The sequence below is a fragment of the Sorex fumeus genome, unplaced genomic scaffold, assembly GCF_029834395.1.
Source record: "Sorex fumeus unplaced genomic scaffold, SorFum_2.1 ptg000021l, whole genome shotgun sequence".
NCBI lineage: Eukaryota > Metazoa > Chordata > Mammalia > Eulipotyphla > Soricidae > Sorex > Sorex fumeus.
In genome coordinates, this window is record NW_026606078.1 from 12030704 (window position 1) to 12102792 (window position 72089).

At 41.4% G+C, this 72089-nt stretch overlaps 1 pseudogene and 4 gene segments (V, D, J or C); all 5 read right to left on the bottom strand.

Moving 5' to 3' along the window:
- Positions 1-17017: 17017 nt before the first annotated feature.
- On the bottom strand, positions 17018-32023 carry LOC130022865 (immunoglobulin lambda variable 2-18-like). The segment is given in 3 exon segments: positions 17018-17154; positions 20327-20638; positions 31978-32023. Coding segments are annotated over 3 exon segments (495 nt in total).
- A 415-nt stretch (positions 32024-32438) lies between these two features.
- Positions 32439-42899, bottom strand: LOC130022866 (immunoglobulin lambda variable 2-23-like). The segment is given in 3 exon segments: positions 32439-32504; positions 42411-42739; positions 42854-42899. Coding segments are annotated over 3 exon segments (441 nt in total).
- A 13317-nt stretch (positions 42900-56216) lies between these two features.
- LOC130022867 (immunoglobulin lambda variable 2-11-like) lies at positions 56217-56703 on the bottom strand. The segment is given in 2 exon segments: positions 56217-56548; positions 56658-56703. Coding segments are annotated over 2 exon segments (378 nt in total).
- A 10504-nt stretch (positions 56704-67207) lies between these two features.
- On the bottom strand, positions 67208-67785 carry LOC130022869 (immunoglobulin lambda variable 2-11-like; annotated as a pseudogene).
- A 4011-nt stretch (positions 67786-71796) lies between these two features.
- LOC130022870 (immunoglobulin lambda variable 2-18-like) overlaps positions 71797-72089 on the bottom strand; it is a 6806-nt gene continuing 6513 nt past the window's right edge. The window contains 1 exon segment of the V gene segment in view: positions 71797-71823. Coding sequence covers positions 71797-71823 — 27 coding nt within the window.

Below are 72089 nucleotides of genomic sequence, written 5' to 3' on the forward strand. Positions count from 1 at the left end.
CTCTCTAGCACGACCATAACACCGGACACACAGAAACCAATCGCGTAATTATCTGGCTCTTTGCAGAAATCCAAAATCGTGTCCGTGTGACATTATATGATTCTCATAATCAGCTATAGAAAACAAAATATTTCACAATGCCTTTTCAGCAATTCTGATTGTTTGGAGGGAAATTCCAAACAATAATGGTACATTTTTTGTCGAAATAATGAATATAATCAATGTAGAGAAGAGGTAAGTAGAAATCATCTGCCTCACAGGCATTTGGAGGGGTGGGAGGGGGGATATACTGGAGTTCTTGGTGGTGAAAAATGAGTACTGGTGAAAAGAAAGGTGTTTGATCATTGTATGACCGAGACTTAAACTTGAAAACTTAGTAACTTTTCCCACAGTGATTCAATAAATAAATATAAAAAGAAAAAAATGCATCAGATGCATCCATCGAGGACCTGATGGTACAAGCGCGAATGATCAAGTACGACATCATTGGTCTGACCGAGACAGGAAGGCACGAATCTCACCATGCCGTTTTCGACACTGGAGAAGAATTGTTCCTCGGAACATGCGATAAAAGAGGTGTTGGAGGCGTCGGTGTCCTTGTCAACACAAACTTGGCCAAGAGCATTGATTCGTTCGAATGCCTAACAACCCGAATCGGACGTTTACATTTGAATAGATGTGGCTCACTGCCTGCAGTTTCTATCTTCGTTGTCTACGCACCAACATCTCATTATGATGAAAGAGAAATCGAGAAGTTCTACATGGAGCTAGAGAAGTTCTATAAAGAAGACCACACCTTCTACAAGATCATTGTGGGCGATTTTAATGCCAAGATAGGACCGAGAAGATCAGCTGAAGAACTTCACATCGGGACCCATGGCCTAGAATGGAACGAACAGGGTGAGAGACTGTCTGAGTTCATCATGTCGACCAAGACCATTCATGGTAACTCACAGTTCCAGAAGGCAGAATCTAAACGATGGACATGGGAGTCTCCCGGTCACGATTCCACAACGAAATAGACCACATCATATTCAATCGACGGTTTTGCCTGACTGATGTCGCTGTTGTCCCAAAATTTCGAACGGGATCGGACCACCGTCTCCTTCGTGCAAAATTCTACTTCACAGAGCGGGGAGAAAGGGCTGCAAAGTTCAAAAAGAGAACTCCCAGAATGACCACCAACTGGGAACTCTTTGGTACTATTGCGGCAACATGGGAAGATGCCATTGTTGACAACATTGACGAGGAATACGATCGACTGGTTCAGCACCTCCATGAATGTGCGAGGAACGCCAAGAGAGAGATAGCCACAAAAAATCGCCTATCTTCGAAAACTCTTGAGCTAATTCGCCAGCGTGGTTTGGCGCATGCCTCAGGCAACCGCAAACTAACGTCCGAGCTCGCAAAGCAGTGCAGAGATGCGATCAAGGAAGACCTCAAAGAGAGAAGAGCAGAAGTACTGGTAGATGCGGCAGAAGCCGGGAAAAGTATTTGTAACGCCCGCCTGTCTTTCGCCAACTATAAGACCAAGATGACTGCCCTCCGACGTCCTGATGGATCCATCACATCCTCCAGAACGGCAATGGAGAAGATTATCCATGACTTCTACTCAAATCTCTTCGATAGCCATGTCCACTTGCCGACATACCAAATTCCACAGGATGGATATGTCATTCCCAACATTCTCCCTTCCGAAATCCGACACGCCATTTCGTCGGTAAAGAAACAAACAGCACCCGGCCCAGACAAGGTCAGACCTGAACACCTGAAGAACCTGCCGTCAGTACTCATCAATACACTGGCTCGGCTCTTCACTCGCTACCTGTCTGAATGCAAGGTTCCGTCCCAATGGAAAACCAGCAGGACCGTACTACTGTTCAAGAAGGGAGACATCCATGACATTGGCAACTATCGCCCGATCTGCCTATTGTCTGTCATCTACAAGTTGTTCACTCGAGTCATCCTAAATAGGATTGGCAGAACACTAGATGAAGGACAACCATGCGAGCAAGCAGGGTTCCGCAAAGGATTCAGCACCATCGACCATATCCACACGATAACCAAGCTCATTGAGGTTTCTTGGGAGTTCAAGATGCCGCTCTGTTTAACGTTCATTGATTTAAAGAAGGCCTTTGATTCTGTTGAGACGGAAGCGGTCATTGAAGCCCTAGCTAATCAGGGCATTCAAGCCCAATACATCAGGATCCTCCGTGAGCTGTATTGCGGATTCACTACCAGGATCTCACCATTCTACAAAGAAGTGATCGTTGATGTCAAGAGAGGGGTGCGGCAGGGTGATACCATTTCACCGAAACTCTTCAGTGCCACCCTCGAGAACATCATGCGACGACTGGAATGGGAAGGAATGGGAGTGAAGATAGATGGTCGGCAGCTACACCACCTCCGCTTTGCTGGTGACATTGTTTTAATAACACCAAACATCAGCCAAGCGGCACAAATGCTGGCCGACTTTGACCGTGAGTGTGGAAAGGTAGGACTACAGCTGAATCTTACGAAGACAATGTTTATGAGAAACAGCCTTGTTCCTGACGCCCCATTCGCTCTCAATGGAACGACCATCTCCGAATGCAACAGCTATGTGTACCTAGGTCGAGAGGTCAACATGAAAAATGACCTGGCACCCGAGCTGCGCAGGAGGAAGAGAGCAGCTTGGAACGCCTTCAAGAACGTCGAAGAAATAGCTAAGAGGACGAAGAACCTCCGGCTCCGAGCACATCTCTTTGATTCCACTGTTCTTCCTGCATTAACATATGCCTCAGAGACCTGGGCCCTACGCAAACAAGATGAGAACGCTATTCAAGTCTCCCAAAGAAGAATAGAAAGAGCTATGCTTGGAATATCACGTTTCACTCAAATGAGAGAAAGAATCCGGAGTTCTGACATCCGTCGACGATCAAGGATCAGGGACGCTGTCTCATTTGCCAAGGTGTCGAAAATCAGATGGGCTGGTCACGTAATGAGATTTAAAGACGACCGTTGGACCAGAGCTGTTACTGACTGGATTCCACGGGATGTCAAAAGATCACGTGGCCGTCCACCTACCAGATGGTCAGACTTCTTTGTCAAGATCATGAACGATCGGTCTGAGGCCCTTCATGTTCCCGGAGCGAACAGATGCCATTGGGCTACACTAGCACGCGACAGGGACAAATGGAGACGTTACTGGCGCCCGCTCGAGCAAATCGACGACTAACGGGAAGTTAAGTGATTAAGTGATTAAGGTGGAGTTCATGCCCAATTCAATCAGCTAATCAGTGGCTGAATAAATAGCAGTACGTCTACAAAAAAAAAGAAAGAAAGTCAGTCATATAAAACAACATTATTGATTTGTAGGTAGGAAAGAAATATTGATGTAGCTTCCATGATGAATGGAACTAAAAATACTGTGATTACAAAGAATAACAAGATGCATTGAAACGTAGGGTTTATGGAATCATTCATGTCAAATGACAAGAACAGACAATTCCATGGACACAGAATATAAAATTTTTTGTGGTAAGACACTGACGAGTGGGAAATGGAAAGGAACTGCTGAAATAAAAGGGTGTTCTCTAGGCAGGAGATATATGTGATGGATTAATAGTGTTATTGGATGCATAAATGTGACTTAAAAGATCAAAATTATGGAATGTGATTTTTATCAAAGATGTACCCAAACATAAGTTTAAATATTCCTAAATACACTAATTTTTATAAATGTATGTATTCAAACAAATATATTTACATTCAAATATATGGATGTAAAAATAATTTCAAAAACTACAGAAAATTAATATTGTGCATACCTATATATTTCTAATTTTTTTGAAATTCAGGGAAAACTGAAAACAAATATGATAAACAGCTTATATGAGAAACCAAACTTGGTGAATGGGAAAAGATGTGGGAGGTACTGTTTCCTTTAAAATGTATTGGTCTGTAACAATTTCAATTTGAAATCTTATTTAAAAGACAATAAAATCTGAGTTTATAAGGGGAGGAGCATGAGAAAACAAAATGTTTTTTGTCTCACTTCTCTATAAGCATGAACCACTGGGGAAATTCGCTACAGTTTCCACAACATGAACTGAGCCACAATGATAATCAGCCTCGTCCTCAGGCTTGAGCCCAGAGATGGTCAGGGTCGCTGTGTTGCCAGACTTGGAGCCAGAGAAGCAATCAGGGATCTCTGATGTCCAATTTTGACACCTTAATCAGCGTTTTGGGGGATTTGCCCTCATGCTGCTGGTACCAGAAGACAAAGTCACAAATCACACAAATCACAAATCATCCTGTTAATCGTCGATTGCCTCGAGCAGGCCCCAGCAATGTCTCCTTCATCCTAGCCCTGAGATTATATTCAAGGCTCTTTAGGAGAAAGAGACCCATCATTGTTACTGGTATTTGGCATATTGTGTATGCCACAGGGAGTTTGCCAGACTCTGCCGTGTGGGCAGGCTTCATTCAGTAGCCTGCCAGTTTGTACAAAGTAGGAATGAGATAATAAGATGTCATACTAGGATGTTGCGCGGTGCGGTTCCGGGAGCTGGTTTTTATAGTCTCTGAGTCTTGGCCGTTGATGGGATTACACGGCTCCAGGGGGCCAGTTGGTGGGTGTCACCCCCGCCTACTGGAATTTGGAGGATCTGGGTGGAGGATGCTCCGCCCAAATCCGAGTAGGCTTGGAGATCTCGGTCCTGGAACCCGCATGACTTTGTTCCTCTGCCAGTACCTTCATGTGTGCGGAGAGTGGTCTCAGCATGGTGGTGGCTGGTCCTGGAGGTCTTTGGCTGCCGGAGCCCTGGTCGGGGCGGGGAGGAAAGCTTAACCCGCTCCCCTCCAGGGGCCCCGGCAGCGAGGACAGTCAGGCGCGGGGGCAGGAGACTGCACTGTTCTTCTTCTGGGAGCTGGTTTTTATAGAAGACAAAGTCATATGCCCCAATGTCATTGCTGGTCCCAGTACAGGAGATGGTGACTGTCCTGGAGTCTCAGACACTGAGGGAGGCTGAGTCAGAGCACACCAGACCAGAGTCCCTAAATAAAGGGGAAAAAAAAACCTACTCTGGTGAGTTCTGTCTTACCACAAAACCAGCTCCCCCAAGCTGGGCCCAGCTGAACCCGAGGAAGGAAGAAAGAGTGAGTTCCGATGTGTCGGGGATCCCTTTCCTGAGCCTCACCTGGGTCCTGACTGAGGAGGCTGAGGAGGAGAAGAGCCCAGGCCATGATGGAGATGCCCAGAGTGCTGCCTGCTGACACCCCAACCCTGGGCCTGGATCTCTCCCAGCTCTTATCCCTCCCCTGCCCCAGAGAAGGGAGGAGCCTGCATGCAAAGCTGCTTCCTGCACCTGCCTCTGCTCACCCCTCTCTGACCTGGTCTCAAGCTCCAGATGTCTCGGGTTTTCTTGATAGCAGAGATATCAAGTAAACAAATATTTCTGACATGACTTTTCTCTAAATATTTATCTTTACCTGATTTACAGAGAATAATAAATATGCTCAAATTCCTTATGTTTATTATCTCCTGTGTCTTATGGGACTCTGCTGGGACACAACAATGCCTTTGTGAACACACTAGCCCAGGCACCCACAGAGGTATTCTCTATTGGAGTTCCTATTCCATGTTATTTTCGAACATAATGAAATTTAGCTATCTCTTTAAAAACTTGCTTATGGTGATCTCTTTTGGGATTCCAAAGTACACATTTTTCACTGGCCCCTGCCGCACTTGTTAGTGCAGAAATATCTGCTGTATGGAATTCCTCCGGCTGCTTGATCATTGGAACACTCACCTACCCACCACAGGGATGCTCTGAATAGAGGTAGTCCCAGCAATAAATGGCAGTAAACAAAAACACAAGGAGTGATACTCCCATTTGTGTCTCCCAATGTTGCCTTTGCTTTCTCAAGCTTGTCAATTTCAATTTCCTATCTCAGACTCTCATTCATCAAGGGTCAAGCGAGGAAATTATGTATTCTATGATAGCATTAAAAAGATAGTAATGAGAGAAAAAAAAGAGGAAACAATCTCAGTGAGGTATTCCTTATGAATTTGTATAATCCATTATTTTATTCTATTTTACTTTATATAGTTTTTATAATACTATATATGATATATAATATACATAATGCTAATTTTTATATAAGTTATATAATGAGCATATCTTATAATATATAATGCTATATGTAATATATAGGAACCGGCAGAGGAACCCAGGTGTGAGAAACCCAGGGCTGAGATCTCCAAGCCTGCTCGGTTTGGGAGTGGGCCTCCTCCACCCAGCTCCCCCACCTTCCAGTAGCTAGTCAGTTACAGCCACCAAGTGCTGTGTAACCCCATCAACGACCATCCAGAGACTATAAAACCAAGCTCCGCAAATGCGGCCATGCTACCTCTTATTCTCTAGTTCTCACTCTCAGAGAACCCGGCAAGCTACTGAGAATATCATACCCACCTATATGCCTGTCTAGGAACACCTGTAAAGGTGATTAGAGGCTGCCCCAAAAGCCTCCATCTGTCTCAGAGAGCCCAGCAAGCTACCGAGAGTATCCTGCCCTCACGGCAGAACCTGAGAAGCTACCCGTGGCATATTAGATATGTCAAAAACAGTAACAATGAATGGTCTTCATTCCCCTGACCCTGAAAGAGCCACCAATATGGCAGCTTTAAGAAGGATGAGGAAGGAGAGACTGATAAAATCACAAGGGCGGACTAGGCTGCCAAAACGAAGGACAAAAATTACTGTCTGTACTTTCAATGCACGTACACTGGCATCAGATGCATCTATTGAGGACCTGATGGTGCAAGCACGAAAGATCAGGTAAAATATCATTGGTCTGACCAAGATGAGAAGGCATCAATCACATCATGCCGTTTTCGACACTGGAGAAGAACTGTTCATCAGAACATGTGACAAAAGAGGCGGCAGTGGTGTCGGTGTCCTTGTCAACATGAACTTGGCCATAAACATTGACTCACTGGAATACCTAACAACCTGAATCGAACGATTACACTTGAATAGATGTGGCATATTGCCAGCAGTTTCTATCTTCGTTGTCTATGCACCAACATCCAATTATGATGAAGGAGAAATTGAGAAGTTCTACATGGAGCTGGAGAAGTTCTATAAAGAAGACCACACCTTCTACAAGATCATTGTCGGTGATTTCAATGCCAAGATAGGACCAATAGAATCAGCCAAAGAACTCCACATTGGGACCCATAGCCTAGAATGGAACAAACAGGGTAAGAGACTGTCTGAGTTCATCATGTCGATGAAGACCATCCATGGTAACTCACAATTCCAGAAGGCCGAATCTAAACGTTGAACATGGGTGTCTCTGGGTGGACAGTTCCACAATGAAATTAACCACATCATATTCAATTGACAGTTTTGCCTAACCAATGGATGTTGCTGTTGTCCCAAAATTCCAAATGGGATTGGACCACCATCTCCTTCATGCAAAATTCTACTTTAAAGAGCGGGAAGAAAGGGCAGCAAAGTTTAACAACAGAACTCCCAGAATGACTACCAACTGGGGGCTCTTTGGCACTATTATGGTAACAGGGGAAGATGCCATCATTGACAACATTGACGAGGAATACGATCGACTGGTTCAGCACCTCCATGGTTGTGCGAAGAATGCCGAGAGAGAGCCACAAAAAGATGCCTGTCTTTGAAAACTCTCGGGCCCATTTACCAACATGGGTTGGCGCAAGCCTCAGGCAACTGCATGCAAACATCCGAGCTCGCAAAGCAGTGCCGAGAAGGAAGGAAGACCTCAAAGAAGAGAAGAGCAGCAACTGCTGGCAGATGTGGCAGAAGCTGGGAAAAGCATTCAGAATGGCCAATTGTCCTTCACCAACTACAAGACCAAGATGACTGCCCTCTTATGTCCTGATGGATCTATCTCATCTTCCAGAAAGGCAATGGAGAAGACTATCCATGACTTCTACTCAGATCTCTTTGATAGCCATGTCCACCTGCCCACATACCAAATTCCGCAGGATGGATATGTCATTTCCAATGTTCTCCCTTCTGAAATCCGACACGCCGTTTCATACGTAAAGAAGAGAACAGCACCTGGCCCAGACAAGGTCAGACCTGAACACCTGAAGAACGTGCCATCAGTACTCATCAATATACTGGCTCAGCTCTTCACATGCTACCAGTCTGAATGCAAGGTTCTGTCCCATGGAAAACCAGCAGGATTGTACTACTGTACAAGAAGGGAGACATACACGACATTGGCAACTATCGCCCGATCTGCCTGCTGTCTGTCATCTACAAGCTGTTCACTCGAGTCATCCTGAATAAGATTGGCAGAAGACTAGATGAAGGACAACCATGCAAGCTAGCCAGTTTCTGAAAAGGATTTAGCACGATTGACCATAGTCACACGATAACCAAGCTCATTGAAGTTTTTTGGGAATTCAAGATGCTGCTCTGTCTAACATTCATTGATTTAAAGAAGGCCTTTGATTCTATTGAAACTGAAGCGGTCATTGAAGCCCTAGCCAAACAGGGAGTTCAAACTCAGTACATCAGGATCCTCCATGAGCTGTACTGTGGATTCACTACCAGAATCTCACCATTCTACAGGGAGATGATCATTGATGTCAAGAGAGGGGTTCAGAAGGGTGAAACCATTTTACCAAAACTCTTCAGTGCCACCCTCGAGAACATCATGCAACAACTGGATTGGGAAGGAATAGGAGTGAACACAGGCAGCTGGCAACTACATCACCTCTGCTTCACTGATGACATCATTCTAATAACACCAAACATCAGCCAAGCGGCACAAATGCTGGCCAACTTCAACCATGAGTGTGAAAAGGTTGGACTACAGCAAAACCTCAGGACGTCAATATTTATGAGAAATGGTCTTGTTTCTGACGTTCCATTTGCTCTCAATGGGACGACCATCTCCGAATGCAACAGTTATGTGTACCTAGGTCGAGAAGTCAACATAATGAATGACCTGACACCTGAGTTGCGCAGGAGGAAGAAAAAGTCTTGGAATGCCTTCAAGAGTGTCGAAGAAATAGCGAAGAGGACAAAGAAACTCTAGCTCCAGGCACATCTCTTCGATTCCACTATTCTTCCTGCATTAACATATGCCTCAGTGACCTGGGCCTTACGAAAACAGGATGATAATGAACGCTATTCAGTTCTACCAAAGAAGAATTGAAAGAGCTATGCTTGGAGTGTCATGCTTCACTTAAATGAGAGAAAGAATCCGGAGTTCTGACCTCTGTCAACGATCAAGAATCAGGGACACTGTCTCGTTTGCCAAGGCATCGAAAATCAGATGGTCTGGACACATAATGAGATTTGGAGACAACCACTGGACTAGAGCCATTATCGACTGGATTCCATTGGATGTCAAAAGATCGCGTGTGGGGCTGGAGAATAGCACAGCGGGTAGGGCGTTTGCCTTGCATGCAGCCAACCCAGGCTCGATTCCCAGCATCCCATATGGTCCCCTGAGCACTGCCAGGAGTGATTCCTGAGTGCAGAGCCAGGAGTAACCCCTGTGCATCGCTGGGTGTGACCCAAAAAGCAAAAAAAAAAAAAAAAAGATAGTGTTGCCACCCACCTATGAGATGGTCAGACTTCTTCGTCAAGACCCTGAACGATTGTTTTGAGGCTCTTCATGTTCCTACAACGAGCAGACACCATTGGGCTACACTGGCGCAGAAGGGACGAATGGAAACGTTACTGGCTCCTGCTCGAGCTAATCGATGATTAACAGGATGAGAAATGGTCTGAAATGCTCTCAAGTGATCCAGTGATCACTGAAGTCTGAAAGCACCATCAGGCTGCTGATGCACTCAACCTGCAGGTACAGGTTAATCTTCTGGCAGCACCATACCCCCAACAAAAGCACTTTCAACAAATAGTATTGGAGAAACTGTATAACCACCTTTTGAAAAATGAAACTGGACCATATCCTAGACTACAGACACAAGTTAATTCAAAGTTAAATTTACAAAAAAAACATAAATATTAGACCAGAAACCACATAAAAATATTGAAGAAAACATAGGCAGAACGTCTCCATTTTGAGACTTGTTGTTACTGTGTTTGGCATATTGAATACGTCATGGGTAGCTTGCCAGGCTTTGTCGTGTGGGCGAGATACTCTGGGTTGCTTGTCAGGCTCTCCGAGAGGGGCAGAGTAATCGAACCCGACTGGGCCAGGGTGGCTGCGTGCAAGGCAAACGCCCTACTGCTGTGCTATCCCTTCCCAGGCTATGGCAGTAAATTTTCTAGAGTAATAGCTCTGAAGTTGTAAAAGCTAACCTTGCAGAAAATAGAAACTAAGTCCTGATAAGACCCTCACATTGTTCCAGCAATGCAACCTGAGTAGATTGGACACCTACCCAATAAAGGAAATTCCTCGAATACCATTCATTGGACCTCTCCCTTAACTTTAGTGATTCAGCCCAGAGAAGACTTCAGAACATTCCAGACCAAGACATGCTGAGTATATATAAAAGTCATTTTGAGCAAAGGGAGGTGCGCATATGCTGCCCAAGCCCATGTGCTGCTTGTGCCCACGTGATTGAGCACATGGGACGCCCAAGCACATGTGTCGCCCTCATCACCCCTCTTGAGTTGTGTACTTTCACGCTTTCATGTCTAATGCTGAAATGTATGAAGGGGCTCTCTCCGACCTTGTAGTTGTCCCTGTTTTCTCTTAAGCACTTTACACTCTCTTTCACTCTCTCCCCCTCCTTTCCTTTGAAAATGCTCCAATTAAAATGTGTTTCACTTCACTGCTCGTCTACATCTGAAATTCCTTTCTGCGAGGTGAGACAAGAACCCAGTAACCCTGGGCTCTGGGGACAGAGACAGATCAGGAGAAAGTGACCATCTTTCTACTCCCCACTTCACTTAAGTAGTCAGTATAAGGCCCACCAACATCAAAGTGCTGGTGGGGGTGTGGCAAGAGAGGAACCCTCATTCACTGTGGTGAGAATGTTTTCTGGTTAAACCTCTACAGAAAACAATATGAAGACTTTCAAAAAAGTAAGAATGGAGGTCCCATTTGACCCAGTTATCCCACTTCTAAGAAATCTACTCCAAAATCACAATAATATCAATTAGAAAAGATAAATTTATGCCTACGTTTAATGCAGCTCTAGCATAAAATCAGGATATGAGAACAATCCAATGTCCAGTTACAGAAAATTGAAATAAGAATTTGTGGTACATATATACAAAGAAATACTTTATAGTAATTAGAAAAAGTAAAGTCTTGCATTTTATGGCAACTTAGTTAAAATTGGAGAGCCTTATGCCAAGTATAATAAATCAGGGACATAAGGACAAATACAGTATGATCTCACTCACTTGTTGTATAGAGAGAAGCAAGTCAAGATATGTTGGGACGGAATGATTAGGTTGACTGGGAGTAACACAGGTGCACGGGTTGTGGTGTGTGTGGGGTGGTCTGGAACACATGGGAGTTGTTAAGGTAGGGAAGAGTATATTCCTAAATCATAACTACCAATCATCAAATAATGGGGTGGGGGTAGAGAAGGAGGAATATCCACCAAGGCGACATGACTGGGGTCGAGGGTTATGGGTGTTTCATTGATGACAGTGTTTAATAGCTTTGTGCATAAATACTACAAACCTGGACAATATTGTAACTCTATTGCCTTCCCTATAATAAAAGTTTGAATACAATTATATTTTTGTTCATTTTTAAAAGAATAAAAATATTCATTTCATTTCATTTTCATTTCATCATCCTGTTATTCGTCGATTGCCTCGAGCAGGCCCCAGTAACGTCTCTTTCATCCTAGCCCTGAGATTATATTCAAGGCTCTTTAGGAGAAAGAGACCCATCGTTGTTACTGGTATTTGGCATATTTGGTATGCCACTGGGAGTTTGCCAGACTCTGCCTTGTGGGCAGGCTACATTCGATAGCCTGCAAGTTTGTCCAAAGTAGGAATGAGATAATAAGATGTCATAAAAAGATGTCCTGATAAGATGTCAGGTTCCGGGAGCTGGATTTTATAGTCTCTGAGTCTTGGCCATTGATGGGATTATACGGCGCCAGGGGGCCAGGTGGTGGGTGTGACCCCCGCCTACTGGAATTTGGAGGATCTGGGTGGAGGATGCTCGACTCCAATCCGAGTAGGCTTGGAGATCTCGGCCCTGGAACCCACGTGACTTTGTCCCTCTGCCAGTACCTTCATGTGTGCCTTTATTTATTATTCCGCAAACATGAATAAAAATATAATTAGAAGAATATTTGCAAACATGAAATGGATAAATGGCATATAGAGTGTGCAAAGTAATCATCTAGAAAGGTGATGAAAAAGAGCAAACATTTTCTGGTAAACTACAGAGATAGAAAAATAGAGCATAAAAAGAACTTCATTATTAGTCAACAAATGCAAACTAAAAATCACAATGAGGTATAATCATGCACCAATAAGATGATAGATATAAGACATAGAACTCAGAATTTGGCAGTGATGTGAATATAGGGGAACCATATGAAATGAGAAATATCTATCAACTCTGGAAGACTTTGGCAGATTTACACAAAACATGGAGAAAAACAACATGCATTTAACACAAAATCCAGAAATGGAAGTTGCTTCATGCATACATTGTTCCAACACTATACCCACCAGCAGAGTGCCAGCTTCTATCCACCGGTGTCCCAAAGGCACCTTCGATCCATTTCTGATATATGTATATATTTCTGATATAAATATGCATATATATGTATAAGGAAAGTGAAAGTGAAAGGTCCGTGGAAAAACTCTACATAAAATTTTACAGCATCCTTATGCCTAAGAGGCTAAATGGAAGCAATCCACTTGTTCTTGAGTGGTGGATTGTTAAAAAGATCTTAAAGCATCCAAATCATGGAATTACTATAAAAAGAGCTGGATGTTGAAGCAATTATTTTTTGATGATTACACAGAGTATCATGCTATGTGAAAATATAAATCTCCATGGTTTAAATTCTATAGGACTATTCTTAAATTTTCATGTCATTTTAGGAATATTAAAATTAAAATGGAAAATAAATTATTTGATGCACCAGATAGGGACAGGGAAAGAATCCTGTGAGAGGAGATGGATTTTATATTAAAAGTAAAAGTTTCCTGAAATGATTAGACTGCTTGTCTCTTGAATGCTGTAGTATGAATCTAATCGGGATAGAATCACATAGAAATTAATATACTCATGCAAGCTCACACACACTCACATTCATAGAGTAAAGAGCAGCAGTTACACCTCAGGAAATGTGATTATATAAAGTATTTATGAATGTATTTCCCTTTTTTCTTTTGAGGGGGTGGTGCACCCCCAGCAATGATCAGGAATTGCTCCTGACTCTGTTCAAGAGTCACCCCTTCTGATGCTAAGGGACTAGATAAGGTGCTAGAGAATGAACCAGGGTCAGATGTGTCCAATACAAGTGCCATACCTACCGTACTGTCACCCCAAAGGGGTAAATACTTCATTAAATACTTCACCAAATAGGACACATATCATAAGGAAGCAATTTAAAAATGCATAATATTTTTCACTAAGGAAATGGAAACTCAAAACACAATAGATATTTAAATGAACTCACTAGTATCTCAGAATGGCCTATTCTCCTTCCCATCTTTCTTGAGGTATTGTGATTTACAAAACAGGCAATGCTAGTTTCATGCATACATCCTTCTACCACCACACACAGTAGCAGAGTGCCAGCTTCTTTCAACCAATGTCCCAAGGCACCTTCTGTGCAACTCCACACCCTCCACAGTAAACTAAGCTCAGTGCATCAACTCTCCAGTTTTCTTGTCTTTGAACATATGTTGCTCCCTTACAGTGCATTTTTTATCCCGTATATGAAAGCAATCATTCTGTACCTGCTTGCCCCTTTCTGACTGATTTCATTCAGCATGATACCATCTATGTAGCAGAAAATTGCATGGTTTCATTCTTTCTTACAGCTACATAGAGTTCCCTTGTGTGTGTAAATGCCACAAAAACTTTTAAAAAATATTTTTAATTATAAATAAAATGTATGTGATCCACATGGAGGTTTGATGTGTGTCCCTGCAGACCTCCCAAATTCCTTTTCTACAATGTAAGCACAGCAGACTTTCATTGTAATAAATATACATTGTAGGATCCCACCCTACCCCCATCAGAAAGACCAGAAAAATTTGTTAGTTGGGGCAAAGACACTGTAGTAAGCCTTTGGCCAGAAGAACTCTTTACTGGGTTAGAGAGGATGGATGTTGGGTAAGATTCATCAGAGAAAAGAGGAAAGGGCAAAGTACACCAGTTTGAATGAGGGCTGGTTAAATAACAACTTACTGAAAAGTTTGTCTTGGGCAAGTACAAATATGGGAATTCTCTACACTGTCTGTAAGGTTTGCTTGAGGCCAAATGGCAGCCAGCTGATGAAATAGCCACACATTCCCAGAATCAAAGATCTCCATGCCCCTCTGCATCAACAACAAAGACAGGATTTATGGATTACCCAAGACTGGTTGATGGAGGGGAACTTCTTCAACACCTAGAAAAGTCTTTTGAGAAGAAATGGTGCCATCCTTGTGATATAGGCAAGTAAACAGAAAAGGGCCCATGGCAATGGAATTCCTAGTCTTAAGGCCATCATGGCCCACCTTGTGAGCACAGGAACTAAGACCTGATAATTTTTCCACCTGGCCCCAGTAACAGAGAGTAGACTGGACCCCCCTCAGAGAGAAGTTCCTGCAGAAACAAAAGCCCAGGAAAAAAATTTCAAAGATGACAATTGACCACTTCCAAGTCTACTCTCCTTGGCAACCTCCTTAGCAATGAACTCTTACCCAGGTAGAAGCCTCAAGTGTGGGTAAGTTGAAAAAATATATATAAAAGCCACCTTGAACAAAAGAATGCATATGCTGCCTGAGCCCATGTGCTGCTTGTGCCACGTGTCCAAGCACATGTGAAGCCTGAACTCATGTGGCACCCACATCTTCCCTCTTAAGATGTGTACTTTCATGTTCCTGTATCTAATGCTGGGGTGTGTATCGGGGCTCTCTCTGCCTTTGGAGAAGCCTGGGTTCTCTCTTGAGTGTGTTACTCTCTCTCACTTTCTCTCTTGCCTCCCCCTTTCTAAAACTCTTCGAACAAAATCTGCTTTACTTCACTTCTCATGTACTCCTGAAATTCTTTTCTGCAAGGCGAGAAAAGAACTTGGGTTCTGGGGTGACAGAGGTGGATCAGGAGAAAGTGACCGTCTCTCTCCTCCATGCCGCACATAAGCCACCCTTGAGGGCATTGACTTCACTTGGCAAAAAGCAAAAAATTCTCCACATTTGAAGAGCCCCACATGCTCCATATTTTTCTGACACAGTGTCATAAACACTGCACTGTGATCCTTAGACCTCAGTTCTGCAAACAAAATGGAGTATAAAATCCTGTCCTACCTCTCATGAGTTCAAATAATTTCCTGCTGAACCCCGGTCCTTAGTAGAGTTCTGCTTCATCAATGAGGCACCCTGGTTCCTGGCACTCACTGATGCAATATTGAGAGTTACCTTAGAACCCTAAAATACAAATCTGTTCTTGGAGCAGATTAAGCATAGAGTCCATGGTTCCTGGGGATTTGGAATCTCAGCATAGCCTTCCTGCTAGGCTGGTGCTTGTAAAGATGGCATGTTAACCCTCAGAGTTTTATCTAGACTTACATTGCAGTGAGACAGGCAGGTAGATAGGGAAGGGCCCCCATGGCATTGGGATTCTTAGGGAGTAATTAAACCAATAGATTCAAGGCTGCAAAAATCCACTTTGTGAGCACAGGAACTAAGCCCTTAATAGATCCTTATCTAGTGCCAACAGACCCAGAGAATGCTGGACCCCACTCTGAGAGAAACCCCATTAGGAACAAAGACCAAGAAATATATTTCGAAGAAGACCATAAGCCAATCCAAATTTTATGTCCAGGGAACCAAACTACTTTTCATGTACTGCATTTTCATGTACTGTGCAGACTCTTACCTGGTCTGCACAGTACGTGAAAATGTGCATGCTCTTATTAAGGTAAATTTATTTCCTGTCAGCTTGTCATTAGCTATCAAACGTAGTCTTGAATTTAAGAGAACTTTATTCACAAGTGTGAGATCCTTGCCATTTTATGGTAATGTATGTGTATTAAAGGTAGACAGGTAGATAGGGAAGGACCCCTATGGCAATGGAATTCTTGGGAAGTAATAAAACCAATACTCCCCAGGCTGCAGAAAGCCAACTTTGTGAGCATAGGAATTAAGACCTGAAACCCTTATCTGGTGCCAACAGACTCATAGAAGGCTGGACCCCACTCTGAGGGAATCCCCAGTGAGAACAAAGGCCAAAAAATGAATTTTAAAGACCATCAACCAATCCCAACTTTACTCCTTTGGCAAGTACCCTAGCAATGGACTCTTACTTAGGTTGAAATCTCCAGGTGGGGTAACTTGGGAAAAATCCTGTAAAAGCCAACTTGAACAAAGGAAGTGCACACATTCACTATTCAACTCCACATGATACTTGTGTCCACATTGCATATGTGGTGCCAAGCACATCTGTCACCCACATCTCTCCTCTGCCTTTGCAGAAGTCTGTTCTCTCTCTTGACAGCATTATGTTCTCTCTTTCTCTCCCTACTTCTGCTTCTCAGAAAACCTCCAAATAAATTCTGTTTCTACTTAACTGCTACTCTTCCCAAGAATTTTTTTTTCTGAGAGAAAGACAAGGACCAGGAAACCCTAGTTATGACCAAGGACTGATTTTCCTTTCCTGATAAAAGCAATTCATTGTTTCAGCTTAAGTCCTTGCCTCCTACAAAATTGGGTGGTGGAGTGAATCCAGAAAACCCAGGTATGTGGGACTTTATGACTGAGAACTCTAGGTTCAATGGGATCAGGAATGGAGATCTTCTGCTTGTATTCCCCTGTCCCCGGCAACTCAGCAATCACGCCCATAAGCCACCCCTAGTTGGAGCCAGATACTCCGTTCACTGATCACCATCCACATCACATGTCCTTTTCTCCCAGAAGGCAGCAACATGATGCATTCCATAACCATACCATCGAAACCTGTGCCAGTCTGTTTCACTTGGGACACCCCAGAGGGTTCGAGTGAGAACACTTCCTGCCCCAAAGGACCCAGTCCCGGGAGTTGAAAACCTCCAGAATGCAACTTCCCCCTGCTCATGGCCACTTTCCACATTCTTGGGCCAAACATCACTCAAGAGTAAATCTTTTCCTGGACTGTGCAGCCATGACACACACTACCCATACTCCAAGAGTGACTGTCACTGTCACTGTCTTCCCATTGTTCATCGATTTGCTCGAGCGACCCAGTAATGTCTCCACAATTGTTACTGTGTTTGGCATATTGAATACATCACAGGTAGCTTTTCTGTGCAGGTGAGATATTCTTGGTAGCTTGTCGGGCTATCCAAGAAGGTTGGAGGAATCGAACCTGGGTAGACCGGGTAGACCCTGAGCAAGGCAAACGCCCCACCTGCTGTGCTCTCAATCCACCCCACTCCAAGAGTACCAAGTACCACATCATATTTGATGGGATTCTAAATAGAAGGCAACCAAACTTAGAGAGAAATATTATATTATTTTGGTTCTGCTTTGGGTCAGGGATTGGAGTTCAGGATGGAACCACCCAAAATATGGTGGTAGGAAGTGTAATGGTGGTGGAATTGGTGCTTGAATATTAAATGTAATGAAATATTGTGAAAAAAATTATAAAGTAGAAAAAATTTAAAAAAACAAATTAGGTGGTATAGATTAATTCTCATACTGAGTAGAAGAAGTAGATAGACATCAGGTGTGGTTTGATGGACACCTAGTGGGGCTGGTGGGACACAGGTCTGTGCCATGCAGGGACTCCTTGCAGACTTTATTAGTCCTAACTTTTTTTCCTAGAATGAGATGGGTTTGAGAAACACTCTAATCAGTATTGATTATTAGAAACACTCTAATTATTAGCACAGCCAGTAGGGCGTTCGCCTTACAAGCGGCCAACATGGCAGACCCAAGTTCGATTCCTCCGCCCATCTCGGAGAGCCCGGCAAGCTACCGAGAGTATTCGATATGCCAGACACAGTAACAACAAAGTCTCCAATGGAGACGTTACTGGGCCCGCTTGAGCAAATCGACGATCAACGGGAGGGCCTTTACCTTTTTACCTTTTAATTAATTATTGATTATAGAAACACTTTAATCCGTATTGATTATTCCTCTCTAGGAGGGAATAAAAATAAAATTTCCTTAACTGTCGATATTTATTTTGCCATGGATTATAATATAAACCAAATATTTCATTTGAAAGTATCATGCTACCTTGGAGTTTGAGAACACAGGTTAACTGATACTTAAAAGGTTGGCTAATTTAACAATGGATTAATGGTTTTAAGGAAATTAATTCTAGTTATGAAATTCAACATCACCTATTCATTACTAGGGATAAGGTTAACCAGGGCAACTTGGAGGGAAGCACTATGAGACTTGTTGTTACCTTTTTTGGCATATCAAATATGCCACAGGGAGCTTGCCAGGATCTGCCATTCGGGCGGGATATTCTCGGTAGCTTGCTGGACTCTCCAAGCAGGATGGAGGAATTGAACCCAGGTCGGCCAAGTGCAAGGCAAACGTCCTACCCACTGTACTATCCCTCCAACCCTTTAACTCTAGAATCGTATAATAGTTGTGACTTTTGTCTACATTAAAATAAATTAAAAATCTTTTAAGATTTGTTGAAAAGAGGGTCATACCCACAAACTGCCCTGTGGTACCATATAATCTCATCGACAGCCGTGATCCAGATTGTCAGAAATAAATCTCCCAGAAGAGAGTAACATAGAACAACATGCCAAAGAGATGCCTACAGATCCTGGGCCATGCTGTCTTAACCAGGGCAACTCGGAAGGGAGCAGATGAGTTTCCCATCCACCCCAACAGAGCCCCAGCAGCCAAAAAAGTATAGAACTCAATCACCTCTGTGCTCATGACTGCTCTCCATAGGCTCACATGAGTGAATCTGCTGTATAATCTTATTCTAAATTTTAGGATTCCTTGAGTGTTTGTGGCCGTGCAACCTTCTCTAATCTACAGCACTGTTGTACCAAGAAAAGCACACAATATATGATGGGGTTTAAAGTAGAAGTCACTATATATATATATATATATATATATATATATATATATATATATGGTGTGGAGTGATAGCGCAGTGGGTAGGGCATTTGCCTTGCACGCAGCCAACCTGGTCGGCCCTGGTTCAATTCCTCCGCCCCTCTCTGGGAGCTACCAAGAGTATCAAGCTACCAAGAGTATCTAGAGTATCTCGCCTGCATGGCAAAGCCTGGCAAGCTACCCGTGATGTATTTGTTATGCCAAACACAGTAACAACGAGTCTCACGATGGACACGTTACTGGGCCCGCTCGAGCAAATCGATGAACAATAGGAAGATAGTGCTACATATATATCGGAATCGAACCTGGATCGGCCAGGCTGGCTGTGCACAAGGCAAACGCCCTACCTGAGCGCAGTGTTAGGGTATTTGCCTTGTGCGCAGTCAGTCCGGCGAGCCGGGTTCAATCCCTCTGCCCCTCTCAGAGAGCCCGGCAAGCTACCGTGAGTATCTCACCCGCACGGCAAAGCCTGGCAAGCTACCCGTCACGTAATTGATATGCCAAACAGAGTAACAACAAGTCTCAAAATGAAGATGTTACTGGGCCCTCTGGAGCAAATCGATGAACAATGGGAGGACAGTGACAGTGACAGTGATATATATATATATATATATATATATATATGCACACAAACAAGGCTCAAACCTTGAACAAACATGTTAATAATCTCTTATACAAAGGCTTAATGGCTCTAGGATGAAATATAACAATCTTCAAACACTTTGCTCTAAGGAAACTTCATTGGATCATTTTTAGTGGATTATTGAAAACAAGCAATACAAAATTAATTATTTATGTTCTGCTTTGGGTACATGGTTAGATATTTGGGGTGGAAACATTTGGAATATGGTGGTGGGAAGGTGCAATGACAATGGAATTGGTGTTAGAATATTAAATGCAATGAATTATTGTGAACTTTATTTAAAAAACTAAATTAAAATATTTTAAAAAGAAAAACCTATATGAATTCAGTGTTGTCTTTAAAATTTATTAGTTTCTTATTATTTCAACTTAAAATCATTAATTAAAAAATACCCTCCAAGCTGTGGAGAGAAGGACCTCAAGGAAACTTTCAGCAGTTTTTGTTTCACTTCCCTGTGTACAGCAACTACTGTGGAAAGTGCTACTAGTTGTATATGAACAACAGTAATAATCAGTTTCATCCTCAGGCTTGAGCCCAGAGATGGTCAGGGTCGCTGTGTTGCCAGACTTGGAGCCAGAGAAGCGATCTGGGATCCCTGATGGCCGCTTATTGACATTATAAATCAGCATTTTGGGAGCTGTGCCCTCCTGCTGCTGGTACCAGGAGACAGCATTATATCTCCCAATGTCATTGCTGGTCCCAGTACAGGAGATGGTAACTGTCTGTCCCTGAGTTCCAGACACTGAGAGAGGCTGATTGAGAACATTCTGGGCCCAGGTTCCTGAAGAAAGAGAAACAAAATACTGGTGAATTCAGACTGGTTCTGGATGAACCTGAGGAGTGGAGACAAAGGGTGAGCCCAGATGTGCCCAGGGTCCCTTTCCCGAGTCTCACCTGGGCTCTGACTGAACAGACTGAGGAGGAGAAGAGCCCAGGTCATGATGGAGCTGCCCAGAGTGCTGCCTGCTGACACCCCAACCCTGGGCCTGGATCTCTCCCAGCTCTTATCCCTCCCCTGCCCCAGAGAAGGGAGGAGCCTGCATGCAAAGCTGCTTCCTGCACCTGCCTCTGCTCATCCCTCTCTGGCCTGGACTTGGACTCCAGATGATTCTGCATTACTCTAAAAAATCATAATGATTTGCGTTTATTTCTCTTGACTTCTTATCCTATTTTGGCACTGATGGGGGCATGGAGTGATATTTCCAGTGATACTCTGATAACAAGGCTGCAGTTCAATGCCCTGGCTGAGTTGTGCTGTGGACCAAGTACACTGTATGGTGCTGTGGACCATCAGGGCCACCATGGTAGTGCTCTGGGACCCCAAGGCCAAACCCAGGAGAGTGATCTGGTGCCAGAGATCTAACAATCAATAGACTACCTCTGCCACCTCTGTAGTTCTGCATAGCATAACTATCAAACAAATTTATTTTCCATGGTATAAATTTTTCTCATACAAACCTTTTGATACTTGATTTGAAAAGGAAAATAAATGTGCTGACATCGAATGCATTCATGACCTTCCTACTCTTCTGGGTCTTTGCTTGTAATGTGACTGCCTCAATGATCACTCAGTAAGGTGTTACTCCAGGAAATGCCCTCTCATGGGTGCTCATGTTTCAGGTTCTCTCTAACATTGGCAAAGTGAAGTTACCTTTTGTGTAAACACCTACTCTTGATGGTTGGTTGTCAGTGGTGAGTCTCTCAGGTGCGTACTTGTCACCACCCCAACCACACATATTTGTGCTGAAGCATCTGTTGTCCTGAGTCTCAGTAGCAGATTGTCACTCCCAGATTACCCACACACACATACCAGGGAGGGAGTCCTTTCAACAAACAAGGGCACAAGCCAGGAATAATAGGTTTTTGTCTCTGCTTCTCTTCATATCTCTTTGAATTATTCAATTAGTAACCTTATTTTATCCTGCTTTGGTATTTAGCCAGGATCAAGTCTGAATTGTGTATCCAAACAGTAGGTGTCACATGGAGATATGAATCAGAGAGACAGAGAAACACAAGCTTGATTTTTCTGCATTTTTATCCATACAGTGCTGTATTTATGAACAGTCAGATTTTCCACTTATTTGTGAGTAGGCCACAAGCAATTTTTTTCAACCTTCTGGGGTGGTTTTCTTCTAGATCAATACATTCATAGATATGTGATCCAGTTTCTATATGTAAATACTATATGCTTATAAGTCCTCTTTCAGTTACTGTGGATACTATTTCATCTAAATGTTTCAAAAAATAATGTTAGATTCTCATCTTTTCTGCAATTTATGGCTTAAGATTGGGTTCCTTTTTTGTTAGCAGACCATGAATTCTTATTTTCTCCACCCTAACATGATGCCAAAATGTGTGCTCAGTCTTTAAGTCTCTCCATCACTGAATTTCCTCATTTATATAGGATATGCCTATGCCAACTGTCAGTTAGAAATGATGTGTGGATAAGTGCTACAAAAATGTATGGTTCAATTCAATGCACTTAGCTGCTTTCTAGAAACATTCTTAGCCTCTCTGAATGATGTCTACTTTGGGAGTTCTACTCTACCTTCAAGCAGCTTTTTCAAGTTTGCCAAACTATTTGGTTGTTAACATGTAAAGAGAAACTTAATGAATTATTTAATAAGCTATATTCCTTCTACTTCCACCCCCAAACCCCCAAAAACCATGAAGGCCATTCAGAGCTTGGAATGCCTGCTTTGCTGTTCAATCCCTGGTACCTCCACATGTGTTGAGTACAATCCAGGTGCTTTGTTATTTCAGATTGTCAGCTCTGCTGTGAAGATTCCCAATTCTGCAAGCAACTCCCATCCATAGCATAGACAAGCATGTGTGTGTCAACTCCAAAGTTAGTGGAGTACAACCCCAATGAACAGTATAATATGTGTGGTACCAGACCAAGAAGGGCAGCCCTGAAGAGCGGCACTTGGTGCTGAGTGGGGAAAGCTCTGCACCTGATGTGCAGCTCTAGCGAGCAACATAACTCAGTGGAAAAGCATCACAGTCAATGTTTCTATGCCCCCTGTCCCACATCATTGTACAACCACCTCTGCAACATCGAATAAGGGAGAGGAGGGGAAAATGCACTTGACAGCATTTAAGAAAAAGAAGACTATAATGTCAAGTTAAAAGTATCAGTGAGGTTAGAAAACCATTTGCTGCCCCTGCTACACACACGTTCTTTTTTTCAGGTATAAACTCCGAGGACATACGAACAACAACTATTTTGAATCCTTAAAATGTGGGTCACAGAAGGCAAACAGGGGAGGCAGCCCCATTTGACGTTACAGTGAACTTCCTGTTTTCCCTTCTGTGTCATTGGACTCAAGGAAACACAGCGGATTTGGGACAGTCCACTCTTATTTCCCTTGTAAAAAAAAAAACTTGGTGAGAAGCATTTCTTGAGACTTTTGAGTTTATTTCCTGTAAACAACGGTAATGATAGTACCAGAATACAGGCCTTCACTGCCCCCTGGTGGCATCAAATGACAATACCAAAAGTCATAGAAGCAGCAGAATTGAGCTGATTTCTAACATTCTTTTTAATTTCTAGTATCCTCCGAACTTCTTGTAGTTCTCCTCTTTGTTTTCTCCTAACTCCTTGTCTTTGGGTTTTCTGGGTTTTTTTTTTTGTTTTGAAATAACATCTTTCGATGGTCAGGTATTTTTTAATCGTCATTCACTTATAAAAAATAAGAAAAAAATTTTTAATTGAATCACAGTGAGAGACACAGTTACAAAGTTGTTCATGATTAGGTTTCAGTCATATAATTTTCCAACACTAGCCTCTTCAGCAGGGTACATTTCCCAACACCATATCTCCTCCTCCTCCTCACCCTCCTCCTCCTTTGTCTTCTCTTCCTCCTTTTCTCATTCTGGTGCTCAGTGGTGATTTCTGGATCTATAATCAAGAATCAGTCCTGGTGCAGTTATGTTATTTATTTGGCTCATTTCTGGATTCCTGATGAACGCTTGCCTTACTATGAACTTATCTTTTAACACAGTTTTTGTGTTATCCCATATGATCTGGTAATTGGTATCTTCATTATTTCTTCCAGGAATCTTCTTCCCCCCAGCCACCCCACACCTCACCAGGTCCTTGTTTTGAAAGTATTTTTTCTTTTTCACTGAGGAATGTTTATTGAGACCTGATTTTGCAAACTTGTTCATAATAGAGTTATTTCAAATATACAACGTTCCAAAAACAATTCTACCACTAATGTCCCCTTTCCCCACCAATATCCTCAGGTTCCATCCTATCCACTTGGCAGGCATTTAACAAATGTATTTCATATTACTTGGTCCAATAAAACTAATAAATGCTGGGTAGAAGTATCCAAAATGAAACCAATAACAGGAGTTCTCTTTCTTGTTTTCTCCTTACTCCTCGTCTTTCGGTTTTCTATCTTTTTTTTTTGGGGGGGGGGGGAGGACCACACTGGCAGTGCTCAGCATTTCTGTTTTTGTTGCTGTTGTTGTTGTTGTTGTTGTGTAACGTTCATTCACTTTTAAAAATTAAGAAAAAATTTTTAATTGAATCACAGTGAGAGACACAGTTACGAAGTTGTTCATGATTAGGTTTCAGTCATATAATGTTCCAACACCTGTCTCTTTATCAGTGTACATTTCTCACCTCCCATTTCTCCTCCTCCTCCTCCTGCTCCTTCTCCTTGTCCTCCTCATGCTCCTCCCCTCTTCCTCCTCCTTCTCATACTCCTTGTCCTCCTTCTCCTCCTCCTCCTCTCCCTCCTCCTTTTCCTCCTCCTTCTTGTCTCATTCAGGTTTCTCAGGGAGTGATTTCTAGCTTTATAATCAAGAATTACTTCTGGTACAGCTAGGTTACTTACTGGGGCCCTTTCTTGTTTCCTGATGAATGATTGCCTCACGATAAACTTTTCTTTTAACACAATTTATGTGGTATTCCATAGAGCTGGAGTGATAGCACAGCGGGTAGGGCGTTCGCCTTACAAGCGGCCAACATGGCCGACCCGAGTTCGAATCCTCCGCCCCTCTCGGAGAGCCCGGCAAGCTACCGAGAGTATTCGATATGCCAGACACAGTAACAACAAAGTCTCCAATGGAGACGTTACTGGGCCCGCTCGAGCAAATCGACGATCAACGGGAGGGCCTTTACCTTTTACCTCCATAGATTTTGGTAATTGGTATCTTCATTATTCTTAGAGGAATCTTCACCTCATTACCCACCCCCAGCCTCCTGATGTTTTTTTTTTGAAATAGTTTTTTATCCCCCCCCCCCCCCCCGGCAGGTTTATTGAGACACTGCTTTTGCAAAGTTGTTCATAATAGAGTTGTTTCAGATATACAATGTTCCAACACCAATCCCAACACTAATGTCTCCTTCTCTCTGCCAATATCCCCAGGTTCCATCCCACCCACTTGGCCTCATATAACAAATGTATTTTATATCAATTGGTCCAAATAAAACCAATAAATGATGGGTAGACGTATCAGAAAAGAAAACAACAAAAGTAAATTTGTGATAATGCGTTGCTGTATGTTTTTAATCATTCTTAATCTAGTAGAGGATAGCCAGATGAAACAATCGTGAGTATCATACTAAAGGCCACATGATGGGACGTTCCCCTGCCCTTTACAGGAGCTTTTTACACTTTTTACAAAACTGGTTTTAAGCCAATTCCCTAAGCTGTTTTCTGTCCATGAAGTTCTGTATAATTCCTTCAAATTTGAATGGTAATCTAGATGCAGAGTATTCCTTGAGAGGTATTTATTTCATTGAGTTTTTGTACTATATCCTTCAATATTCATCTGGTTCATAAAACATCATTTGTAGATCTGATGTACATTTAGTGAACGTTACTTTGAATAATAGTTTCTTTTATGATCTTGCTGCATTTAGTATCCTTTCTCTATATTTGGATTTTGTCATTGGGTACAATATATCCTGGAGTTTTCCTAACTGGGCCTATTTTTACTGAGACCCAGGGGACTTTTGGATCTTGGTGCCTGTAATCGTCAACTCTGAGAAATTCTTATCAATTTCTTGAACTAAAGCAGAAGTGATTTAAGGGTGATTAGAGGTCGCCCCAAAAGCCTCTATCCCCCTCGGAAAGACTGGCAAGCTACCGAGAGTATTCCGCCTGCACGGAAGAGCCTGGCAAGCTATCCGTTGTGTATTCAATATGCCAAAACCAGTAACTACAACTGGTCTCATTCACCTGACCCTGAAGGCTTCACCGACATGGCAGCACTGAGAAGGATGAGAAAGGAGAGGCTGACAAAATCTCAAGGCCGACCTAGGCTGCCACAACGAAGGAAGACAAAAATGATCATCTGTACTTTCAATGCACGTACGTTAGCATCAGATGCATCCATCGAGGACCTGATGGTACAAGCGCGAATGATCAAGTACGACATCATTGGTCTGACCGAGACAAGAAGGCACGAATCTCACCATGCCGTTTTCGACACTGCAGAAGAATTGTTCCTCGGAACATGCGATAAAAGAGGTGTTGGAGGCGTCGGTGTCCTTGTCAACACAAACTTGGCCGAGAGCATTGATTCATTCAAATGCCTAACAACCCGAATCGGATGTTTACATTTGAATAGATGTGGCTCACTGCCTGCAGTTTCTATCTTCGTTGTCTACGCACCAACATCTCATTATGATGAAAGAGAAATCGAGAAGTTCTACATGGAGCTAGAGAAGTTCTATAAAGAAGACCACACCTTCTACAAGATCATTGTGGGTGATTTTAATGCCAAGATAGGACCGAGAAGATCAGCTGAAGAACTTCACATCGGGACCCATGGCCTAGAATGGAACGAACAGGGTGAGAGACTGTCTGAGTTCATCATGTCGACCAAGACCATTCATGGTAACTCACAGTTCCAGAAGGCAGAATCTAAACGATGGACATGGGAGTCTCCCGGTGGACGATTCCACAACGAAATAGACCACATCATATTCAATCGACGGTTTTGCCTGACTGATGTCGCTGTTGTCCCAAAATTTCAAACGGGATCGGACCACCGTCTCCTTCGTGCAAAATTCTACTTCACAGAACGGGGAGAAAGGGCTGCAAAGTTCAAAAAGAGAACTCCCAGAATGACCACCAACTGGGAACTCTTTGGTACTATTGCGGCAACATGGGAAGATGCCATTGTTGACAACATTGACGAGGAATATGATCGACTGGTTCAGCACCTCCATGAATGTGCGAGGAACGCCAAGAGAGAGATAGCCACAAAAAATCGCCTATCTTCGAAAACTCTTGAGCTAATTCGCCAGCATGGAGTGGCGCATGCCTCAGGCAACCGCAAGCTAATGTCGGAGCTTGCAAAGCAGTGCAGAGATGCGATCAAGGAAGACCTCAAAGAGAGAAGAGCAGAAGTACTGGTAGATGCGGCACAAGCCGGGAAAAGTATTCGTAACGCCTGCCTGTCCTTCGCCAACTACAAGACCAAGATGACTGCCCTCCGACGTCCTGATGGATCCATCACATCCTCCAGAATGGCAATGGAGAAGATTATCCATGACTTCTACTCAAATCTCTTCGATAGCCATGTCCACTTGCCGACATACCAAATTCCACAGGATGGATATGTCATTCCCAACGTTCTCCCTTCCGAAATCCGACCTGCCATTTCATCGGTAAAGAAACAAACAGCACCCGGCCCAGACAAGGTCAGACCTGAACATCTGAAGAACCTGCCGTCAGTACTCATCAATACACTGGCTCAGCTCTTCACTTGCTACCTGTCTGAATGCAAGATTCCGTCCCAATGGAAAACCAGCAGGACCGTACTACTGTTCAAGAAGGGAGACATCTATGACATTGGCAACTATCGCCCGATCTGCCTATTGTCTGTCATCTACAAGTTGTTCACTCGAGTCATCCTAAATAGGATTGGCAGAACACTAGATGAAGGACAACCATGCAAGCAAGCCGGGTTCCGCAAAGGATTCAGCACCATCGACCATATCCACACGATAACCAAGCTCATTGAGGTTTCTCGGGAGTTCAAGATGCTGCTCTGTTTAATGTTCATTGATTTAAAGAAGGCCTTTGATTCTGTTGAGACGGAAGCGGTCATTGAAGCCCTAGCCAATCAGGGCATTCAAGCCCAATACATCAGGATCCTCCATGAGCTGTATTGCGGATTCACTACCAGGATCTCAGCATTCTACAAAGAAGTGATCGTTGATATCAAGAGAGGGGTGCGGCAGGGTGATACTATTTCACCGAAACTCTTCAGTGCCACCCTCGAGAACATCATGCGACGACTGGAATGGGAAGGAATGGGAGTGAAGATAGATGGTCGGCAACTACACCACCTCCGCTTTGCTGATGACATTGTTTTAATAACACCAAACATCAGCCAAGCGGCACAAATGCTGGCCGACTTTGACCATGAGTGTGGAAAGGTAGGACTACAGCTAAATCTTACGAAGACAATATTTATGAGAAACAGCCTCGTTCCTGACGCCCCATTCGCTCTCAATGGAACGACCATCTCCGAATGCAACAGCTATGTGTACCTAGGTCGAGAGGTCAACATGACAAATGACCTGGCACCCGAGCTGTGCAGGAGGAAGAGAGCGACTTGGAACGCCTTCAAGAACGTCGAAGAAATAGCTAAGAGGACGAAGAACCTCCGGCTCCGGGCACATCTCTTTGGTTCCACTGTTCTTCCTGCATTATCATATGCCTCAGAGACCTGGGCCCTACGCAAACAAGATGAGAACGCTATTCAGGTCTCCCAAAGAAGAATAGAAAGAGCTATGCTTGGAATATCATGTTTCACTCAAATGAGAGAAAGAATCCGGAGTTCTGACATCCGTCAACGATCAAGAATCAGGGACGCTGTCTCATTTGTCAAGGTGTCGAAAATCAGATGGGCTGGTCACGTAATGAGATTTAAAGACGACCGCTGGACTAGAGCTGTTACCGACTGGATTCCACGGGATGTCAAAAGACCGCGTGGCCGCCCACCTACCAGATGGTCAGACTTCTTTGTCAAGATCATGAACGATTGGTTTGAGGCCCTTCATGTTCCCGGAGCGAACAGATGCCATTGGGCTACACTAACACGCGACAGGGACAAATGGAGATGTTACTGGCGCCCGCTCGAGCAAATCGACAACTAACGAGAAGTTAAGTGATTAAGTGATTAAAGCAGAAGTGGATGGGGAAAGTCGTCCATTCCATACTCCATGTGAGCCTGGAGATTTCAGTCACAAAATTTTGCAGCAGATTCACTCATGGATGAATCTCATCTGATCCTGTAGAGATTGGCCATGAGCATTGTAACAATTGAGTTCTTGTAACAATTGTTACAATTGTTACAATTGTAACAATTGTAACAATTGAGGTTTTTAGCTATCGGGTTGTTTAGGTGAGTGGTTGGGCTCACCCACCCCCTTCTGGGTTTCCCTGGATGTGACTCAGTCTAGCGTGGGGGTCAGTGGCATCTCTGCAAATTGTTTCTCTCTTCCTCTTCCAAGGTTTGATTAAGTCCTAATTTTCTTATTCAGAGAGTGAAAAGTGTTGGGGAAGAAGGCAGTTGATATAGACAAGTAACCACCATGAAAAAGTTGAAAATGATCACTCCGCATAATAACTGTGTGCTGAAAATAGGTAAAGGAACAAACATGGTAATCTCTCAGTATCTGTATTACAAACCGAAAAAGAACACATACACACAGAGAAAGAGAGAGGGAGAAAGAGAGAGAGAGAGAGAGAGAGAGAGAGAGAGAGAGAGAGAGAGAAGTACTGTGCCTGCTATAGAAACAGGCAGGAGAAGGGAAACTGGGACATTGGTCGTGGGAAATGTACACTGGCAAAGGGATGGGTGTTCGAACATTGTAGAACTCATAACCAACCATGAACAGGTTTGTAACTGTGTATCTCATGGTGATTCCATAGAAAGAAAGAAAGAAAAAAAGAAAGAAAGAAAGAAAGAAAGAAAGAAAGGAAGGAAGGTAAAAAAACAATAAGAAGAGAAGCCTTTTGGAGAAAAAAAGGCTTAGGTATTGAATTCTGAAATTAAAAAAATTCAAATTATTATTTTTGACTAACTTTTGAGCTTCATTGCATGGATTATAACATTAAGTAAGGTAGGGTTGTTAGTCAGAAAATGTTTAAATAATAGAAACCACTTCAGTAGGCTTTCCTGAAGCTCACATTTAGAACATATCTCAAGATTAGAGAAAAGATTTTGCAATTTTCTGGCATAGAGAAGAAATTACAGATTATGATGAGTCCAGTAGACTGGACACAATCTAGTTGGTAATATGTTACAAGATACCTATTAATTTTTTTAAAATGACTGGTCTTGGATCAGAGGCATAAAACAGTGGGTAGAGTATTTGCTTTGCACATGACCAACTTCGGTTGGTTCCCTAATATTCCATATGGTCCCCAAAGCACCGCCAGGGATAATTTTTGATTGCAGAGACAAATATCACTCCTAAGCTTCAATGAATATAGCCCCAAAACAAAACCCAACAATTACTAAATGACATATTTCATTACAGAATTTGTATATATCTAGGTTAGCTTCCAAGATTGCTCAGTTTCTGAACAATTGGAAAAATTCAGTTACAATGGAAACTCAATTAATGCAGGAATACTCCAATATCACATATATTATACACATATATAGATATTGTAATTTTTCATGGAAATATTGAACCATATCTAGAGCTATAATAATAAATAAGGAAAAAACTTGATAAAGAACAGGAGAAACCAAACACAATGTTCGATGTATTAATCATTTCATTAACGTGAAATGATTCAAATAAGCAAACATTAGCACCAATAAGTTTTATTTTTGTTTATGTGAGTTTAAGCTAGGAAGGAATTAAGAGGTACTTGCAATAATATAGGAATTTCTTTTAGGTACATAAAAGAGTTAAAGAATAATTGTGTTAACAGAAGCACAAATGTAAATATAGTAAAACTATAAAACGAATCTAAAATATCTTAACTATAAAATATTAAATATGAGATATAAAATAAACGTTTTGAAAGAGAAACAAGAACTATAAATACTCTAAATAAGTATTTTATAAGTGATTAAAATAAAGTTAATCTATTCTTTAATCATATATGCTGAGAGAATTAGAAATGAAATGTATATATGGTGAAAAAATTATTGAAGATTTCTTTGTTATTTAAACTTTACATTAACTTAAAGTTTTTTTTTTAAAAAAATTTTTTTTGGCTTTTTGGGTCACACCTGGCGATGCACAGGGGTTGCTCCTGGCTCTGCACTCAGGAATTACCCCTGGCAGTGCTCAGAGGACCATATGGGTTGCTGGGAATCGAACCCGGGTCGGCCACGTGCAAGGCAATCGCCCTGCCAGCTGTGCTATTGCTCCAGCCCCTATTTAAGTATTTTAATTAACTTAAAGTTTTTAAGTAAGACAAAAGCAGCAAAACTTCGATTCATGGGGCCAGAGCAATAGTATAGCAGGTAGGGCGTTTGCCTTGCATGCAGCTGACCCGGGTTTGATCCCTGGCATTCCCCCAAGCACCGCCAGGAGTAACTCCTGAGTGCAAAGCCAGAAGCTACCCCTGAGCATTGTTGGGTGGGACCCAAAAAGAAAAAAAAAACTTGGATTCAGAAGTGTGACAGTCTGAGGAGTCTGAGAACAGATATTTGTCTCACTTCCTTATGAACAACAACCACAGTGCAAAGTGTTATCACTTCTGCGTGAGCAACAGTAATAATCAGTCTCATCCTCAGGCTTGAGTCCAGAGATGGTCAGGGTCGCTGTGTTGCCTGACCTGGAGCCAGAGAAGCGATCAGGGATGTCTGAGGGCCGAGAAGTTGTATCATAAACCAAGAGTTTGGGGGCTGTGCCTGGGTGCTGTTGGTACCAGGAGACACCATATAAGTAAAAGCCAATGTCACTTTTGCTTCCATCACAGGAGATGGTGATCATTTGTCCCAGAGCCTCAGATAAGGAGGAAGGCTGAGTCAGGGCATGTTGGGTCCAAGAACCTGAAAAATAGGAGGCGGAAATGAGATTCACACTCTGTTGAATTTGAGATATTTTACAGGTTAATCTGAGGAGAGGACATAAAATCAAACTAGCATCCCCCTCACACCCACGCCCGGAAATCTCACCTGTGGCCTGGGTGAGGAGAGTGAGTAGAAACAGAGTCCAGGCCATAGTGGAAACACTCCAAGATTGCTCACCCCAGAATCCCAACGCTGGAACTCCCACTCACACATACTCTTATCCCTTGCTCTGCCTCTGTGGAGGGAAGGGCCTCCATGCAAATATTCTTCCTCACTTAACATCTGTTCACACCCACCTGCTCAAATTGACCCGGTGATGCTGCAGCTCTATACTGAAGCTCTCACTAGAAAGATTAAAACACATCTGCAGGCGTTGTCACAGATTGTACCATGATGTGATTACCATCCTTCCTGTTGAAGGAGAAACAGCCCTGAAATTCCTGGCTCAGGAATCTGGGGTCTCCATTCTGTGTTCTCCATGAAATGGTGATGATGACAGAGGAGGCTGTTCTGTTTTCATAGCCTTCAGGCAAAACTGGAGTTTTCGCATTTTTCTTCAGAACTCTCTAGGTCTCCTCAGCAGTCTGGGTTTTCTGTCTTAAGTTATATGGTGGCCTTAAGTAGGGGTTGAGCTAGAAAATATTTAATGATTATATCAATCACAATAACAACCATCCTGTTATTCGTCGATTGCCTTGAGCAGGCCCCAGTAACGCCCCCTTCATCCTAGCCCTGAGATTTTTTTTTAAAAAAAGTGCCATATTCAAGGCTCTTTCAGAGTTAGGAGAATGAGACCCTTCATTGTTACTGGTATTTGGCATATTGGGTACACCACAGGGAGTTTGCCAGACTCTGCCATGTGGGCAGGTTACATTTGGTAGCCTGCCAGTTTGTCCAAAGTAGGAATGGGATGATAAGATGTTGAGCGGCCACAAATGCGGCCACACGCTTCCGGGAGCTGAGTGTGATAATCTCTGGATCCTGGCCGTTGTTGGGGTTACACGGCAGTTGGTGGGTGTAACTGTCTAGCTACTGGCAGGTCCAGTCCCAAACCGTGCAGGCTTGGAGATCTCAGCCCCGGGTCCCACACACCTGGGTTCCTCTGCCAGTTCTTTTATGCATGAGTCTCATCCAAGTGTGTGTAGAGTGGTCCCAGCATGGCCTTGGCTGGGGTCCAGAGGTCTTCAGCTGTTGGGCCCTGGTGAGGACAGTCAGGCACAGGGTAGGAGACTCTGCCTTGTTCTCTCCCGGGAGCTTGGATTATATATAATCCAATTATATATTTAATTTATATGATTATATATAAAATATTTGCTCAAGTGGGCCCAGTAACGTCTCCATTGGAGACTTTGTTGTTACTGTGTCTGGCATATCGAATACTCTCGGTAGTTTGCCGGGCTCTCCGATTTATTGGGGTATAACTCATGGAAGAGTCAATCTCAGTCACTTTAGCAAATTTCATAGGAGAGCAATTCATGGGACTTTATGAAGGTCAGGGGACCACATCAAGGTATTCTCTCAAATACAAGCTTTTATTGCCTTTCAGTGGACACATATCATAGCCCAACTCCAGCAGAGGCATCTGAGAGGGAAATGGAACATTCCATGCCATTTCCTCTGCTGCCTTCCTCCAGTCCAAGCTCCATACAGACCACTGAGTCCACTGTTCACCTAAAGTTCATTCTCTGCTGATGAACATCTAGGGGTAAAGGCAGCTCAGATAGAGAAGGGAGCACAAAATAAAGGGTGTTGAGAAGATTCGTCCAGGATGGAAGATATATTCTGAAAGTAGACTATAGACTGAACATGATTGCCACTCAATTTCACTTTTTCAAACCAAGCACCCAAAAGGAGAGAAAGAACAAAAGGACATGCCCTGCCACAGAGACAGGGTGAGATGGGGAATGGGGCTGGGAGGGATACTGGGATTAGTGGAAGTGGAGAATGGGCACAGGTGGAGTGATGGGTACTCGATCATTGTATAACTGAAACCCAAGCACAAAAATTTGTAAGTCTAAAACTGTACCTCATGGTGTTTCACTAATAAAAATTTTAAAAAATGCATTTATTTCCTGTTAGTGATCTTGATGTACTGGTAGGGTGAGGGGTGAGAAAACATAGGAAAAGAAATAAAATAAACAAAGGAGGAAGTTAAGTTAAGAAATGTAGGATAACATTGGTTTGTAGTTTCTGCCTGGCTGCAAGGAGCTTAGGTTTACTGGGTTACACTCATCACAGTGCTCCTGAGGCACTCCAATTCCTTTGTGTTTATATTTAACCTCTTTCTTTCTGCTCTGCTTCCCCAACAAGTCAATCACATTTATCAGTCTCTGTTAACGTTCAAATTTTGCTTAGAGGTTATTTCTGTCTCTGCAATTTACTTCTGTCAGTGCTCAGTGGACAGTGGAACAAATGCGATGCCAGAAACAAACTCAGGTCAACTGTGTGCAAGGCAAAACCCTACAAACTATATGATCACTTCAGCTCCTTAAAACACCAAAGACCATAATGTGTATCTAATCATTTTGTAGTATTTAAAAATAAATTTCAGAAAACCAAAAAGAGAGTGCAGAGAGATAGTGCAGTACAGGGCACTTGTCTAGTATAAGACCCCACACTCCATATGGTCAGTCCCCAGACTCCTGCTAGGTGTAGACCCTGAGAACAGATTAGCAGTAAGTCCTGAGCAGGTGTGACCCAACCCCTCTCCTCCAAAAATAAATTCCCATTATAGGGATGCTCCAAATTGAAGAAGTCCTAATAATAAACAGCAATACAGAAAAACACAAGGAATGATACTCCCATTTATGTCTCCCAACGTTGCCTTTGCATTCTTGAACTTGTCAATATCAATTTCCTCTCTCCAACTCTCATTCAACAAGAGTCAAGGCAGTAAATTATGTATTGTATTTTAGCATTTAAAAGAGTAGTAAGAGAAAAAGAGAGAGAAGTAGAAGCTCAGTTTTGTGACTTTGTATATACACAGTGAGGTACTTCTTATGAATTTGTATTATCCAATATTTTATTCTATTTTACCTTATACAGTGATTATAATACTATGTACAATATAGTATATATGATATAAAGGTAAAGGTAAAGGTAAAGGTAAAGGCCCTCCCGTTGATCGTCGATTTGCTCGAGCGGGCCCAGTAATGTCTCCATTGGAGACTTTGTTGTTACTGTGTTTGGCATATCGAATACTCTCGGTAGCTTGCCGGGCTCTCCGAGAGGGGTGGAGGAATCAAACTCGGGTCGGCCATGTTGGTCGCTTGTAAGGCGAACGCCCTACCCACTGTGCTATTGCTCCAGCGAATATAATATATAATGCTACATATAATACTAGATATTATAATACTAATATGTTTTCACCATTCTCGGGCTTCCTTTAATCTAGTGAACCAATAAATATATGAGTACATGATATATCAATCTCTCTATGTAAATGATATGTGAATAAAATTCCACCTCTCCAGCCTGTATTGTGAAGACCAACTTAGGACTATTCTTCTGAACTGCAGGGGGATGCTAGGCTGGGCAGTTCCACCATGGCTCCCAGTGAGCCCCTGATTCAGGAAGTCACACCCTCAACCCGCCCCCCACCCCGCGCCATCTTGCATCACACAGCAGCGAAGAAATCTGGCTGGCGGGCTCCACAACTCCCAGAGAATTCTCCGTGCCCCATACCGAGCAGATATCACTGGGAGGTACCAGATGGGGTAGGTGCTGTTTCCTGCCTTCTTCAGATGTAATACCAGTGACCATGAGCTTCTACAAGCATGGTTTTGGTATGCGGGCACCAGGACTATTCTTCTGAACTGCGCAGCTGCATATGCGGCCATGTGACATTTCCTGATATGCAAAGTGAGCAGTGGAAAGTAAATAATCTAGTTTCTGTCCCTGGAAGGTAGGCTTGAATGGAGGCAGGAAAATTTGAGCAAAATATAATGCTCAACTGAAATGCATCTGGACTTTGCATTAAACTATGGTGCTATGCCGCCCTAGGAGGGGAAGGGTGTTTGTCCCTCCGCCTTTCCCCTCTGTGGCGGCAGCATGATGGCCTCCATCTTTTAGAGCCTAATGGACAGCCAGGTGTAAGACTACATTGATGAGGCATGCGGGGCCTCATGGAATGGAGGGTGGAACTAGCCCTGCTCCCCACCGTGACAAGGTCCCGAGTTGCCACCCAAAAATGCCTCCTCTGGCTCCTGAACAACCATGACCTCGGAGGCACACAAACCAATCTCAGAACCCAGGGGAGTTTTGGCAGTAATCCCTCGAGGCTTATTACTAAAATATCAGAAATCCAAAATCACGTGGCCACTATTGCAGTCACACAATATCATATGCTCTTCATAATCAGCAATAGAAAACAAGTTATCTAATGATGTCTTGTTGGCAGGTCTGAATGTTGGGAAAAATTCCAAATAGTAATTTTGGATCTTTTGTGGTAATATTGAATGTGATCAACATAGAGAGAGAGAGAGTAAAGTGGAAATCTGCTACACAGACTGGGGAAGAGTTTTGGGAGGGGGCGTATACTGGGGTTCTTAATGGTGGAAAATGTGCACTGGTGAAGGGACAGGTGTTTGATCATTGTATGACCAACTGAGACTTAAACTGAAAGGCTTTGTGACTGTTCTCACGGCGATTCAATAAACAAAACTTTAAAAAAATTACATCTCATCATTATTCCTTCCAAAAGCTTGGAAAACATCCCCCCCAAGTAGTAGCACACCAGACTGTATAGTAATGTAATGTAAAAGACAACCTATCTCAAACAAACATTACTAACAATCTCAACTAACAAAAATTGTACAGCAGTATTAACTGCAACAGTGGCTCAGTAAATGCTCAGACAAGGACTTAATATGCCAATGGTGATATACAATTTTCGCAAATTTCCTTATGTTATTCGTCGATTGCCTCGAGCAGGCCCCAGTAACGTCTCCTTCATCCTAGCCCTGAGATTATATTCAAGGCTCTTTAGGAGAATGAGACCCATCATTGCTACTGGTATTTGGCATATCGGGTATGCCACGGGGAGCTTGCCAGACTCTGCCGTGTGGGCAGGCTACATTCGGTAGTCTGCCAGTTTGTCCAAAGTAGGAATGAGATAATATGATGTTATAATAAGATGTCGCGCAGCCGCATTTGTGGCCGCGTGGTTCCGGAAGCTGGTTTTTATAGTCTCTGAGTCTTGGCTGCTGATGAGATTACATGGTGCCAGGGGGCCAGTTGGTGGGTGTGACCCCAGCCTACTGGAATTTGGAGGATCTAGGTGGAGGATGCTCAGCCCCAATCCGAGTAGGCTTGGAGATCTCGGCCCCAGAATCCACGTGGCTTTGTCCCTCTGCCAGTACCTTCATGTGTGCGGAGAGTGGTCTCAGCATGGTGGTGGCTGGTCCTGGAGGTCTTCGGCTGCCGGAGCCCTGGTCGGGGCGGGGAGGAAAGCTCAACCCCCTACCCTCCAAGGGGTCCCGGGGAGGACAGCCAGCCGCGGGGGCAGGAGACTGCACTGTTCTCTTCCGGGAAATTTCCTTATGCTGAAATAATTTTTGATCTTTCCAGTTCCCATTTAGTAGTAAAAAGCAAGAGAAAAGAAATTATTGTGTGCCTGCTATGGGGGCATGATTGAAGGCTGGTTGGGAGAATAAAGTGAATTGTAGAGGAAAGGTGCCAGTGGTAGTAGGATTTCTGTTGGAATATTGGCTGCTATAAGAACAAATATTGGATGCCTTGTTATCAACTTTGTTAACCACAATATTTAAAATAAAATGGGAGGAATAGGGTTAGGGAGAGGTTGGGAAACTTCATTTCTCACATTTTGTCTTTTTTTTTAAATTTTTTTTTCAGTTCTGACACTTTCTAATACACAATGCCTGCCTTGCATGAGTAAGGTTTCAAGTTCAAATCCTGGTGTCACCACATGTCATGAACATGATTCTGGAAGCTCTGTTGTTGCAGATTGGCAGATTTGTTGTCTGGATCCTGGCACCAGAAGAGATTTTCTGCAATACATCTTCTTGAAGTGCACAACAAAACTCTTAGAAACATCCATGGTGAGTAGTACTAAAGACATTAATATTTTGAACCAGGAAAACAGAGCCCCAGGAATTCCAATGCTGAATATGTGGCCCAAATGAGCAAAACAATGAAAGGTGAAAGCACCATAGTCAGTATGATAAAAAGCCTTTGATGTCAACCACACCACTAAAATCACTAAGAAGGAAAGAAAATGAGAATATACATTCATCAATTTTTAAAAGATACCAACTTTGCTGTGGAGTCAAATAAATATTCACTGACAGGTTCCTCTTCAGCTCTACTAAGCTCAGACACTATTTCTCTACCCAAGGCAGCTGAATGCCTGAAGAACACTCAGAGGAGAGCTATTTCAGTAACTGAAAATGTGGATCATAAAATATTCATGAGGGAAACTCCACATTTCAAAAGCACCAATAGCACTGAACTTTATTGTTCTTTATTCTGTGGCTCTGGACTCAAGAAGAGCCACCAAACTACTACACCCAGTCATAATTCTTCCCAGGAAAAGCTAAGGATAGGCAGGTATTGGTACTTCATGCAATTCAGGGTAAAACACACAATGATCTTCCCAGACCAAGGTCTTCAATTCCCCCTAGTGACCACATATTGCATTACCAAAACTCATGAAGAAAGCACATTGAACTGGAAAATCTCTCCTCCTGTTCCTCTTCTTTTCCTCTATATTTTTAACCACATCATTTCTTTCTAGTACCTTCCCAATCTCTCTTGTCCTCAAGTCAAAAAGCAAAAAAAAAAATTAAAGTAAAAGATCAAGATAACCCAATAATATCTACAAGTATCAACTCTAAATGTAAGCATACAGAAATATTTTTGAAATAGATAATAAGCACACCATAAAATTTAATAAAAATTTATAGTTATATAATGTAAATATATAATCTTCCAAGTGGTAAATCCACCAGCATAGAAGCAATACAGATAATTAACTCTAAGTTTAAAATTATAAGAAAACTTACGGTCACGGTCCTCCCATTGTTCATCGATTTGCTCGAGCGGGCCCAGTAACGTCTCCATCATGAGACTTGTTGTTACTGTGTTTGGCATATTGAGTACATCACGGGTAGCTTGCCAGGCTCTGCCGTGCGGGTGAGATACTCTCGGTAGCTTGCTGTGCTCTCCGAGAGGGGCGGAGGAATCGAACTCGAGTCTGCCATGTTGGCTGGGTGTAAGGCAAATGCCCTACCACTGTGCTATCGCTCCAGTCCTATAAGAAAACTCATACTCTTAAATGTGTACACATTGAAATAGATGGCCCCAAGGATTATGATACTAATAGAAGTGAAATAATAGATGAAGGAGCCCAAGTTAGGATCTTTGCAGAGGGTCTAATAATGTGAAGCTGTGTGCTCCTGCTACTTATTTGAAATCAATCAGGTGCCTCCAAGTAGAAGGAACAGAAGCAAGAGGGATTTCCCACAAAAGAAGAGTCTTTCTCATTAAAAGCCATGGCAGTTGTGGGTCCCTGAGAAGGCTGGGAACATTCCTTTTCTGATCTAAATGATCAGGAAAGGAAAGACTTTAATCAACCGGGAAAACTTCCAACATTTCCTTTCATGAGCTACTGTTAGTCAACAGTTCTTGAAGTCAGGGATGAGATGAGGGCAAATGTAATGGGGAGCAAATTGAGAGGAATGAACCCTATGGCATGCTTTTTTCTCTGTTGTTTTACTTTATGTACATTTATTAGACCACAAATGATTTTTCAATATTCTGGGCTTCCTTCAGCTCAGTGAACTAGTGAATGTATAGGTGAGTGATACATAAATCTCTCTACGAAAGTGGTATATTAATATGAACCCTACTCTCCACCCTGCACAGTGAAGTCCAATAAAAAATTATAGCCACTCTTTATTCCTTTCAAAAGATTGGAAATCTACCTGCAATTTCTCACATTTTGTCTTTTAGTTTTTCTTGAATTCTCACATTCTCTCGTTCCTGTGGTCTAATACTGAGTTAGGGTCTGCAGACTAGCTCACTGGTTAAAGGGCCTGACTGGCATGAGTAAGGTTTCAAGGTCAATGCCTGGTGCTTCCACATGTCCTGAACAGGATCTTGTAAGTTCTGCTGTTTCAAATTGGCAGCTCTGTCAATTGGCAACCTGCATCCCAGCGCCATAAGGGATGTTCTGCAATACAACATCCAGGTGAGTATGAACACCAAAATGAACAGCTGCAAACCTCAATGAGCAGTCCTTAAAGACTTGTGAACCCCTGTGTAAGAAAAGTATTGCCCCAGGGATCATGGTGCTGAGTGTATGAGCACTAAAATCTGATGTGTGGCCCAGTAGGCAACATGAATAAATGTGAAAGCACCACAGTCAGTATGTCTACAACCCTTAGACCTCACAGATACACCACTACTAAAACAGCAAAGAAGGAAAGGGGAACTATAAGTTCAAAAACAGTGTTTTTAAAAAATACCACTTAAGTTAAATAATACATTCAGCATCAGATTCCACTCCAGCTATAGAGAGCTCACACCAACATTTCTCTGTCCTACACAGCAGAGAACCCTGAGAACACACAGAAAGAGGACAGCTATTTGAGTAACTCAATATGTGGGTCGTAAAATGTGGATCAGATCAGGAGAGAAACTGCTGAATTTAAAGCAACATCAAATATCCTGAACTTCCTGTTTCCCATTCTGTGCCTCTGGATTCAAGAATAGCCACCAAATTAGTGTACCCACCCATATTTTTTCAAGGAAGAGTGAAGGACAACTAGCTGTTGGTACATCATATTTTTCAGAATCTGTAGCACTGTAGCACTGTCATCCCATTGTTCATTGATTTGCTCTAACGGGCATCAGTGACATCTCCATTGTGAGACTTATTGTTACTGTTTTTGGCCTCTCAAATATGCCATGGATAGCTTGCCAGGCTTTGGCATGCGGGCGGGATACTATCGGTAGCTTACCGGGCTCTCCTAGAGGAGCAGAAGAATAGAACCGGAGTGGGCTACATGCGAAGCAAACTCTATTTTTTCCACAGTAATGAATTTTCCCAATCCAACTCTTTACCTTGTCTATTGGCCACATACTGCATTGCAAGGACTGATAAAAAGCACAATTGGAAAACGCACAATTGAGCTGAAAATCCTGTCCTCCAATGCTTCTCTTTTCTTCTGTGTTGGGAAACATAGACACTTGAGGAAAATTAAAGAATTGAAAAACACCTTGATGCTTTTTAGTCCTTTCCTACCCTCTTTCCCTGGCCCTCAGGATCCAAAAAAGACAATGTAAATTTTTAAAAAAAGGAAAACAGATGGTTTCTACAAAGTTCCCCTTTTTCTGGTCTTCTTTTTCATTGTTATTTTATTTTTAAATGTTTTATTACAGAAAAGTTCCTGTTTTAAATATAAGCATACAGTGACAACCTCGATCATGATGACTTATCCACCAGTCTTGCTCTTCAGATTCACAACCTAAAGCTCTGAGGAAATGCAAATCAAGCAGGTAAAATCCATAGACACACTGATCTTCCCTGCTTAAAATCTGGGGCACTCTGAGAATGGGGCAGGCCGTGGTTCACCCTATTGAAGCTTACTAGGTTGCACCATTTGACACAGCTGCTGCCATGCTGACTGCTTATGACCTAACTTCATGGCTTCACTGAGGTTCCTGCAGGCTCATCCTAGGTTTACAGATCCTGAAGTTTCTGGACCTTTAAATTCCACAGCACTTAGTTGTGTTCACATTTCAATTTGCTTCAGTTTGTTTCTGGATAGTTCTATTCAAAAGATTAAGTGTCTATTTGCTTGTGTGTTCTGAATGAAAAGGCCAGAAATAGTGCTTAATTTTATTCATTGATTAATTTATCAAGGGACAAATTACTTATCATCATAACATGAATTATTATTTATCTGTAACAAGTAATTTATGTAGGTTTCAGGATGTATGAACAAGAAAATATTGAGATCATTAAGAAAAATTCAACAACTAATACTCTATATGAATTCCTAACAGGAATATATGAATTCCTAACAAGGAAAATGTGTTGACATGAACTGTAAATTTTTTTATGTAGAGAGTTGAGGAGGAGAAATATTGGAAAAACTGATGGTATACTGGAAATTTCTTTAAGAGGAGAAATTTTTTATGGAATAAAAAGGTTAATGGATATATCAAAATGAGACTATAAGAACACATGTCTTAAAAGACTGAAATTATGGGATTCCAACTCTATCCAAAAACGTTCCAACTCTATAGGTGGATATACAAATTACCCCAAACAGTTGTTTACGACTTCATTATTATGATGCCTGCATACCATACAAATACACAGAGAATTGGAAATGAATATAAAGTGCAACAAAAAGACTAAATATAAAGGAATTTGGAGAGTGTTATAATTTTTAAAAAATCAAACACCATAAGTTTGTAATCATTCAGTTTTAAAATAAATATATAAACAAATGAACATCTAAGATAAGAAGGGAAGGAAGATGAGAAGACTCAGCTGGTTTTTGTCTCACTTCCTTATGAGCATGAACCACTGTGCATATGCTACCATTGGGTGAGCAACAGTAATAATAAGCCTCATCCTCAGGATTGAGCCCAGAGATGGTCAGGGTAGCTGTGTTGCCAGACTTGGAGCCAGAGAAGCGATCAGGGATCCCTGATGGCCGACGGTTGACATAATAAATGAGCTGTTTGGGGGCTGTGCCGTCCTGCTGCTGGTACCAGGAGACATAGTCATATTTCCCAATGTCATTGCTGGTTCCTGTACAGGAGATGGTGACTGTCTGTCCCTGATTCTCAGACACTGAGGGAAGCTGATTCAGGGAATTCTGGGCCCAGATCCCTAAAGAAAGTGAAAATAAAACACTGGTGAGTTCAGGCTGATTCTGGATGGACCTGAGGAAGGAAGACAATGAGTGAGCCCAGATGTGCCCAGGGTCCCTTCCCTGAGCTTCACCTGGGTCCTGACTGAGGAGGCTGAGGAGGAGAAGAGCCCAGGTCATGATGGAGGTGCCCAGAGTGCTGCCTGCTGACACCCCAACCCTGGGCCTGGCTCTCTCCAGTTCTTATGCCTCCCCTGCCCCAGAGAAGGGAGGAGCCTGCATGCAAAACTTCTTCCTGAACATGCCTTGCTCACCTCTCTCTGACCTGGTCTTGGGCTCCAGATGAATCTGCATTACTTTATAAAAATCATTATTAGTAGTTTTTACTTCTCTTGACTTTTTATCTTATTTTGACTTTCATTGGGGCATGGAGGACACTCCCAGTGATATTCTCCTAGCAGGGCTGGCAGTTCAATGCCTGGGTTTAGATGTGCTGTGGTCCAAGTACAATGTATGGTGCTGTGGATCACTAGGGCCACCATGATGGTGCTCTGGGACCCCAAGGCCAAACCCAGGAGACTGATCTGGTGACAGAGATTGAACCAGCAATAGACTACCTCTGGCACCTCTGTATTTCTGCATAGCATAACTATCAAACAAATTAATTCTCTTTGATATAAATTTTTCTCACATAAACATTTTTATACCTTATTTGAAGAGGAAAATAAATGTACTGACGTCGCATACATTCATGACCTTCCTAATCTTCTGGGTCTTTTCTCAATGATCACTCAGTACAGTGTTGCTCCAGGAAATGCCCTCTCGTGGGTGGCCATGTTTCAGGTTCTCACTAAAATTGACAAAGTTAAGTAACCCTTTTGTGTAGACAGTTGTTTTTTTTTAAATTTTTATTAGTGAGACACCATGAGGTACAGTTGTATACTTACAAATTTTGTGCTTGGGATTCAATTATACAATGATCAAATGCCCATCCCTCCACCAGTGCCCATTTCCCACCATCACGGATCCCAGTATCCCTCCCACTCCCATCCCCCCCATTCGACCCTGCCTCTGTGGCAAGGCATTCATTCCCTTTTGTTCTCTCTCTCCTTTTGGGTGTTGTGGTTTGCAAAAGAGGCATTGACTGGCAATCATGTTTGGTCTATAGTCTACTTTCAGCATGCCTCTCCCATCCTGGGAGGATCCTCCCAACACCCTTTATTTGGTGCTCCCTTCTCTATCTGAGCTCCCTTTTCCCCTAGCATGTGTGGCTGGCCTCCAAGCTATGGAGCAAAACTCCTGGTACTAATCTCGGCCACTCTTGGGTGTTAGTCTCTTATTTCGTAACTTTACTTTCCCCAGATGAATGCAATCTTTCTACGTCTGTCTCTCTATTTCTGACTCATTTAGCTTAGCATGATACTTTCCATGTAGTACCACCTGTATGTAAATTTCATGACTTCATCTTTTCTGACTGCTACATAGTACTCCACTGTGTAAATGTACCAAAGTTTCTTTAACCAGTCATCTGTTCTCAGGCACTCAGATTTTTCCAGATTCTGGCTATTGAAAAGAGTGCTGCAATGAACAAACAAGTGCAGATGTCACTTCGACTATTCTTTTTTGCCTCTCTGGGATATATTCCCAGGAGTGGTATTGCTGCGTCAAATGGGAGGTCAATTTCTAATTTTTTGAGAATAGTCCATACTGTTTTCCAAAAGGGCTAAACCAGTCGGCATTCCCACCAGCAGTGAAGGAGGGTCCTTTTCTCGTCACATCCACTCCAGCACCGGTTGCTTTTGTTCCTGTGGATGTGGGCCAGTTTCTGTGGTGTGAAATGATATCTCATTGTTGTTTTGATCTGCATCTCCCTGATGATTAATGATGTGGAGCATTTTCTCATGTGCCTTTTAGCCATTCAGATTTCTTCTTTGAGAAAGTTTCTGTTCATTTCATTGCCCCATTTTTTGATGGGGTTGAATGTTTTCTTCTTGTGGAGTTCAACCAGTACTTTGTATATCCTTGATATCAACCCCTTGTCGGATGTGTAGTTGATGAATATCCTTTCCCATTCTGTAGACTGTCTTTGTATTTTGGCCACTGTTTCTTTGGAGGTGCAGAAGCTTCTTATTTTAAGATAGTCCCATTTGTCTATCTCTGTTTTCACTTGCTTGGCCAGTGGCATGACATCTTTGAAGATACCATTAGTTTCAATGTCATGGAGGGTTTTTCCAACTTTGTCTCCAATGTACCTTATGGATTCCAGTCTGATGTAGAGGTCTTTAATCCACTTTGATCTTACTTTTGTACAAGGCATTAGGCAGAGATCTGAGCCCACTTTTTTGCATGTAGCCGTCCAGTCTTGCCAGTACAATTTGTTAAAGAGGATTTCCTTTCTCCACTTCACTTTTCTTGCCCCCTTATCGAAGATTAGATGATCATATGCTTGGGGGGAAATGTCAGTATATTCAAGCCTGTTCCATTGTTCTACAGCTCTGCCTTTGTTCCAGTACCATGCTCTAAACAGTTGATCTTAATGGTTGGCTGTCGGTGGTGACTCACTCAGGTATATACTTGTCACTACCTCAACCATGCTTGTTTGTGCTGAAGCATCTCTTGTCCTGACACTCTGAAGCAGATTGTCAATCCCAAGTTACCTTCTGCTGTGTGGATTCCCAACCATGCACAAGCAACTCCCAGCTGTAACATAGCCAAGAGTGTGTGTGTCAACTCCAAACTTAATGGTGTACAACCCCAGTGAGCAGTATAAGATGTGTGATACCAAGCCAAGAAGAGCAGCCCTGAAAAACACTTGGTGCTGAGTTGGGGAAGTTCTGCCACCTGACGTGCAGCTCCAGCGAGCACCAAAACTCAATGGAAAAGCATCACAGTCAGTGTTTCTATACCCCCTGGCCCCCATCATAGTACAACCACATCTGCAACACCAAAGAAGGGAGAGGAGGGGAATATACACTTGAGAGTATTTAAGAAAAAGAAGACTAGAATGTCAAGTTTTCACTTTTAGTATCAGTGAGGTCAGAACACCATTTGCTCACCACCCCACCCCCTGCACCCCACACACATGCACCTTAATTCAGGTATAAACTTCAAGAACTTACAAACAACAATTATTCGAGTCCTTAAAAATGTGTGTCATAGAAGGCAAACAGGAGAGGCAGACACATTGAACTAACAGAAAACAACAGTGAACTTCCAGTTTTCCCTTCTCTGTTGCTACACTCCTGAAACAGCAGATTTGGTACAGTATACCCTTACTTCCCTCTTAGACAAACAGTGAGAGGCAGTTCTTGAGACTTATAAGTTTATTTTCTTTAAACTACAGTAATGATGGTACCAGAATACAGGTCCTCACTGCCCCCTGGAGTCATCTAATGGCATAACCAAAATTCATAGCTGATTTCAACCACTCATTTTACTTTCAAACATCCTCCTAACTTCTGGTCTTTCTTCTCCTTGTTTTCTCCTAACTCCTTGTCTTTAGTTTCCTATTTTTATTTTTTTGCTTTGTTTTTGGATCACAGCTGCTGATGTGTATTTTTATGGAATTCACTTTTTAAAAATTAAAAAAAATTAAATGAATCACAATGAGATACGCAGTTACAAAGTTGTACATGATTGAATCAACAATCCTAAACTCCCTGCACCAAGGGAGAAAGGACAGAGGAGAAAGGATGAACCAATGTTAACCTTCAATTGATGACCAATAAAGACAAGTAAACTAAATACACTAGATTTAGTATTACAATTTCAAAGGCATCATTGTTTCAAAATAAGTGCTTGCATTTAAAACTTTCCTGTTTACCCAAAACACCCTATTTTTGTGCTATAATGATAGCACAGCCACAGAGCATTTGCCTTGCACGCAGCCCACCCAGGTTTGATTCCTCCGTCCCATTCAGAGAGCCCACCAAGCTACGGAGAATATCCCACACGCATGGCAGAGCCTGGCAAGCGCCCCGTGGCATAATTGATATGCCAAAAAACAGTAACAACAAGTCTCACAATGGAGATGTTACTGGTGCCCGCTTGAGCAAATCAATGAACAATGAAATGACAGTGCTACAGTGCTACCTTATTTTGAGATACAAGCTATAGGGTCACTAGTATGAATTATAGCATCCAATGGCAATATATTGCAAGAGGAGAAACAGTCAGACATAAAGATTCCTTCAAAGTTTTGAGCCACAATGATTTTCTGATAGCTTTTTAAAATTCTTAATCCAAGAAATTCCTCTTGAGATGTTCATTTATTAAAGGATTTTATTTACTTATTTTAAATGTAGGAGTACAGCTATTTATTCAGCCATTTATTAAGTGAATTGGGTATGAACTCTACGTTATTTTTTAATTCAGAATGTTAATTTTATTTAATTATGATTTTTCCATTTTTCTTAAATCACCATGAGATACAGTTACAAAACTTTCCTCTTTGAGTTTCAGATACTCAGTGATTGATCACTCAACCCTCCACCAGTGCACATCCTTCATCACCAAGTATCCCCCCCATCCCAACCCTCCCCCTGCCTCTATGGAAGACAATCTCCCCCATACTCTCTTTTATATTGCTTGTTATGAATAGCATAAGATGTCGAGGCTGTGCTCTCCTGAAATTCTAAAATTTTAGATAATTAGGTTCTGGAGATATCTCTGCAAACAGCTGCTCGGTTTGGAAATTCTTCTTTGTGTCTCTGGATCATGATTATTAAAGAGTTTGCCATCACTGAACCCACAAACTTGCACTTCTCATTGGGTTCTGGGAGTTGGCGGCCGCTGAAGTTTCTAGGGGTCTGGTGGAGGGACAATTCCTGACCTCACGAGGCACCCTGGTGAAGTTGGCCTGTCTTAAAGTCCTTAGGCATCTTTGCAGGAGCTGTTTGGTTCAGAGATTCTTTTTTGTGTCTCTGGATCAGGCCCTTGTTTCCATCTTTTCCAGAGAAATAAATTATTGGCATATGACCTGCAACATGCTGCACCACCTGCCCTAACTGTGGCTTTTTATCTCTTTTGAGATTTATGGGTCTTTAAAATAAGTCCAATAAATGAGTTTGCATAGCTGAGCTGGAGGTGGTTTGTCAGTGTGGTTCCCACATACCGAACTTTTGGCCATTTAATTTATTGGTAAACTTGGCCCCAAGTTGTTGGGGTGCAGCCAAAGGCACAGCAGCAATTTTGGGGCATCAGGAGGTCTTAAGGCATCATCAGGCTACTGATGCATTTGCCCCGCAGGTACAGGTTGACCTGCTGGCAGCACCTACCCCATAAAAACCCATAAAGGATTTTTTAAATTATGAAACTAAATGTCCAAAGTCTTTTCAAAAAGGAAGAAACACAGATAAATACGCAATTAGGGCAGAATTCTTCAAATACGAGTGGCCCTTCTTAAAGGCAAAACAGAGAAACTGACACCAGTATTAACAAAAAATTCAACCATTTCCTCATCTATGAAAATAATCATCATACATTCCTTGTCCCAATATCTTTAGTAGCCTAGTGCTTGTGAATATTTACTGATGTTTCCAGAAAGATATATTGGGCAATGTAACAGATGTGCAACATCATTGTCCTCCGTACATCCCATGTGGAAGCATAACCTGTATAGAACCCTATAAAACTTAACATACAAAAATCCACAAAATCAGGCCCTCACTGGCTCCTGCTGGCATCAAATGGCCACAGAACAATTATTTCCAAAAGTTGGAATTGTTTCCTTCTTTCTCCTGCCCTCTAACTCAGTACTAAGTGCCTAGATTATTTTCAAATTCATTCGGGTTCATTTGCTTTTCCCCAAATTCCATCTGAATTATCATCTGCACCTCAGGGGACACATAACATTGTCTGAGGTCAGTTTGATTTTCCATTGATTGTCTTGTCACAGAATAAATGTTCCCAGAAAACCTTCATTTCTGCAATGAGGAAATATAAGATGCTGCAATATTTATAGGATTATTGGACCTAATGGGGGCTGGAGCGATAGCACAGTGGTAGTGCGTTTGCCTTACACACAGCCAACATGGCCGACCTGAGTTCAATTCCTCCACCCCTCTCGGAGAGCCCAGCAAGCTACCGAGAGTATCTCGCCCGCTCGGCAGAGCCTGGCAAGCTTCCTGTGATGTATTCGATATGCCAAACTCAGTAACAACAAAGTCTCCAATGGAGACGTTACTGGGCCCACTCAAGCAAATTGATAAACAACGGGAGAACAGTGACAGTGACAGTGATTGGACCTAATAATAGGGTGAGAAAAAGATCCTTTGACTTCCAAAAATATCAAAAGAAAATATACCCATGAAAGATATAGAAAATAGAAGGAAGAAAACATTGTAAACTCAAGTACAGAGGGAATTTCTGTGTTAAGGTCTCTAAGAGAAGAGTAGGGGACTCTGATTTGGAAATAGGGCAGGGTTTCTAGGGAAATCTCCTGAGACCATGACTTTAGGTCACAAGGGACACCTCGCTTTCATCTCTGTGCCTACTATTCAATATCCTTAGACAATCTGCCCTCAAAGCTATCAGAGATTTCTATGATTGCATAATGACTGTAGATCATTGTGTGAATTTTTCAAGAAGAGAAGGGTTTGGGAATCAGACTATTCAATATTTGAAGGAATTTGTCAACTACAAAATCTCCTTGGTAGAATTAGTGCCTTAATTTAGATGATGAAGGTTGCAAATGTGAGTTCAGGCAGGACAGAATCCATTACCATGACCTCAATGTTCAGTGTTAAAGGTGCTTTCTGAATATTTATCACCTTGTAGGCACAACTATGTAAATATTCCAGCCCTTGCTCTTAATGTATCTGCTAGTGCTTCTTAATGTACCTGCTAAATAGGGACTCACCTGTGTCAGAGGGAAATATTGTACTCAATAAATGGTCATTCTGTCTCTGGTTTGTTGCTGTCAGGCCACCTGTCCAGTCCTCTTGGACAGTAACTATTGATCTCTTTCTTGGTTTCTGACTCTGATGAGTAGAAGTGGAAGGTGCTAATAGGCTTGGCTTTATTTGTAATAAATCTCTATAAGTATTCCTTGTCAGCAGAATATAAAAACAGAAAATTAAATGGATGTGCATTTTATATTTTCAGATTTGTCGTGGGTGAAAATGTGAATTTAGTATAGTATTTTCTTTTTTTAATTTTGTTGAATCACTGTGAGAAAGTTACAAACTTTCCTGTTTGTACTACAATCACACAATGATAACATCCATTCCTCCACCAGTACACATTACCCACCATCAATCTTCCCAGTGTACCCCCCTTCCTCACCATCCTCCTGCTTCTACGTCAGACAATATTCCCATTACCCTCTCTCTACTTTTGGGCATTATGGTTTGCAACACAGACACTGAAAGGTCATCATGTTTGGTCCATTATCTACTTTCGGCACACATCTCCCATCCCGACTGACTCCTCCAGCCATCACTTTCTTAGTGATCCCTTCATTATTCCAGCTGCCTTCTCCCCTCAGCTCATGAGGCAGGCTTCCAGCTATGGGGCAATCCTCTTGACCCTTATAGCTACTGTCCTTGGATGTTAGCCTCATGTTATGTTATTCTATACTCCACAAATGAGTGTAGTCCTTCTATGTATGTCCCTCTCTTTCTGACTCATTTGACTTAGCATGATACTCCCCATGTCTATCCGCTTATAAGCAAATTTCATAACTTTATCTCTCCTAAGAGCTGCATAGTATTCCATTGTGTAGATGTACCAAAGTTTCTTTATTTTTTTTTTAAATTTTATTAGTGAAGCACCATGAGGTACAGTTGTAGATTTACAAATCTTTGTGCTTGGGTTTTGGTCATACAATGATCAAATACCCATCCCTCCACCAGTGCCCATTTTCCACCACCATGGATAATATCCCCCCCACCCCCCCTCCCACCCTGCCTCTGTGGCAGGGCATTCCCCTTTGTTCTCTCTCTCCTTTTGGGTGTTGTGGTCTGCAAAAGAGGCATTGAGTGGCAAACATGTTCAGTCCATAGTCTACTAGGGTGTTTGGAGGATCCTCCCAGGAGGGGAAATGCATGTACCAAAGTTTCTTTAACCAGTCATCTGTTCTAGGGCACGTGGGTTGTTTCCAGATTTTGGCTATTGTGAACAGTGCTGCAATGAACATATAGGTACAGATGTCAGTTCTACTGTGCTTTTTGCATCCTTGGGATGTATTCCCAGAAGTGGTATTGCAGGGTAATGTGGAAGCTCAATTTTTAGTTTTTGAAGGACTGTCCATATTGTTTTCCAAAAAGACTGGACCAGTCGGCATTCCCACCAACAGTGAAAGAGCATCCCTTTTTCCCCACATCCACGCCAGTACTGGTTGCTTTTGTTCTTTTGAATGTGTGCCAGTCTCTGTGTGTGAGATGATATCTCTTTCTTGTTTTGATTTGCATCTCCCTGGTGGCTAGCGATGTGGAGCATGTTTTCATGTGCTTTTTGGCCATTTGTATTTCTTTTTTGAGGAAACTTCTGTTCATTTCCTCTCCCCATTTTTTGATGGGGTTGAAGGTTTTTTTCTTGTACAATTCTACTAGTGTTTTGTATATCTTGGATATTAATCCCTTATCAGATGGATAGTGGGTAAACATTATTTCCCATTCTGTGGGCTCTTTCTGTATTTTAGTCACTATTTCTTTTAAAGTGCAGAAGTTTCTTAGTTTAATGTAGTCCCATTTGTTTATGTTTGCTTCCACTTGCATGGTCAGTCGTGTTTCATCCTTAAAGATGCTTTTAGCTTCAATGCCGTGGAGAGTTCTGCCTACAATTTCCTCTATGTACCTTATGGATTCATGTCTGTTGCTGAGGTCTTTAATCCACTTTAATCTGACTTTTGTGCCTGGCTTTAGACAGAGGTTAGAGTTCATTGTTTTGCAGGTAGCTATCCAGTTTTCCCAGCACTACTTGTTGAAGAGGCTGTCCTTGTTCCAATTCACATTTCTTGCTCCTTTGTCAAAGTTTAAGTGGATATATATTTAGGGGTCTGTGGCAGAATATTCAACTCTGTTCCATTGGTCTTCAGGTCTGTTTCTAGCCCAATACCATGCTGTTTTAATTACTACTGCTTTGAAGTAGAGTTTAAAGTTGGGGAAGGTGATGCCATCCATCTTCTTTTTGCCAAGGATTGCTTTAGCTATTCATGGGGGTTTATTGTTCTATATGAATTTCAGGAGTGTTTTGTCTATTTTTTTGAAAAATGTCGTGGGTATTCTGATAGGGACAGCACTAAATTAGCATAGTGCTTTGGACAGTATTGCCATTTTGATAATGTTAATCCTCCCTATCCATGAGCAGAGGATGTGTCTCCATTTCATGGTGTCCTCTTTTATTTCTTGAAGTAGTGTTTTGTAATTTTCTTGGTAAAGGTCCTTCACCTCTTTGGTTAAGCTGATTCCAAGGTACTTGATTTTCTGAGGTACTATTGTGAATGGGATTTTTTAATGTCTCTTTCTTCTCTTTTGTTATTTGTATATAGGAAAGCCATAGACTTCTGGGTGCTGATTTTGTAGCCTGCCACTTTACTATATCGACCTATTGTTTCTAGGAGCTTTTTTGTAGAGTCTTTAGAGTTTTCTAAGTATAGTATCATCTGCAAATAGTGATAGCTCAAACTCTTCCTTTTCTATATGTATGCCCTTGATATCTTTTTCTTGCCTAACTGTGATGGTCAGGACTTCCAGTACTATATTGAATAGGAGTGGCAAAAGTGTGCAACCTTGTCTTGTACCCAATCTTACAGGGAAAGTTATTAGTTTTTCCCCATTGAGAAAGATACTTGCCATGGGCTTGTGATAGTTGGATTTGACTATATTGAGGAAAGTTCCTTAGATGCCCATTTTGCTGAGAGTTTTCATCATACACGGGTGCTGGATCTTGTCAGATGCTTTCTCTCCATCTATTGATAGGATCATATGATTTTTATTATTTCTATTGTTGATATGATGAATTATGTTGATTGATTTGTGAATATTAAACCATCCTTGCATCCCTGGATGAATCTTAGTTGGTCATGGTGTATGATCTTTTTGATGAGTCATTGGATTCTTTTGATAATAGTTTGTTGAGGATCTTTGCATCTGTGTTTATCAGGGATATCGGCCTGCAATTCTCTTTCTTTATGATATCTTTGTCTGCTTTTGGTATCAGGGTGATCTTTGCTTCATAGAAACTGTTCAGAAGTGTTTTTGATAATTTCATGGAAAAGCTTAAAGAGGATTGGAAGTAAGTTCTCTTTAAAGGTTTGGAAAAATTCACTAGTGAATTCATCTGGACCAGGACTTTTGTGCTTGGGGAGACTTTATTACCATTTCAATTTCCTTGATGGTGATAGTTTTGTTCAGGTATTCCAGGCCTTCTTGGTTCAGCCTTGGGAGGCTATAGGAATCTAGGCATTTATTCATTTCCTTGAGGTTTTAGTGTTTCATGGCATAAAGCTTCTCAAAGTAATCTCTGAGGATCCTTTGAATTTCTGTAGTTTCTCTCGTAATGTCCCCCCTCTCATTTCTGATTCAGTTTATTAGGGTTTTCTCTCTCCCTTTTTTTGCGAGTCTTGCTAGAAGTTTATTGATCTTGTTTATTTTCTCAAAGAAACAGATCTTGCTTTCATTGAACTTTCAGATTGTTTTTTGGGTTTCCATCTTCTGTATTTCTTCTGAGTTTTATTATTTCCTTCCTCCTGCCCGGGTTGGACTTCTTTTGTTGGTCCTTTTCCAAGCTCTTGAGCTGTGTGGTTAGGTTATTTATGTGGGCTCTCTCTTCCTTCCTCTTAACACAATTTTTGCCATGTCCCTTAAGTTTTGGTAACTTGTGTCCTCATTTTTGTTTGTTTCCAGGAATCTTTTGATTTCCTCTTTGATTTCCTTTCTAAGCCACTCATTGTTCAATAATGAACAGTTTAATTTCCAAGTGTCTGATTTGATTTTCTGTTTGTGTGTGTGATTTACTTTTATTTTCAGTGCATCATGGTCTGAGAAGAACGCTGATACAATCTCTATCTTATGAATTTCATGGAGGTATGTTTTGTGGTTCAGCATGTGATCTGTCTTGGAGAATGTCCCATGCACACTTAAGAAGAATGTATTTTCATTTTTTTGAGGATGGAGTGTCCTGTATATATCTACCAAGCCCCTTTCTTCCATTTCTTCTTTCAGAAAAAGTATATCCTTGCTAAGCTTGAGTCTGGTTGATCTATAGAGAAGTGATAAAGTGGTGTTGAAATCTCCCAGTAGTATTGCATTGCTATCTTCCTTCAAGTCTATGAGCAGTTGCTTGAGTTTAGGATAATCTTACTCAAGATTTCAAAGTGTCAATTTGTTTCTGAATGTGATTGAAAACAGCAGAAATTTATGCCAAATTCATTCATTTAACTAATTCATCAAGTTATAAATGAATTAGCAATGAACTATAGTCTTAAAAAGCATTATTATTTATCCATAACAAGGAGGTTAATGTAAGTTTCATATGAATGGTTGAAAATACTGTGATAAGTAAGAAAAATTAAGCAATCTATATCACATCATTTATGAAATTTTTCGTATCAAATGAAAAGAACAGGCAAATGCATTGACACAGCATCTAAATATATTTCTGGTGAGATGGTGAGGATTAATGATATTGGGAGGAACTGATAGTATATAAGGATAAATATATTATGGACTAATCCTGTTAATGGGTGTATCAATTTGAGAAGATAAGAAATGATGAGTTACATATCTTCTTTTAATTTTAATTTTATTTTTATAGTGTTCACTTGGCCGGAGCAATAGCATAGGTAGGGTGTTTGCCTTGCTTGCAGCCGACCCAAGATCAATTCCTCCGACCCTGTTGATGGCTTTCCGGGCTCTCAGAATGCCCAGCAAGCTACCAAGAGTATTCTGCTCACATGGCAAAGCCTGGAAAGCTACCCGTGACATATTCAATATGCCAAAAACAATAACAACAAGTCTCACAATGGAGATGTTACTGGTGCCCGCTCGAGCAAAATTGATAAACAACAGAAGGACAGTGCTACAGTGCTACAGGGTTCACAATAATTTATTACATTCAATATTCCAACATCAATTCCATCACCATCACAGCTTTCCATGACCAATTTTGAATTTTCCCAACTACAACCCACACCTGCCCCAGAAGCAGGCCCTAAATAATTTATTTTGTGTTGCTTGTTATGAAAAATCCACTAAAATTGATCAAAAATTTTTCCCTAGAAGAAAGTGTGTGAAGATTGTTGTATCTCAACCTGGAGCCATTAAGCACTTTTATAAGAGATTTACTACATGCTGTGACAGGTTGAACTATGTTGAGAACATATATATATATATATATATATATATATATATATATATGCTATATACAGCAGATAAGGCGTTTGCCTTGCACACTGCCGACTTGGCTGACTTACGTTCGATTCCTGTGCCCCTCTCAGAGAACCCGGCAAGCTACCGAGAGTATTTCGCCCACATGAAAAAGCCTGGCAAGCTACCCATGATGTACTCAATATGCCAAACACAGTAACAAGTGTCACAATGGAGACGTTACTGGGCCTGCTTGAGCAAAAATATGTATATATATATATATATATATATATATATATCAGTTGCCTTCTTCTTTACACAACAATGTGGTGTGCTACTCCTGGTATATCAATGGTGTAAAGTATGAAATGTTGCATCATTGCACTTTGGAATTTCAAACATTTTAAATACGTTGATATAGCTGGACTTTAATTTTTAACTGGATGGTGACTTTGGGGATGGAGGCATGTCTTCTGAGATTTATTTGAGAGTCTCTGGATCATGTCAGTTAATGAGCTTATAAGGCACCAGAGGCAGTTCACGGGTGTGACTGCCAGGCTCCTGAAAGAACAAGGAGATTGAGGTTGATTACCCATCCTGGAGTCTATTAGAGACTGCATATTTGATCACAAAACCAACATACCTGAGTGTTGCAGAAAATTCACTCATATATGTGGTCATATATATTTGATCACAAAACCAACATACCTGAGTGTTGCAGAAAATTCACTCATATATGTTGCAGAAAATTCACTCATATATGTGGCCTGTAGAGATGAGCAGTAAATATGGTGGCTATTAAAATCTGAAGGGTTTTGGCTGTTAGGGTTCTGTTGGGGTGAGTGAGTCCCTCTCAGTTAGATATCTAAAGCGACTGAAAATGTGGAGTGCAAATTCTATCAAAAAACTTTCAAAACTATGGGTACGTAGACTATCTCATGCCATTTATAAATTTATTGTTGAGCATGCTCTTATATGCATGCAAACTCAGAGAATTAGAAAGAAATGAAAGAAGCTGCAAATTTGAAGGATTGTTAAAAATAGGTAAATACAAAAGAATATGGAGAATGTTATGATTCTTAAAAATTATCATTTTATAATTATTTAAGTTCAAAATAATCATGAAAAGAAAAATATATAATATAGAGGGAAGGAGGATGAAGGAACACTGAGCAGATTTTTGTCTCACTTACCCATGAGCGTGAACCACTGTGCGCGCACCATCACTCTTGGGTGAGCAACAGTAGTAATCAGCCTCATCCTCAGGCTTGAGCCCAGAGATGGTCAGGGTCGCTGTGTTGCCAGACTTGGAGCCAGAGAAGCGATCAGGGATCCCGGATGGCCTTTTTTTGACCTCATAAATTAGCATTTTGGGGACTGTGCCCCCATTCTGCTGGTACCAGGAGACATAGTCATATTTCCCAATGTCATTGCTGGTTCCTGTACAGGAGATGGTCACTGTCTGTCCCTGAGTCCCAGATACTGAGGAAAGCTGAGTAAGGATATTCTGGGCCCAGAACCCTGAAAAACAGACACACACTCTAGTGAGTTCAGGCTGGTTCTGGATGAACGTGAGGAAGGAAGACAAGAGTAAGTTCAGATGTGCCCATGTCCCTTTCCCGAGACTCACCTGGGCCCTGGCTGAGGAAGCTGAGGAGGAGAAGAGCCCAGGTCATGATGGAGATGCCCAGAGTGCTGCCTGCTGACACGCCAACCCTGAGCCTGGCTCTCTCCCAGCTCTTATCCCTCCCCTGCCCCAGAGAAGGGAGGGGCCTGCATGCAAAGCTGTTTCCTGCACCTGCCTCTGCTCACCCCTCTCTGGCCTGGCCTAGAATTCTATATGTCTCAGAATTACTTGATATCAGAGATATCAAGAAAAAAATTATTCTGACATAAGTATTCTCAGAAGAAATATTTCTTTATACCTTATTTACAGAGAATAATAAATGTGCTGAAATCCCTCATGTTCATGACGTCTGTGACGTCTGTGTCTGTCTCTGTATTAGGATGTGACAATGTCTCCATGAACAAATAAGTCTGGGGCACCACTAGAGGTTCCCTTAATTGGGAGTTCATATTACAAGTTATTTCTAACTTTCTAAGATTCGGAAAAAGTTAGTTACCATCTCTGGGGAAAAAAAAAAACATAACTGGCTCTGGTGATCTCTTTTTTGGGGACTACAAACTACATGCTTTTCACTGCTCTGTGCCTTACTTGCCTGTGGTGTAATATCTGCAGTATGGAATTTCTCAGGCAGCTTAATCATTGGAACACTCACCTACCAACCATAGGGATGCTACAAATTGAGAAGACCAAGCAATAAACAGCAATTCAGAAAACACAAGGAATGATACTCCCATTTGTGTCTCCCAGTGTTGCCTTTGCATTCTTGAACTTGTCAATATCAGTGTTCTCTCTCCAACTCTCATTCAACAAAAGTCAAGACAGGAAATTATGGACTGTATTTTGGCATTTAAAGGATAGTAGTAAGAGAAACAGAGAGATACACAAGCTCAGTTTTTTAACATACACAGTGAAGTACTTCTTATGAATTTGTATTATCCAATATTTTATTCTATTTTACCTTATACACTGATTATAACACTATGTACAATATAGTATTTATGATATCACTGTCCTGTCACTGTCCTCCCATTGTTCATTGATTTGCTCGAGCGGGCCCAGTAACGTTTCCATTGGAGACTTTGTTGTTACTGTGTTTGGCATATCGAATACATCACGGGTAGCTTGACAGGCTCTGCCGTGCGGGCGAGATACTCTCGGTAGCTTGCTGGGCTCTCTGAGAGGGGCAGAGGAATCGAACTTGGGTCAGCCATGGTGGCTGCATGCAAGGCAAACGCCCTACTGCTTTGCTATCGCTCCAGCCCATACATGATATACATAATATTATATATTATATAATGAATATAGTATAGTATAATGCTATGTATAATACTTTATATTATAATACTAATATGGTTTCAACTTCCTTGGGCTTCCTTTAAGTCAGTGAACCAATAAATATATGTAGGTATATGATACATCAATCTCTATGTATAATTCATATGTGAATATTATTCCTCCTCTCCAGCCTGTATTGTGAATACCAACGTAAAATTACATCTCACCATTATTCCTTCCAAAAGTTTGGAAAACATCCTAGTAGTAGCACACCAGAATGTACAGCAATGTACTATAAAAGACAACTAATCTCAAACAAACATTACTAACAATCTGAACTAACAAAAATGGCACAGAAGGCTTAACTGCAACAACTGCATAGTAAACCCTCAGACAAGAACTTAATGTAGCAATGGTGACATACAATTTTTGCAAATTTTATTATACTGAAACATTTTTTGATCTTTTCATTCCCCATTTAGTAGTAAAAAGCAACATTAAATAAATTATTGTGCACCTATATGGGGGCATGATTGAAGGCTGTTTGGGAAAATGGAGTCCATTGTAGAGGAAAGGTGACAGTGGTGGTGGAATTGATATTGTAATATTGACTGCCTATAACAACAAATATTGACTGTCTTTTATAAATTTTGTTAGCCACAATATTTAAATAAAATGGATAGGAAAGGGATAGGGAAAGGCTTGGAAAACTACTTACCATTTCTCACATTTTGTCTTTTTCTTTTAATTTTTTTTTCAGTTCTGACACTTTCTAATACACAATGCCTACCTTGCATGAGTAAAGTTTCAAGTTCAAATCCTGGTGTCACCATACATCATGGACCTGATCCTGGAAGCTCTGTTGTTTCAGATTGGCAGATTTGTTGTCTGGATCCCAACACCAGAAGAGATTTTCTCCAATACAACATCCAGGAGATGTGCACAGGAATACTTTCAGGAATGTCCAGTGATGAGCAGTACTATAAGACATTAATATTTTCACCAGGAAAATAGAGCCCCAGGGAACTCCAATGCTGAATGTGTGGCATGAATGAGAAACACAACGAAAGGTGAAAGCACCATAGTCAGTGTGATAAAAAGCCTTTGATATCAACCACAACCACTAAAATAACTAAGTAGGAAAGGAAATGGGAACTCTAAATTCATCAATTTTTAAAAGATACCTACTTTACTGTTGAGTCAAATAAATATTTACCCACAGCTTCCTTTTCAGCTCTACTAAGCTCAGACACTATTTCTCTATCCTACGCAGTTGAAAGCCATGAGAACACTCAGAGGAGAGCTATTTGAGTAACTGAAAATGTAGATGATAAAATATTTGTGAGGGAAACTCCATATTTTAAGGAACATCAAGGGCACTGAACTTTATATTTTTAATTCTGTTCCTCTGGACTCAACAAGAGCCACCAAACTAGTATGCCCACCCACATTTCTTCCTAGGAAAAGCTAAGGATAGGCAGGTATTGATTGGTACTTCATACAATTCAGGGTGAACCACACAATGCTCTTCCCAGACCAGGGTCTTCACTTCCCGCAGGTGACCACATATTGCATTACCAAAACTCATAAAGAAAGCACATTGAACTGGAAAATCTCTCCTCCAGTTCCTCTTCTTTTCCTCCGTGTTTTTATCTACACCATTTCTTTCTAGTACCTTTCCAATCTCTCTCTTGTCCTCAAATCAAAAAGTCAAAAAAATTTTTAAAAAAGAGCAGAATAAACCAAAAATATCTACAAAGTATCCTCTCTAAATGCAAAGAATACAGAAATATTTTTGAAATAGATAATAAGCATACTATAAAATTTAATTAAAATGTATATGATATAATGTAAATATGGAATCTTCCAAGGGGTAAAACCACCAGCATAGAAGCAATACAGATAAATTAATACTTAGTTTCAAATTATCAGAAAATTCATACTCCTAAATGTGTACACACTGAACAGGATGGCCACAAGAGTTATTAAGACACTAATAGTAGTGAAATAACAGATGAAGGAGCCCAAGTTAGGATCTTTGCAGAGTGTCTAATCGTGTGAAGCTGTATGCTCCTGATCCACATTTGAAATCATTCCGGTGCCTCCAAGTAGAAGGAGCAGAAACAAGAGGGATTTCCCACAAAATTCTTTCTCCTTAAAAACATGACAGTTGTGGGTCCTTGAGAAGGCTGAGAACGTTCCTTCTCTGATCTGAATGATCGGGAAAAGAAAGAATTTAATCAACTGGGAAAATATTCAACTCTTCCTTTCATGAACTACTGTCAGTCAACAGTTTCTGCAGTCACGGGATGAGATGAGGGCAAATGTATTGGGGAGCAAATTGAGAGGATTAAAGCCTCTGACATGCTGTTTCCTCTGTTGTTTTACTTCATGCATATTTATTAGGACACAGATGATTTTCAATATTCTGGGCTTTCTTCAACATAGTGAAGCAGTAAATGTTTAAGTTAGTGATACATAAATCTCTATACAAATGATATATTAATATATATAAAATGATATATAAACTACCCCTTCACCCTTATAGTTCAGTTCAACATAAAATTATAGACCCTTTTTATTCCTTTCAAAAACTTGGAACTCTACCTTCAATTTCTCACATTTCATCTTTTGCTTTTTCTTCGATTTTCACATTCTCTAATACTTGTGCTCTAAACCTGAGTTAGGGTAGACTTGCTTACTGGTTTAAGGGCCTGTCTGGCATGAGTAAGGTTTCAAGGTCGATGCCTGGTGCCACCACATGTCCTGAACAGAATCCTGGAAGCTTTGCTATTTCAAATTGGCAGCTCTGCCGCCTATATCCCAACACCATAAGGGATTTTCTACAAAACAACATCTAGGTGGGTGTGAACACCAAGACTAAAAGCTGTAACCCATGATGAGCAGTACTAAGAGGCAGGTGAACTCTTACACCAGAAAAATACTTCCCCAGGGACCACAGTGCTGACTCTGTGAGCACTAAAATCTGATGTGTTTTCCAGTATGCAACACAACTAAATGTGAAAGCACCATAGTCAGTGTGTCTACAACCCTTAGATCTCACACATCCACCACTACTAAAGAAACAAAGAACAAATGGAAACTGTAAATTCAAAAACATTGTTTTTTTTTAAAAAAATAGCACTTTAATGTCATGTTAAATAATACATTCAGCTTCAGATTCCACTCCAGATATAGGGAGCTCACACCAACATATCTCCATCCTACACAGAGGAGAGCCCTGAGAACATTCAGAGGGAACAACTATTTGAGTAACTCAATATGTGGATCATAAAATGTGAATCAGGAGGGAAGCTCCTGCATTTAGAGCAACATCAAAAGTCGTGAACTTCCTGTTTCACATTTTGTGCCTCTGGACTCAAGAATAGTCACCAAACTAGTATTCTCACCCATATTACTTCTGGAAAGAGTGAAGGATAGGCAGCTCTTGGTACATTATACTTTTCAGAATAAAGCACAGTAATGAATTTTTCTGACCCAGCTCTTTACCTCCATCTAGTTGCCACATCTGCATTACAAAGACTGATAAAAAGCATAATTGGAAAAAAGCACAATTGAGCTGAAAATCCTCTCCTCCAATCCCTCTCTTTTCTTCTATGTTGGGAAACAGAGAGACTTGGAAGGAAATGAAAGAATTGAAAACCACCTCGATTCTTCCTAGTCCTTTCCTAAACTCTTTCCCTGGTCCTCAGCATCCAAAAAAGACAAAGTAAATTGAAAGAAAAGAAAAACAGATGATTTCTACAAAGTGCCCATTTTATGGTCTTCTTTTTTAATTTTATTTTGTTTATTTTTAAAAGTTTTATTATAGTACAGTGTTCGTTTTAAACATAAGCATACAGTGACAACTCTATCATTTTGACACATCCACCAATCTGCTCTTCAAATTCACAGCCTGAACCTCTCAGGAAATGCAGGTCAAGTGGCTGAAATTTGTAGACACACTGGTCTTTCCTGCTTGAAATCCGGGGCGCCCTGAAAATGGGAGCAGGTCATGTGTTCCCCTCCTGAAGCTTTTGAGGTCACAGCACTCAACACTGCTATAGCTATGCTGACTTCTTAGGACCTACTTTCATGGATTCACTAAGGTTTCTGCAGACTCATCCCCATTCTACAGATCATGAGGTTTCTGGACCTCCAAATTCCACAGCACTTAGTCATGTTCACATTTGGTTTTTGCTTTTTAGGTCATACCTGGCAATGCACAGGGATTACTCCTGGCTCTGCACTCAGGAGTTACTCCTGGCAGTGCTCAGGGGACCATATGGGGATGCTGAGAATCGAAGCCAGGTCGGCTGCGTGCAAGGCAAACGTCCTACCGGCTGTGCTATCTCTCCAGCCCCAGACATGTTCACATTTCAATTTGCTTCAGCTTGCTTCTGAATAGCCCTATTTAAAAGAGAAGAGAAGAAAAGTGCCTGTCATAGAGGCAGGCTTGTGTGGTGGGGGAGAGGTGGCAGTAGGGATATTGGGGATATTGGTGTTGGTGGTGGGAAATGTACACTGGTGAAAAGATTATTGTTGAAATACTGTATGACTAAAACTCAATTGTGAAAGCTTTGTAACTGTGTCTCAAGGTGATTCAATAAAAAAAATTTTAAAGTTAACAAAAAAAAAGATTTCAAATGTCTATTTACTTGTGTGTTATGAATGAAAACACCAGAAATTGGTGCTTAATTTTATTCATTGATAAACTTATCAAGTGACAGTCATTTATAATCATAAAAGAATTATTATTTATTTGTAACAATTGTTTTATGTAGGTCTCAGGATGAATAACCCTAGAAAATATTGAGATCATTAAGAAAAATTAGATAACTAAAACACTATATGAAGCCCTAACAGGAATATATGAACTCCTAACAAGGCAAATGTGCTGACATGGACTGTAAATTATTTTTATGTAGAGAGTTGAAGAGGAGAAATTTTTAAAAGAACTGATTGTATATAGGAAGTTTCTTTAAGAGGAGAAATATATTGTGGATTAAAATGTTAATGGATATATCAAGGTGAGATATAAGAACACATGTCTTAAAGGACTGAAATTATGGGATGCTAATTCTATCCAAACACTTTCCAACTCTATAGGTGGATATATAGATTACCCAAACAGTTTTTAATGACTTTATTATTGTGCATGCCTGTATACCATACAAAATCAGAGAGAATTGGAAAGAAATATAAAGTGTGGGCAAAAGTCTAAATACAAAAGAATTTGGAGAATGTTATAATTTAAAAAAATCAAAAATCATAAGTTTGTGATCACTCAGTTTCAAAATAAATATATAAACAAATGAAAATCTAAGTTCAGAAGGGAAGGAGGATGAGATGACTCAGAGCAGAATTTTCTCTCACTTCCCTATGAGCATGAACCACTCTGCCTGTGCCACCTCTCCTGTAGGAGTAATAGTAATAATCAGCCTTGTCCTCAGGCTTGAGCACAGAGATGGTCAGGGTCACTGTGTTGCCAGACTTGGAGCCAGAGAAGCGATCAGGGATCCCTGATGGCCGACGGTTGACATTATAAATTAGCATTTTGGGGACTGTACCCTCCTGATGCTGGTACCAGGAGACATCATCATATCTCCCAATGTCATTGATAGTTCCTTAACAGGAGATGGTGACTGTCTGTCCCTGCATCCCAGACACTGAGGGAAGCCCAATCAGGGCATTCTGGGCCCAAGTCCCTAAAGAAAGAGAGAATAAAACACTGGTGAGTTCAGTCTGGTTCTGGATGGACCTGAGAAAGAGAGATAATGAGTGAGCCCAGATGTGCCCAGGGTCCCTTTCCTGAGCCTCACCTGGGCCCTGGCTGAGGAAGCTGAGGAGGAGAAGAGCCCAGGTCATGATGGAGATGCCCAGAGTACTGCCTGCTGACACCCTAACCCTGGGTCTGGCTCTCTCCCAGCTCTTATCCCTCCCCTTCCCTAGAGAAGGGAGGAGTCCTCATGTAAAGCTGCTTCCTGCACATGCCTTGCTCAACCTTCTCTGGCCTGGTCATGGACTCCAGATGTTTCTGCATTACTTTAAAAATTGTTATTATTCATTTTTATTTCTCTTGACTTTTTATCTTATTTTGGCAGTCATGGGGGCATGGGGAAAACTCCCAGTGATACTGCTAACAGGGCTGTCAGTTCAATGCCTGGGATGTAGTGCTGTTGTCCAAATACACTGTATGGTTCTACGGACCACCAAGGCCACCATAGTGCTGCTCTGGAACCCCAAGGACAAACCCAGGAGACTGATCTGGTGCCAGAGATTGAAACAGCAATAGACTACCTATGGCACCTTTGTAGTTCTGCATATATAAGTATCAAACAAATTAACTCTCCTTGATAAAAATTTTTCTTGTTATAAACATTTTGATTCCTGTTTTGAAGAGGAAAATAAGTGTGCTGACGTTTCATACATTCATGACCTTCCTAATCTTCTGGGTCTTTGCTTGTAATGTGATTGCTTCAATGATCACTCAGTACAGTGTTACTCCAGGAAATGCCCTCTCGTAGGTGCCCATGTTTCAGGTTCTCTCTAAAATTGACAAAGTTAAGTTGCCTTTTGTGTAAACACCTGCTCTTGATGGTTGGCTGTTGGTGGTGAGTCTCTCAGGTACATGCTTGTAACTACCCCAACCATGCTTGTTTGTGCTGGTCCATTTATTGTCCTGACTCTCAGATGCAGATTGTCACTCCTAAGTTACCCTCTGCTGTGTGGGTTTCTAACTCTGCAAGCAGCTCCCAGCTGGAACATAGCCAAGAGTGTGTGTATGAACTCAAAACTTAATGGACTAAAACCCCAATGAACAGTATAAGATGTGTGGTAACAGGCCAGGAAGAGAAGCCCTAGAAACACTTGGTGCTATGTTGGGGAAGTTCTGCCACCTGATGTGCAGTTCCAGCGAACACCAGAACTCAATTTAAAAGCATCACAGTCAGTGTTTCTATAACCCCTTACCCCTATCATTGTACAACCACCTCTGCAACATCAAATAAGGAAGAGGAAGGGTAAGAAACACTTGGGAGTATTTAAGAAAAAGAAGAGTTTAATGTCAGGTTAAAAGTATCAGTGAGGTAGAACACATTTGCTCCCTCCCCCCCCCCACACACACCCCTTAAATCAGGTATAAACTCCGAGAACTTACAAACAACAACTATTTGAATCTGTAAAACTGTGGGTCACAGAAGGCAAACAGGGGAGGCAGTCACGTTGAACTAACAGAAAACAACAGTGAATTTCTGGTTTTCCCATCTGTGTTGCTGCACTCAAGGAAACACAGATTTGGGACAGTGCACCCTTAATTTCCCTTTAGACACACTTAGTGAGTGGCAGTTCCTGAGACTTTTAAATTTATTTCCTTTAAACCACAATAATGATGGTACCAGATACAGGTCCTCACTGCCCCCTGGATTCATCTAGTGGCATAACCAAAATTCATAGAAGCAGCAGAATTTAAGCTTATTACTATCACTCTTTATTTTCTAGCATCCTCCGAACTTCTTGTCTTTCTTCTCCGTGTTTTCTCCTAACTTTTTGTCTTTGGGTTTTCTATTTTTCTGTTTTGCTTTGTTTTGGGATCACACCTGGCAATGCTCAGTATTTTTTTATTGCTACTCACTTTTTAAGAATGAAAAAAGAATTGAACCTAAAGATATCTTTAAAGTGACACACCATTGGCCAAGCAAGTGGGAACAAAGATAAACAAATGGGACTTCCTTAAACTCAGACCCTTCTGCACCTCAAAAGATACAGTGACCAGAATACAAAGACAGTCTACAGAATGGGAAAGGATATTCATCCAATACCCATCTGATAAAGGGTTGATATCAAGAATTTACCAGGCACTGGTTCAACTCCACAAGAAGAAAACATCCAACCCCATCAGAAAATGGGGCGATGAAATGAACATAAAATTTTTTCAAAGAAGAAATCTGAATGTCCGAATGGTCAAAAGACACATGAAAAAATACTCCTCATCACTAATCATAGAACAAAAGCAACTGGTGTTGGTGCACATGTGGGGAGAAAGGGACTCTCCTTCACTGCTGGTGGGAATACCGACTGGTTCAGCCCTTTTGGAAAACAGTATGGACGCTTCTCAAGAAATGTACACTTGCTTGAGTGACTTTTGAGTTCTTAAATTAAATTGATTCTTAAATTAAATAAGGTAGGGTTATTAGTCAGAAAATGTTAAAATAATAGAAACCACTTCAGTAGGCTTCTTTGAAGCTCACATGTAGGACATATCTCAAGATCAGAGAAAAGGTTTTGTAATTTTCAGGCATAGAGGAAAATTACAGATGAAAATGGGTCCAACAGACTGGACATAATTTAGCTGGTAGTCTGCTACAAGATACCTATTATGTTTTTTAAAATGACTGTTTTGGGGTTGAAGAGATAAAACTGTGGGTGCAGTATTTGCTTTGCTCATGGCCAAGCTTGGTTGGTTTCCTAGTATCCCATATGGTCCCCCAAGCACCACTAGGGATAATTACTGAGTGCAGAGCCAAGAATAATTCCTAAGCATCACTGACTGTGGCCCCAAAACAAAAATAATCAAAAAGAAATTTTAAAAAATTATAGTTTTTTATTATGGAACTTGGATATATCTTGCTTCTAAGACTGCTCCATTTCTAAACAACCAGAAAAATTCAGATACAATGGAAACTCAATTAATATAGCCATGCTCTAATATTGGATATAATATTATACACATTCTTCATGGAAATATTAAACCATCTCTATAACTATAATAAGAAATAAGGAAAAAACTGGATAAAAAATAGGAGAAACCAAACATAATGTTCGATGTATTAATCATTTTTTTAATATGAAATGACTCAAATAAGCAATTATAAGCAGCAGTAATGTTTATTTTTGTTTATGTGAGTTTAAGCTAGGAGAGAATTGAGAGGTACTGGTAATGAAATAGGAATTTCTTTAGGGACATAAAAGAGTTAATGAATAATAGTGCTAACAGATGCACAAATGTGAATATAGTAAACTATAGAAGGAATATAAAATATCTTACATACAAAATATTAAATATAAGATACAAAATAAATGTTTTGAAAGATAGAAAACAAGAAAAAATATTCTACATAAGTATTGTATAAGTGATTAAAATAACTTATAATCAATCTATTCTTTAATACATATATGGTGAGAGAATTCAAAATGAATATAGTAAATAGTAAATATGGAAAAATATATGTACAGCAAATTAAATTCATGGAAGATTTCTTTGTTATACAAACTTTGCATTAGCTAAAATTTTTTAACTGAGATGAAAACAGCAAAACATGGATTAAAAGTGTGGCAGTCTGAGGAGGTTGAGAACAGGTTTTTGTCTCACTTCCCTGTGTACAGCAGCTGCTGTGGAAAGTGTAACTACTTCTATATGAGCAACAATAGTAATCAGCCTCGTCCTCAGGCTTGAGCCCAGAGATGGTCAGGTCATTGTGTTGCCAGACTTGGAGCCAGAGAAGCTATCAGGGATCCCTGATGGCTGCTTATTGACATTGTAAATCAGCAATTTGGGAGCTGTGCCCTCGTGCTGCTGGTACCAGGAGACATCACTAGTTATTCCAATGTCATTGCTGGTTCCTGTACAAGAGATGGTGACTGTCTGTCCCTGAGTCCCAGACACTGAGAGAGGCTGAGTCAGGATATTCTGGGCCCAGGCCCCTGAAAGAAAGAGAAAATAAAACACTGGTGAGTTCAGGCTGATTCTAGATGAACCTGAGGAGGGAAGACAAAGGGTAAGCCTTAAAGTGTCGAGGTCCCTTTCCTCACCTGCTCCCTGACTGAGAAGGCTGAGGAAGAGAAGAGCCCAGGTCATGGTGGAGATGCCCAAAGTGCTGCCTGTTGACTCCCCAACCCTGGGCCTGACTCTCTCGCAGCTCTTATCCCTCCCCTGCCCCAGAGAAGGGAGGTGCCTGCATGCAAAACTGCTTCCTGCACCTGCCTCTGCTCACCACTCTGACCAGGCCTTGGATCAGATTTCTCAGAATTTCTTAATAGCAGAGATATCACTGTCACTGTCACTGTCCTCCCGTTGTCATCGATTTGCTTGAGCGGGCCCAGTAATGTCACCATTGTAAGACTTGTTGTTACTGTGTTTGGCATATCGAATATGGGGAGCTTACCAGGCTTTGCCTTGGGGGCGAGATACTCTTGGTAGCTTACTTGGCTCTTGAGAGGGGTGGAGGAATCAAACTCGGCTTGGCAGCATGCAAGGCAAACGCCCTACCGCTGTGCGATAGCTCCAGCCCTCACATCATTTTCTCAAAATAAATATTATTTGGGGCCAGATTTACAGAGAGTAATAAATGTACTGAAATGCCTCGTGATTATGACTCTGTGTCTTATACTTTGCTAGGACATGACATTGTCTTTGTGGACAAATAAGTCTGGGGCACCACTACAGGTTCCCTCTATTTATAGTCTGTATTACACTTGATCACTTGACTTCCCGTTAATCATCGATTTGCTCAAGCGGGCACCATTAACGTCTCCATTTGTCCCAATCGCGAGCTAATGTAGCCCAGTGACGTCTGTTTGTTCTAGGAACACAAAGAGCCTCAAACCGATCGTTCATGATCTTGATGAAGAAGTCTGACCATCTGGTAGGTGGGTGGCCACGTGGTCTTTCAACATTCCCTAGAATCCAGCCGGTCGTCTCTAAATCTCATTACGTGACCAGCCCATCTGATTTTTGACGCCTTTGCAAATGAGACAGCGTCCCTGATTCTTGATTGTAGACAGAGGTCAAAACTCCAGATTCTTTCTCTCATTTGAGTGAAATGTAGGCATAGCCTTTCAATTCCTCTTTGGGAGATCCGAATAGCATTCTCATCCTGTTTGCATAGGGCTAGGACTCTGAGGCATATGTTAATGCAGGAAGAACAGTGGAATCAAAGAGATGTGCCCGGAGCCGAAGGTTCTTCGTCCTCTTTGCTATTTCTTAGACGTTCTTGAAGGCGTTCCAAGTCACTCTCTTCCTCCTGCGCAGCTCAGGTGCCAGGTCATTTGTCATGTTGACTTCTCAACCTAGGTAAACATAACTGTTGCAATCAGAGATGGTGTTCCATTGAGAGCAAATGGAGTGTCAGGGACGAGGCTGTTTCTCATAAACATTGTCTTCGTAAGATTCAGCTGTAGCCCGACTTTTCCACACTCACGGTCAAAGTCGGCCAGCATTTGTGCTGCTTGTCTAATGTTTGGTGTCATTAAAACAATGTCATCAGCAAAGCGGAGGTTGTGTAGTTGCGGACCATCTATCTTCACTCTCATTCCTTCCCATTCCAGTCGTTGCATGACGTTCTCAAGGGTGGCACTGAAGAGTTTCGGTGAAATGGTATCACCCTGCCAAACCCCTCTCTGGACATCAATGATTACTTCTTTGTAAAATGGTGAGATCCTGGAAGTGAATCCATAATACAGCTCACGGAGGATCCTGATGTATTGAGTTTGAATGCCCTGATTGGCTAGGGCTTCAATGACTGCTTCCGTTTCAACAGAATCATAGGCCTTCTTTAAATCAATGAATGTTAGATAGAGCGGCATCTTGAACTGCTGAGAAACCTCAATGAGCTTGGCTATCGTGTGGATATGGTTGATGGTGCTGAATCCTTTGCGAATTCTGTTTTACAGAATATTTTCTAAAATTAGGAAAAGTTGGTTGCTATCTCTGATAAACAAACAAACAAACAAAAACGTGCTCTGGTGATCTCTTACTTTTGGGTTTCCAAAGTACACACTTTTCTCTGTCCCATGTCATACTTGTTTGCGCTGGAATATCTGCAGTATGGACTTTCTCAGGCAGCTTGATCATTCACCTGCCCACCACAGGGATGCTCCAAATCGAGGGAGTCCAAGCAATAAGCAACAATACAAAAAACACAAAGAGTTATACTCCCATTTGTTTCTCCCAATGTTGCCTTTGCATTCTGGAACTTGTCAATATCAATTTCCTCTCTCCCACTGTCATTCAACAAGAGTCAACACAGTAAATTATGGACTGTATTTTAGCATATAAATGATAGTAGTAAGAGAAAAAGAGAGATGTACAAGCTCAGTTCTGTACCGTTGTATATACACAGTGAGGTAATTCTTATGAATTTGTATTATCCAATATTTTATTCTATTCCACCTCATACAGTGATTATAATACTATGTATAATATAGTATATACTATATACATAATACTATATATTATATTGTGAATATAATATGTAATGTTATATATAATACTGTAATACTAATAAGGTTTCATCATTTTTGGGCTTCCTTTAAGTCAGTGAACCAATAAATATATAGGTATATGATACATCAATCTCTCAATATAAATGATATGTGAATATAATTTCCACTTCTCCAGCCTGTATTGTGAATACCAACATAAACTACATCTCACTGTTACTCCTTCCAAAATCTTGGAAAATATCCAAGTAGTAGCACAACAGACTGTATAGTAATATAATGTAAAAGACAACCAATCTCAAACAAACATTAGTAACAATCTCGATTAACAAAAATGGCACAGAAGGCTTAACTGCAACAACTGCTTAGTTAACTACCAGACAAGGACTTAATATACCAATGGTGATATACACTTTTCACAAATTTTCTTAAACTGAAATATTTTTTGATCTTTCCATTCCCCATTTAGTAGTATAAAGCAATATAAAATAAATTATTGTGCACCTGTTATGGGGGCATGATAGAAGGCTGATTGAGAAAATGGAGTACATTGTAGAGGAAAGGTGACAGTGGTGGTGGGAATTGTGTTGGAATATTGGCTGCCTACAACAATAAATATTGGCTGCCTTGTTATCAATTTTGTTAACCACAATATTTAAATAAAATGGGCAGGAGAGGGATAGGGAAAGGCTTGGAAAACTCCTTTCCATTTCTCACATTTTGTCTTTTTATTTTATTTCTTTTTCAGTTCTGACACTTTCTAATACACAATGTCTGCATTGCATGAGTAAGGTTTCAAGTTCAAATCCTGGTGTCACCACACATCATGAACATGATTCTGGAATCTCTGTTGTTGCAGATTGGCAGATTTGTTGTCTGGATCCCAACACCAGAAGAGATTTTCTGCAATACAACATTCAGGTGACGTGCACAGGAAAACTCTTAGGAAGGTTCAATGATGAGCAATACAAGACTATAATACTATATTAATATTTTCACCAGGAAAATAGAGCGCCAGGGAACTCCAATGCAGAATGTGTGGCATGAATGAGAAACACAACGAAAGGTGAAAGCACCATAGTCAGTGTGATAAAAAGCCTTTGATATCAGTCACAACCACTAAAAAAACTAAGTAGGAAAGGAAATGAGAACTATAATTTCATCAATTTTTAAAAGATACCTACTTTACTGTCGAGTCAAATAAATATTCATCACATGTTCCTCTTCAGCTCTACTAAGCTCAGACTATTTCTCTACCTTAAGAAGCTGAAAGCCCACGAGAACACTCAGAGGAAAGCTATTTGAGTAACTGAAAACGTGGATGATAAAATATTCGTGAGGGAAACTCTGCATTTCAAGAAATATCAAGAGCACTGAACTTCATGTTTTTCATTCTGTGACTCTGGACTCAAAATACCCACCAAACTAGTACGCCTACTCATATTTCTTCCTAGGAAAAGCTAGGGATAGGAAGGTATTGGTACTTCATACAATTCAGGGTAAACCACACAATGAATCTTCCCAGACCAAGGTCTTCACTTCCCCCTAGTGACCACATATTGCATCACCAAAACTCATGCAGAAAGCACATTGAACTGGAAAATATCTCCTCCAGTTCCTCTCCTTTTCCACCATGTTTTTAACCACATCATTTCTTCCCAATCTCACTCTTGTCCTTAAATCAAAAAGACAAAAGAAAAATTAGAGAAAAAGAGCAGAATAATCAAATAATATACAAAATATCCACTGTAAATGTAAGCATACAGAAATATTTTTGAAATATATAATATACATACCAGGACTGGAGCGATAGCACAGCGGTAGGGCATTTGCTTTGCACGCAGCCAATATGACTGACCTGAGTTCGATTCCTCCGCCCCTCTCGGAGAGCCCGGCAAGCTACCGAGAGTATCTTGCCTGCACGGCAAAGCCTGGCAAGCT